At 43.1% G+C, this 72,089-nt stretch overlaps 2 protein-coding genes across 2 annotated transcripts; both read right to left on the bottom strand.

Moving 5' to 3' along the window:
• Nucleotides 1–12,236: 12,236 nt before the first annotated feature.
• On the bottom strand, nt 12,237–32,285 carry CAV1 (caveolin 1). The gene is made up of 3 exons (XM_063323229.1): nt 32,058–32,285; nt 30,841–31,005; nt 12,237–14,589 (listed from the first exon to the last, which is right to left on the bottom strand). Exons 1-3 carry the CDS (start codon nt 32,085–32,087, stop codon nt 14,248–14,250), a joined length of 537 nt encoding a protein of 178 aa, XP_063179299.1. The 5' UTR covers nt 32,088–32,285; the 3' UTR covers nt 12,237–14,247.
• A 4,911-nt stretch (nt 32,286–37,196) lies between these two features.
• On the bottom strand, nt 37,197–49,167 carry CAV2 (caveolin 2). Its single transcript, XM_063323228.1, has 3 exons — nt 48,729–49,167; nt 48,305–48,492; nt 37,197–40,912 (listed from the first exon to the last, which is right to left on the bottom strand). The coding sequence occupies exons 1-3, from the start codon at nt 48,876–48,878 to the stop codon at nt 40,762–40,764; spliced, it is 489 nt and encodes a 162-aa protein (XP_063179298.1). The 5' UTR covers nt 48,879–49,167; the 3' UTR covers nt 37,197–40,761.
• Between the last annotated feature and the right edge of the window lie 22,922 nt (nt 49,168–72,089).

Genomic DNA, 72,089 nt, shown 5'->3' with positions numbered 1-72,089 from the left:
CCTGTTTGTGATTCTGGACAAGTCTTCTGTGAAGTTTTAGTTACCTCAAGAACCAACTGGGTAATGGGACCAGCTTTCTAGCGCTTGCTCTTGCCCATCTGGCTAAGGGGCTTTGTGCACTTGGCCAGGACCTGACAACTTTGGGGACTGTTGGTGTGTGGCATTTAACCAAGGAGAGCAGCTGTTGCTTATCGTAGAGCCAAGATCTCGCCCAGTCCCCGACTGTGAGCTTGTCATATAACCCAGCTCCATAATGGAGATAATAACGTTTGCCCTTCTTTAGAAATTACTTTGAGATCTGCCAAAGAAAGGGCCTATTCAAATGCAAAGCCTGATGCTTTTATTTATTAATAGACATTGTGCCAGAGTCACCAATCTGCTCCTGATGCCTAGTGCGGCTCTGAAAACAGAGGCTCTGCCTGCTTGATTTAACCCAGCCGGCGAGCTGAGGCCTAGGGCTGCTTCCTGATATTGGAAGCAGCACGAAACAGCCAGATGTTAACCAGTGCCGACTCAAGCTTGATGTTATCCTGCCTGTTACCCCTCCAAAACTCCAACAACTGTGGTGCTGCCTAAACTCACCTGCGGGCAGCATTGCTGCTTCTGGCGCAGAGAACTGGGCTGCTCAAAACACTCTTATTCGCTTATTCTTGCAAAAAATAGCAAGTTACAGGTAAAACTATCATATCCCTGGGGGAATATATTTTATCTACTCCATAGGACTCATAAGGCTGGCGGCTTTGTGCTGCTCTGGTAAGCACAGCACAGGATTAAAGCGGGTTCACCTGGTGCATTGCCATTACCCCAGCACTACCTGGTGTTTCTGAAGCCTCTGGCTCAACTCAATCCCAGCCAAAATTTCCAGGGAAGACAGGCAAGAAAAAAAAAAAATCACTTTTCAGGCTTGCTCTGGCTTGATCCCTCTGCTGTCGATGATTAGCAGGTGGGAGGTCTGCTTGTCTAATTTTGTGCTTTCCCTGTTTTCTTTCTGACTGCACTTCCCTGGTGCAAAACGCCTGGTGCTGATTTCAGTCAAAGCAGAATTCTGCTGGATCCCTCCTCAAGGGAGAGTTTTATTTAATTACTTTCCCTTCCACACTTACAGTAATAGATGGCTTTTTGAAACAGTTCTATTAGAATGAAAGCAGAGGGAACATTTTCAGTGGTAAAGGGGTTGACAAACATTTGTTTTACCAGATGAAATGTCAGTGGAAGTAACTTAACTAATGTGCTTTTGCAAAGTTGGTTTCTGGAGCTGGTATGTTACAGTCTGTTTATTTTGATTTCTCATATTTAGAATTGATTTCTCATATTAGAATATTGCCTCTAGTCACAGAAGCATTTTTATCCCAGTCATCACGTAAGCTGATGCATAATTTTAAATGCTTCATAGAATCGTAGGACCATAGAATGGTTTGGGTTGGAAGGGACCTTAAGAGATCACCCTGTTCCAACCCCCCTGCCATGGGCAGGGACACCTCCCACTAGACCAGGTTGCTCAAAGCCCCATCCAGCCTGGCCTTGAACACTTCCAGGGATGGGGCATCCCCAGCCTCCCTGGGCAACCTGTTCCAGTGTCTCACCACCCCCACAGTAAAGAATTTCTTCCTGATATCTGATCTACATCTCCCCTCTTTCAGTTTAAAACCGTCACCCCTCGTCCCATGGCTCCACTCCCTGATAAAGAGTCTCTCTCCGTCTCTCCTGTAGCCCCCTTTAGGTACTGGAAGGGGCTATAAGATCACCCTGGAGCCTTCTCTTCTCCAGGCTGAACAACCCCAGCTCTCAGCCTGTCCTCACAGGAGGGTTACCCATAGCATCCCTAACCCTCCTGTAACTCCGCCCTGTGGCTAGATGTACATTGGGGTGTTTTGATAAACAAACGGTTGGCTCAAGCAGGATCAAACCAATTTCCTTTTTGAGCTCCAAACGAGCTTTGTGTCTCCGTTCTTGCTGCGGGGAGGAGGTATTTCAAGCACCCAGCCGGCGGCCGGGGCGGGCCAGGAGGTGGCAGCCTCGCCATTGCGATGCGGCCCGGCCGCCGGCGCGGCGCACGGGGCCGCTCTGGTGGGTTTTGCTCGGCTTTTCGGGCGTTTTCCCAGTGGAAATTCCCCCTCGTTAAGCATAAAAAATAAAATCTTGCCTGTCGTGCTTTGTCACCGATTTAAAGAGCGAAAAACCCAAAGGGGTGTTTTCGGGGAAGGCTGTGCTGGCCTCTGAGCCGCTGCCCGGGGATGCTCCAGCTCCAGCTTTCGTGGCGTGCCCTGGAGAAAGCTGGTTGGCGGGATGCTAAACACGATGGGAGAGGTGTTAGGCTCGGTGGGCTCATTCCCGTTGACGAGGGACTAATTTTCACCTGGTGTAGGTCGGTGTCATTCCTAAATGTTAGAAGAAACGGGTCACTGGAGCAAATCAGGAGAGAAAAAAAGGCAAGCATTAAAATAAGGCTTGTTTGCCTTGCTCTAATTACTAATACCTTTTAGTGATGTTCTCCCTCACTATGGGGTGGGATTTTCCTTGGCTTACTTCAGTTTCCATTGAAGTAACTCGGAAAATTCCAACAACTTTGGTGGAAACAAACTCCAATAATCTGGGATTCTCGGAAGTGTCCTTCCTTTCCAAGAAACATCATTATTCTGCAATCGAGAGAGCTCTATCTTTCACAGAAGTTTAATGCTTCTTCAGTTTTGATGCTGAAAATGTATTGCATCGGAAATAAAGCCCAGTGCAAATGAGATTATACACTGAGCTCTCTACTCAAGGAGATTAAATTGCATGGCATTTTAAATATCTTGCATTAATATTATTTGGTCCTTCATTTCATTTCATTTCTTTGTCTGACATTTGCAATTTATTAAATAGTCCGAGTTACTCTCGGTTTAATTCATTGTCTTCAAGCTTTTGACATATACAGTGAATTTGGCGGGCTGTCTTTAAACAGAGATTTCTACTACTTATTAGCAAATTCCTGGAGCTGTAAATGCTTCTTTGGTTTTCATACCTCCACAGCGTTGCCACGAATTGACAGAATCCCTCAGAAAGCAAAGCTATTTTCGGGTGTCTCCCTGGTCAATAAGGAAAAATGTTCCTCTTGCAAAAGAAAACTGTTTCTCTTCTGCGTGAGTCATGACTCTGCTTGTATGCACAGAGCGAAAGATTTCCAGCTTCTCAGGCTTCACTGGCATTCGGGGTAGACTTCAGCCAGCCAAGATTCACATGTGGAAACTAAATATGGTCATAGGGTTACACTCCCATTTTTTGCCCATTACTCAGGCTCCTGCATGGTGTATTTCAGTGCCTACTCCCTTTCTGCCGCTGAGCATCTCCCTCTGCAGTGACAGTTTACTCCGTGGTTAAGGCTAGTAAGATCTTAGACAGCACCAGGTTACAAACAAGCAGTGTGTTTCATCTTCTGCTTAGGAGTACTATATAACTAAAACAGACCCAGTATTAATCCTGGGAGGGAAGCTAAAGGCTGGATACCTTTATAAAGCTCCATGCTAGAGGGTGTCATCATAAGTCTTGCTCCAGCTTTCAGCTGTAGTAATCACCACAGTTTTCATGGTTAGAACCTGCCAAAAATAGAAAAACAAGAGGGAGAGAACATGTTGTTTTTTTGAAAACAAAACAGCCTGTGTATTTTCAGCAACAAGAAGTCAGAGGGACATTTTTATAATTATATACAACAGCAGAAGGGTTCTGATGTCATGGGAGCCAGGAAAATACATCCAAAATTATACTTTTCACCATGGAGGCTAATCAGCGCGCCAGCGGCATTTTTAGGTCCCTGTGAGGGTGTTCAACCCTTGCTTGGGAGCAGACAACGCGTGTGGCTGTGGAAGAACAGTGGTGAACACAAATTACCAGGGTCTATCAGCTACGCACCGCTCTGACACGGCAACGCAGCTCCTGGTGAGGCTCTGGCTCTCTTCCCATCAGCTCCCCCGGGAGCCCTTGTCCCCTCCTCAGGCATTTTATAGAGCTGTGTGGGAGTAGCAAGGGGTCTGATTTCATACTTTGGGCTTGGTTTTGCCTTCCTCTAGAGCTCTGTGTTCTCCACTCATCTCAAAGCTATTCTGTGCTGCCTGGAGACAAAACCATCAAGGCATCCCCCAGTGGAGAGGTGACATTTGCTCTGGTCCCAGTTTCCACCTTCAACCTCCATTCATTACAGAATGGTAATGGCACTGTAATCAAAGATTTCTATGAATCAGGCACATGTTCAGCAAGGCTTTTACATAGCATCAAGTGCTTAAGTTTTCCCAGCAAATTATATGAGACCGTACTTGATTAAAACAGACTTTTGGTCAGTCTGTATTACCATTTTGACCAGGAGATACTTTGTTAGCTGATGATTTACTCTTGCCCTGTACGACCTCCACGTGACTTTGTGGCTTGCTGCAATATTTCTCTCAGGAACCAAACCCAAGGTTTTTGTACAGTAGCTGTGGTGACTACATGGATGAGCAGCCTTGAACTATAAGTATCTTATGTGAATTTTTCAGGCAAACTTTTTAGATTACACTTTTCCGCATTTTTTGGTGTTTAACTGCAGATAAGTCACCAGTAGAAGAAATGCAAAAGAAATCATTCTAACTTTAATTAGATAAACAGAGCTTATTTCCGTGAGAAGTGCCACACACTAAAGAACCTCAGAGTACAGAGTTTAAATTCACATCGGATTCACCGTGATCGCATCACTGCTCTCTTGTTATGGAAGGGCTTGTATGGCAGAACTGGTTTCTAGGTCCACACAACACAGAAATTACCAGAAAAATTATATCAGCATTGGAAGAGGTAAGAACTAAGAACTAAAACATCCTGCAGTTTGTTTCTTTACCATGAAAACCAACCCTTTGAAGAGATACTGGATAGACAGTTCTGCAGGGCAATATGAAAGCATTTTTATTTCTCTTGTATGTACTAATATTTATTCTGGAAACAGACAAGTTGTTTTGGGAGAACTATTCCATTTCATGCCCTTTTCCAAGACTATTGAACTGTCTTTAGAAATATTCAGACATGCCTTATGCCAACTGTTTACACCTGTCACATTCTTTATGCAAAATTAAGTCACTGACTGTAACGCTCCTAAAGGACTTATGTTCTCCCTCAGAAAATCATTTGGTGTTGATACATACTGAAATTTGATAGTATGTGCCATGAAAAGGGATCAACATGGCCGCTCATCTGGACTGCAACTACCCACATATCCGTGGTTGACAGATAAACTGCTATTTCTTAAGATAAAAGCATCATTTCTTAACAGACTTCCAGCAACAGCGGTGTTGGGTAACCCAGCAGGACAGCTTAGTTTTGGGGAACAATTTAAAATTTGCATTGGACATAGTCAGTGTTCATGGGACTACGGCAAGTAGCATCATATACTGAAAGAACTGGATCTAACACATCAGTATATCTGATGATATCAGTTATTACCATAAAATGGTTAGCTAGTAGTTTTTAGCCACTTTCAAAGTAGTTTCCTTAAAGGAAGCTTTTTGCTTCTAGCTGGTGTTTGTAAACAAAGACAAAAAAAATATGAGCTTCATCTAGACGGTTATGAAATACTATTGAACAGGCAGAAGGGCAGCTAGAGAGTGATTTTGTTTGCATGAGGTTTCTCTCCAGAATCATCTATGCAACTGCTGGAAGCTCATCGTGAAGCGGACGCAATGTAGAACATGGACCAGAACAGAAACAAAGCAAAGAATTTCTTTAAGACTCCTGCAAGTTGTAGACCTGCTGCAGACATTGAGATGAACTAATATGGAGGTGGCTTTGGAGGGAAAGCAATACCTTGAGCTGAAGCTGCTGAGCAGAGCAGCAGGGCTCTGGGAATTCCCTGTAAGGCTCTTGAAATAAAATGGGGTAGGGCTGAGCATCCCTACGAGGTAGTGACATGTCTGTGTGAATGAAGGAATTCCCAGATATCGTGGTGGTGTAACCACTGATGGTGAAGTAGGGAGAAGGGGTGGCTGGAATGACGGTAGTGACCACAAAAGGGCAATAGCTGAAGCAAGTATCGTGGCTGTGAAACAGTAAAAGGTTTAGTGCAAAGAAGTACAGGATGCGCCTTTAATCCCTGCTAATACAAATATATGGTTAATTCAGCATTGTTAATTCTTCCCAAGTTTATTTTACTTTCCCTTTCTCTGTACAGGCTTAGTCTTCTAAATAAGAAATATTACTTATCAAGAGAGTCAGGGTTCAATGTCCCTGGGACTCAAGGTGAGGGTTCAGTCTGGAGGCTTTTGCTAGTGCTAAGAAGAATCCCTCTGCATTTAAGCCCAGCTCTTGTTGCCATCAGCAATAGGGTTGCTTTGAATTTCAGACTTCAATAATCCATGAATCAACAGGTCATTGACAATTAAGGTTTATTTTTTTTCTTATTTTGGATGACTATCTACCAACAGGATAATACCAGCCAGGAAGGAGTAAACTGTTGCATGGAGATGTCTGAGAACTCTGCAACAGAAAGGCTTTCCCCACTTCACTGAAGAGCTGGGCAGTGCTGGCTTTGACCTCTCTGCGCTGAATACTGGTATTTGGTCAGACAATTCTGCAATCTAGAGGATTAAATCTGTATTTTCATTGGCCTTCTTCAAAGGGTGCTTGTTAGAGATACACAAAGGAAATTTTTTAACTATAGAAATGATACTCCGAAGACACTCAAATTCAGACCAAAAGTCCCAGTCCTGCTAAAATCTGACAAAAACCACTCCGGCTTTTTGTCCCTCGGCATCTTTGTTTCACAGCACTCTTCGGACTGTTTCAGAAACTCAGCACAGATGAAACAGGCAGAATTTTAGCTGTTTACAAATGTAGTTGAATCATTGTCTAATAGGGAGTAACAACACCTACTCTTGTTAAAAGAAGACAGCTGAATTGACAGACGTCTGCAATGGTTGAATCTGAGTCTACACATCACGAAATAAAGAGATAAAATACTATACAAGCCAGAAGATAAAAAGCCAGAAGATGACAAAATATGAACAAACCTTGAAGGCAGTTGTCTAAACCTACAAGAACTCAAATGCTCTATTCAGTTGTCAGTTCCTATTATTAGGATGTTTACCGTCCTCCAAGGAATCCAGGTTATAATGGAGGATTTCTGTCAGTGAGATAGGGCATATCTATAAAATGAGCAGTCTGGCAAGGCAACATATGCTTATCACAGGGAACACAGGCTGATCATTGACCACCTACAGATTGCGGCTGGGCTTTGGGGATTGCACGCGGAGAGTTTTTATGCCATGCTGGCAGCACGGGGTGATTCCTCAGCCTGCTTCCCAGTGTGCTTCTCCGTGACGGGAAGCACTTTCCAGGCCTGGCTCTCTGCCCAGCCAGGCTCCTGTTGTGCAAATCTGGTCATACCTATTGTGGCCGAAGCAAGTTCTGAGATGACTTCTCAGTGCATTTAAACCTCGCTCTATCTGACTGTACCTATGGTCATTCTCCTTCAAGGCAAGACAAACTTCAGTAGGAATTTGTACATCTTGATGGTACTTTAATGCCTTGGTTATTGCTGTCTCTATTGATGCCTACCACTGCTCTCTTCATATTTGCTTCCCTGTAGGATCCTCTTTCCGTTCAGAATTTACCTGCAAAATGTTACAGGTAGGAACTAAGAAAAGTGCGAAGAGTCATCCCTCTCCTTTTTTCCTTCCAAAAGTCTCCATCTCTCACTGCCAGACGGATGCCAGATGCCTGCTGTGCACAGCTCCTCCTCATTTCTTGAGTATGCAAGGCTGTGAAGGAGAGAAGAAGGCTTCACTGAGAGGTTCAAATTAACAATTTATTTGGACTACACTCACAGGTCCAATACGCCATTATTGCAAGTTCTTATGGATACAGTGGAAGAATGCACTATTGCAATTTAAGGGGAAAAGAACAAAACAATTCACAGAATATGCTATTACCACCTAACAAGTGATCTCGAAAAGTAACAACGCAAACCACCAGCGTGCTAGATATGAATACCTTAAACGAGTGCACAAATCATGATCTTAAAGCATGCTAGACATCATACGTACATTATTAAATCACTTACCCTCTCTCTCTCAGGTAAGGCCACTCAATCCCGGAAAGTCACCTTGCACAGCGTCCTGGACAAGGGGGGACAGAATCTCCTACAGGCCAGCTGTATCTTTGGAAGATTCCCCCGATTTTCTCCCCAAAACTTTGGACTTAAATATCCTTTTTCGGGACTGTGCTTGGATGGATTACACTATCTGGGATGGTTATCTCTGGTGGCTTGATGGCCCCCCAGATAGCAATGTTTATTTTGTGATGTCTGGTCTCACACTCACTGAATATTGGTGGGACTTGACTCAGGGCATTTTGTTTGTTAAAGGTACCATTCGGGTTTCAGTTCTGGTTTCGGTTCTCATTGTAATGCATTATTGAGACCACTCCGGGCTGAGCCATTTCCACAGCTCCCCCCAGGTTTTGTCTGCATAGATAGGGATCAATAAGCATCTGCCGAGGGGAGATGGAGCTGAGTCGAATGACAACTCCTGCATCTCACCTGTTGTGTTCTGAAACCAGTTTAGCCAGGTGCTCCCATTCAAAGGCAGACCCCTGAGATTCTCTCATCCCATCTTTCTCCCTGTACAATATCCCTGCTCCTTTTGATGTACTTCATTTTGGTTTTTTCTCTTAGCACCAACTACTTCATTTCCATGTCACTTTTTTCACTTTGGATTTTCTGCCAGTAGGATTTCTGGCAAGCTACATGTGGAGCTCTGGTTGGTGGAGATGGGCAGGCTGAATGTTTTGATGAGTAATAGTCACAGATGAATGCCTATATTCTGATAGTTGCCAAGAAGTTACACAACTACACATCCCTTGGCCCTTTAAGGTTCCTCTGACCTGATCCTCTGGTGTAAAGCGTTTTGTAGCTCAGAATAAGTAGCCAGGAAAAGATTGTTAGTGCCTAGATGTGCCGTAGGGGTGTTCCATACCCCAGATAAAGGTTCAAAGATAGGATCAACTGAGAAGGTCACAGCTATGACACCCTTAGATTAAAGTTAATCCCTGGGTGCCAAAACAGCCCCTGAGGGCTGCTGTCAGTCTGCAGAAAACAGAACAAGGTCCCTAGTGTTTCGATCTGGGAAACCGAATTATCTCTAGAACTGGAGACTGTAATGCCTTTATTCCCCTCTGCATTGATGACTACTTAATGGAAGGAAAAATCTGGATTCTGAAGACTTTAGACCAATAATAATGTCACAAAGCTCAGGCAGCGCCCTTAGGGTGACCTGGCACCTATTGGAAGCCATCATGCCACATCAGGGGTCTACAGTTAGTTCCTGCACAGCACACAAGGAGAATTGGACTTATAAAAGCTGGATCCACAGTAGTCAGCACACTGAGCAATAAGCAGCTTAAGTTTACACCTGGGAGTTCAGTGAGAGGAGTTTAAGTCTCCTCTGTCTCAACGAGTGAGATGCTAGACTACAATCCTCAGAGAGGCATCAATTCCCAGCTCTTGCTAGCGATCCCTGAGAATACCTATCATCTCCAGTTCCTGCAGGAGAAGGTGGCAGCCAGAGGAACACCTCATTTATACATCCCAGCAGTGCTTAAGTGTGACCTGGGCATTCTTATGGTGAGTTTTACTGACAATTATATGCCACAGAAGTTCAGGTGTTTGCAGGGTTATATAAATTCAGGTTCTCAAAACAAAAACAAATTACCTACTGCCATTGGGCTAGTGGATTGTGTCTTGACTCAACACTAAAATGTGTCTCGACTATGAAGGAGGACACATGCTGGTGCTGAGTCTAATCACTCTCTTCCCACTTTTGCCATCCTCAGTAAAAACAGATACAAATCTAGTGAGAATACTGTTCATTTATATATTGTCATAGTTATAAAATATAATACATAGTTATAAATTGTAAAACATTTTACCACTGTGCCTCCCAAAGGCCATAATAGAGAAAAGCATCTTGAAGACAGGATGTGCTAGTTGTACTATACAATTGAAATTTTAATTAAAAATTCTACAGAAGAAAGCAAGACAGAAATAACGTAACCTGTATCACATGGTGTCCCAGAGTCAGATAACACACAGTGAAAGACACAAATGAAGATAGCACAGGTGTCTAGCTCAGCAAAGACTTTTATTCTGTGCCTCTTTCCTCCTCCTCGGGAGATGAGATAAAAAAGGAAGGGGATGAGCAGATGCATGAAAGCAAGCAAATGAATGGAGAACAGTTCTAGTTTAACCTAAAAGAGGGTCAAAAGATAGCTTGGGTGCAGCTATGGCAATTCTCCTTCATTAATGAAAGCCTATGGTTTGTAATTTACTCCAATAAATGTATTTCAAAAAAATATTCTGCATTTAGTCCACTGTTCTTAATCAAATTCAGAGGGATCAACCACACAACCAAGCAGTTCACACTCTCATTTCTCAAAGCTTGGATGCTCCAGCTAGTTTTAACTGGCGTGTACAGCTCCTCCATACGTTGTCTCATGGCATTCAAAGGAAAATTGTTCAAGCTAAATGGCATAACTTAAGAACTGGTGACCCAGAGGATGAGAAGAGTGACCAGCAACAGCCAAGGAAGTTTTCTCATAGGAGGAAAAAGTCGTGTTGAACCCACATGAACCCACAGGTTCAAGGCAGCTTTTGACACTGACTTTCGTATCTAGTAGTGTAAGACTGTCTACACCACATTTACAGATTACACAATCTCCATGATAGGAGATTGACTGACGCCATTGTCTAACAGCATGTCTAGTCTCCCAGTAGACAAGCCCGGATCTTGCTATGGACTGTATGGTGACTGTGGTATTGATCATGAGTGTTACTGAACTGAGAGCCTGGCAGGAGCACGGGTATGAGACTGACCCACAGCACAGCCCTGTGACCGCTGCCCAGGGAAGTGCCAGGGATGATGCAATCGTCGGGTGAATCTACACATCTCCCCCATGAGGAGTCCTGGAGATGTGACATCATAAATGGTTGAGATGAATAGATGTGTGTGTTCTGAAACTATCCATCTCTTTGCAAAAGGAAGATGTTTTTGAATCCTGGAATGCTCATTGGCTTTACTTTCACATTACAACCTCCCTTTTACCTTTTAAAATATTCTAAGTTTTCTCACAATACACAGTCCAATTCAATGTACTATTTGCTATCATTGGACTATTAACTACCATTAAATACACTATTCGGCTATTGGAGAACATATGACAGAGTACCTTAAGCTGGTGTCTGCCATTTGAACACTAAAATATAGTTAAAAGATTTGTAGGCCAAAATGTAATAGCCTGTTTTGTTGGACTCTTGTGTACTAGGTTAATGGTGTGACTGGTATTGTGCAATAATCCCATAGAAAAGAACTGTCCTGTCACACGTTAGGTCTATACATGGCTGGATAAAAGCTGTCATTCCCCTATTTCCATACATAAAATGCTTAGACTAATGAGCTTTTATTAGGAAGAATCCTGTTTCCACTGGACTCAAAATGAAAGCTTTAAACAATTTTAACTGCAGAGCTATCTGGACAACCCAGATCTGAATTTTGGATGGCCAAAGTCTAATGTAAAATGAACTATAAGCAACTGATTGTATTATGGTATCATTCTGTTTATTGGTTATTAAAATCATCTACAAGAAAACAACATTATCCTAATTTGAAATGTAGGGAAACTGGGGAACAAGAAAGCAATGGAATTTGCCATCATTTAGCATATAAACAAGCTTAGGCTCCCTATTCAATGCTGTATTCACTAGTTCCACTGCCTACTTATTTAGCAGCAGAAATATTTACTTGGGAGAAAAATGTCATTTTTTGTTGGGAAGAACCTTCCTGAGTCAGATCCTGAACCACACATTAAGACTGTTTTGTGCTTTCTTTGTTGAGAAACAAATGACATCGCTTTCTGTTTCTTTATCGAGAAATAATGGACTTTTCTTCATAGAATCATAGAATGGTTTGGGTTGGAAGGGACCTTAAAGATCATCCTGATCCAACCCCCCTGCCATGGGCAGGGACACCTCCCACTAGACCAGGCTGCTCAAAGCCCCATCCAGCCTGGCCTTGAACATTTCCAGGGATGGGGCATCCACAGCTTCCCTGGGCAACCTGTGCCAGTGTCTCACTATCTGCACAGTAAAGAATTTCTTCCTAATATCCAATCTAAATCTCCCCTCCATCAGTTTAAACATGAGGTTTGTTCACATGACGTACAAGGAAAAAGAAGTCAGACAGGAGCTACCATTAAACATCGTTTTATTGTAGTCTTTAATGTACATGCAGAATTAAAAAAAGTGTCAGTTATATCTGTAAGCATATAACAACAATGTAAATGTCTCGGATCAGCAATGTATTTGGATTAGGGACTAATAACTCTAAGTGAACAGACATCTTTCAGGATATACAATTTATATGGTAAATCAAGGTTTTCTTCAGAGTGATTTTCCTCATAAAAAGATAAAATATTTCTTGTTTACAATCTCGCTTGTTTTTAATACTGAAAAAATCTATAATAGTACACTCTCCATTATGTACATAGAAAAACATAAAACTATATCCATACCAGTGTCTGTTTTAAATGCAAACAATAGTAGTTAATAGCTTTGTAACTTTTTTGTGCACCCTTTCCCCTCTCCTCCCTCCCCTCCCCTTAAAAAATGCAGCATTTCCTAAAGTTTTCAATGCTTTGGCAGAAACTGAACCGAAGGCACTCCCGTGTTAAGTAAAGCCATATGTGAAATATCAGCGCTAAATAAAAAAGCCGTAGGTGTACCAGACAGCTCCAAGCTCATCCCAAGGGCCAAATCTTGCACTCTCCGAGGTCAAGAACTGGTTTGCTGGAGATCCCAACCGGAGCAGGCTCAGGCCCCAGCTCAGTTTACCATAAAGCTGATTAGCCTCACAACTATTTTTTACAAATGCTTCACGCAAACCGTACGAGGATGCAGAGAGCACCTCTGAACACAGTACTATCACGAGGGCAAAAAAAGCTCCTGCAGGTCACAGCATCAGAACGTGTGGCAAAGGCCTCGCTTTCCGGGCCTCGCACTTCGCAACACGGCAGTTTCACACAACACCCTCCGTTTAAGACTTCCCGATGTGGCAGCTCAGCTAAAAAAATGCACAAACCAACCCACAAACGTGAAGTTTCTAAACCCACCCCTCGCGACGGGTTGGTTTAGACTCAGCAAAGCGTCAATTCTCCTGAAAATAATCTGCGCGCTAGTGGCGTGGGCAGGGAAGCTTTGGAAGTGGACAGAAAAGTTTCTCCTCTCAGGGGCAGCTCCTCCTTGGCCTCATGTGGCTTGTGTTTGGCACACCTTCATTTTTCTTGTAACCCAGGGCTATCTCTGGCATACCTGCGATATGTATTTATATGAATACTTTGCAAAAAATTACAAAAAAAAAAAAGAAGCCTACGAGAGAAGCACCTAAATGCTCGCTAAGGGATGTGTCGTAAGTCACAGTCGGGAAAACATTTCCATAATGACCAGTTTTAGTCCTCAGCTGCAGCCTGCTTCTGCAATCCTAGCAAAGGCTGAGCAATGACTGGATGCAAACTTCCAAGAGAGAATGAGACAGAAAAGCACCGACTGAAGCTTTTTATGCACATGAAAAGCTTTCCCGTGTCAATGTCTCCAACCTGATAAAGTGTTAGATTTTTGGGACGTGTATTAGTTTAGTAATTTGTTTACTTGAACTAATTTATTCGTAGTGCACCATATCTGACCATGACTGTAAATAGCTGCAGTCAAGTGACAATCCAATTGAAAAAGAACATTCTGCTAAAACCTGCCAGCTGGTCACGATCATTCTGCTGCAATAGCTCCATGCTCTTTGGCCACAATAAAATGAATGGCTTTATAGCGTTGGAAAGCATTTTTGTCGTTCTTCAGTATCACTGTGAATTTATCTCACAAGGAATGAAGGGTGAGAGAAAAAGCCATCCAACAACACTTCAGTCTCTGGATTGAATGGCCAGCAAAATGATACGCAGCTGGCATGGAAGAATAGCCATTTAAGGTTAGTTTGAAATGCAGACTGAAGGGGAAAAAAAAAAAAAAAGAAGCAAGTAGTCCAGTAAGAATTAATAGTAGAAAAGAAACTGAGCAAGTGATTCTTTGTTTTGGGCCAGTATATCCACCACCAGTTGCTGTATGTTGCTTTTGGAAACACGAAACTGGCACCAAAACACTCCAAACAACACAAAACCCCCACCCCCTTCTTAGGCTGATGGCTCTCCTTGAAATGTCCCTCAAATCTCTTTCCGTACTGTGGCTCGGATGCTGCTGAACATTTTGCCTATGGCCTCAAAGAGTGGGTCGCAGAACGTGTGGATGCAGATGGAATAGACGCGGCTAATGCACTGGATCTCAATCAGGTAGCTCCTTATGCACGGCACCACTGCCCAGATGTGCAGGAATGACAAAATGGCAAAGTAGATGCCCCAGATGAGAGCCATAGGAATGCCAAAGATTGCTGACAGTAAACGATAAAACCAGTATTTCGTTACAGTGAAGGTGGTAAAACTGGCCTTCCAAATCCCATCAAAGCTGTGTGTTCCCTCTGGCTCAGCAATCACATCTTCAAAATCAATCTGCAGCAAAGAACACAAAGTCAGGTCAGTCAGACATTCGCGTCAAGGGTGGATTCCAGAAACACCTTTCCTGGAGAGCAATGGTCCCCGGCAACAAAACACCGAAGCACGTACTTCCGACGTCCCAACAGGATTCAACCCATTTTAGCACAGCATTTAAGCCATGAATCTTCAGTAATTATCTTTCTCCAGTGACTACCAGGGAGCCTTGATAACAAGCTCAAGATTAAGACATCTAACTTCTAGATGGAGATGTCGACAAAACTGAATATATTTTCCTCATCTCCTACAGCCCTAAGGATACGCAGTGCCCTTGAAGTCTACTTAAGGCACAAACCAGGTGAGCAGAATCATCACGCTTTCATTGCCTAACGTAACTGTTTCACATCTTTATGAACAGAATAAATGCAGTCGCTACTCTGACTTTTTACATACCTCAAGCATGTATGAATAAAATGGGTTTTATTCGTCCCCATTTTCCCATCCTTCCTTGTTGAAATCATTGCTGAATTTTGACAGTGAATAAAGGGTGAGGCTAGCTATTTAAATATATACTTTGAAACAGGCACAGATAGTTCTTGTTAGACTGAAAAATAAAATGTTGGATTTTGATCTGCATCAGGTGGAGCTCCTCCTTAGTCTGAAAGGGTTAGGGAGCTCTTTCATCTTATTAAACATATGGAGGGCCTTCACGTTAGAACCGTTTTGTTTTATCCTATCCTGTTTACGTGCTAACACTCTGTTCATGAAAGACAAGGCCAGAAGGAACATACTCTTCCACATATTTCACAGTTTTGGCTATTCCTAAATTGTTCAGAAAGTTACCTAAGGAAGCAGTGCATTCCAACAGGCATATTTTACTGCTCTCTGTTGAAATACCGAGCTATTCAGGAAGCTTAATTGTCATAACATTTCTATTAGAAAATTAACAGAATTGCGATGATGGTTCAGCCCCGTGTCACACGAACATGCGTTTGATATAACCCACAATACGGGATATTTAATTTAGCTAGTACAACCAATTGTAGAGGTACTGCATTCAACAGGAAAGAGAACATCACAACACTATTCCTCTGCAAGAAACTAAATGACTGTTTAAATAAAAAAAGAAATTGCATTCCTGGGACTGGATCCCAAAGTGAGATGCTGCTGCTGACGTAAGTGAAGATTTACAGCACGGGGTAAATATGATACGGGTCAGCAGCCTCAGAACCTCGGGCAATAGTACCTTAGCATGCTGAATATACACATACACTCAGTATAAGTATTGCTTATACTGTAGGAAAAGGCTTACAATCACTTCTTTTAATCTAAAATACACATAACAATTGGAAAGAACTCCTCCCTCTCTCCTGTTGAATCTTCAATCACTTCCAAACAGAAGGGAAAAATGCTGTAAAAAAACCGCTGGACTTTGCAGTTTCTTAAACAAAAAAGATAATTCCAAAGCAGAAGTGCACAGCTCAGGCACAATTTACTTGAACAGACTGAAAGTCTTCGGGAGGAAATTTCTGAATCAGCTGTGATATCAAATATTTTGAATGCCTAATGTCAAGCTGGCTTGATTCAACGTATTGCTGGTGATACGGAACACACCTCAGCACTGTGCACTTGCCCGTAAAGGCCTGCAGAGCCAAAAGCTGAAACCAGACAGTGTAATTTTAAATAACAGCTACAAAAAACGAAAATGAAGAGAGTCTGAATCACAGTTCTCCTCTGCAATAGTTCTACAGGTATGCAATAACCTCTGCTTCTGTAGGTTGTGCGCGTGAATTTTTGGTACAAATCTCAGAAAACAGTTTCCTTGAAATCAGTGTCTAAAGACGACACAGAAAGTACACTACAGTCACTGCTGAGTGAAGACAGCAAATTGGAAATTATTTGGGCTCTGTACTTTCAGTGGGTGTGAGACTGAAGCTCTGGTGGAAGTAATTCTGGGAAAGGCATCACAGGCAACAATATCTATTTTCATTGTGGCGTTATTAGATATAGAAGTTCATGTTTGGGGACCACACAACTGACCGAAAATTAGCTTTATGAAGTATATTGACCATAAAATAATTACAGAAACGTAATTAAAAGTTAGCTACAGTCTAGTAAGACAGGGCAAGGAACTTTCCTGGATGTATTGTGATCTTTTTACCAAATGAAACAATCAGATGTCTTTGTATCAATCACGGGATTTTAGGACTGCATCATGAAAGAAAGAAGAAAAGGTTGTAGATGTATACCTGGAGCAGTCAATAATATTTACTGATGATGGCATCTAATTGTCTTACAGCTATCCCTGTCCTCCCCAGATGGTGTCAAGATCTGTATCTTGTTCACTGAAACCAATCTCATTCAACTGAACACTGAGAAAAATGTATGCCTGAGTTTATGGAGCAAGTATATTTTATTTTTGGAATACACAAGCAGGCATACTTATAGTATCTGTTTCTGCAGCTATTCGAAAGCAAACTTTTTGTTGTAGCCCATATCCCATGCTAGCTCATTTTCAAAGAGAATGGGTGTTCTTGGCTTATCATCAGTGTTTGCCTTGAAATCAGATAATATAAATATCCAGATGATGGCAAACCCCAAGATGATTATAGCAAAAAAAAGCTGCTTTTCAAAAAACACTACTACACGAAGACTACGTTTTTTTCTCATAGGTTAAGTATAGCCTTCTTATTTTGAAACTTCTGGCAACTTATGGCATGCTTCCCACCAGCTGATGTGACCATTGGCAGAGACAGTTTGTTCACGCAGCCATCACACTGCAGTTCGGTGCATCGAGGACTACTGAGGGTCGCATCTAGAGTCTTTTTATTCAATTTGGTTGTGGCGGAGTCTATCTTGTATTTTTTCAACTGGCCCATAAGGGAAATATTAAATCTCAGCAGGAAAGCAAGTTCGCATTGAGCTCCATCAGCCTTTTCATGGTTACATCTTTAATTTAGCTCAGCGGGGCCTATTTTTATCAGCAAAGCCTGCTTTTGGCATGCAAAAAGAGACCATAGGTTAATGTGAAGTTTCTAGAACTTTTAAAATAAATAGTAAGACTGGCCTGTAATTTGATTCCTTTCAAAATAATTCATTATAGTGAATGCTGTACCGAAAAATGGAAGCCAGTAAACTCATTGGTTTTCAAATCAAATAGTAAACTTTCTGCAATCATGATTCTCAATAACTAATGTTTTTAGCCTGCTGTGTGCTCCAAGATGTCCACGGAGTTAATCCTGGGGAGCTGACAGAAGAATCCTGCCATACAACATTTCCAGATGGACAGCCCTGTCCTCATTCCAGGAGATGATGCTAATATTAGAACATTTATGATATATCTTTGGCCAGGATTTCCCAGCTCGAGTCATACACTGTTGTCCTAAAAGTACTCAGGAATCAATCTGCCTGTGAGAAGAAAATAGCGGTGTATTTGTGCCACTAAAAATTGTCAAGAGGTTACTTTCTTGGAGTAATTTTAACAGCTGTAGAAATGCTTCTACCAATGCACACAACCTGAAGAGATGGTGCTGTAGGAACCACAACTGATGCCTCACCATCATCTTTCCTATTTCATTATTCCTCAAGACCCATGTTCCCCTTTGAATAAGGGAGATACTAAAGTGAATTTGAGAGTGAAAAGTGAGAAAAACTCTAAAATCACTCAGCTGAATACAGTGTTAAAATGAAGCTGCTACCTCCCTGAAAGCCATGAAATTACGTACATGTCAAGAGAGTCCAGCTACGACACGAACGCGAACTTCTGCGGTGCTGTCCAAACTCAGACTCACCCGCAGCCGTGCACAGCCTAAATAAAGACTTGAGGTAATCTGGGCTCTTCTACTTCTCAACAGATCACGTACAGATCCACTGGCTGGGAAACGCTCTATTTGTTTCACTGTTCAGGCAGTACAGATAAGTCCTTACGCTGCAGGAACTGAGATATCACCCAGATTCTTCCTGCACTGAACCACTCCCATCAAAGATCCTGTTTTTAACTCCCAGGGATCAGTCCTCCACAGGCAGCAGGAGGAATAGGTGACTGGATGCATTTTGCCGTGCTGTGGGTTACATTTACCCCACTGGGATTGCTCACTCCTCGGTCTCGTCTCTCACTGTCTTCTGGTTTTTAGTTCAGCAACACTCAGTGACGGTGAGTGTCACTGGACTGATAACGGGAGTCCAACTGAACTAAATAAAGTAAAAATAGGACTGAGAGGAGAAAGAGAAGGGGCCAGAAATATGATCCTAGGGAACAAAGATACTCTAATTTCTGGAAATGAACCTAACTGGCTTGCAAGGACAAGATACCTTTTTTTAGGGTATTGTTCTTGAGGCCACTTTTGACAAAGCATTGTGTGCATGTAAATCTGTGAAGACCTCTGTTTTATCTACATAAAGGCACGCTTAGGTTACGCACAGGTCTTGTTCGGTACATTTCAGTGTGCGGTTTGTTCCTCCAGAGCTGTCAGGGTGTGCTGTGAAATCAGGGTGAGGCATTTGCCAAGCTCATGAAAACACAGGCACGTTCACTTGTGACAAGGAGAGAAGTAAAGGAAATTTGTTTTGACCCTCCAAAGGATGCTAATAACTCACTACAGCCTTCTGTTTCAGCCAAAGCTATTAAACACTATCAACTGCTGTTCCATGCCTACAATACACTTCCTGACTTCAGCTATTCTTTGTTTCCTACTATTCAGTTTGGTAAAGCCAGTTTTTACATTGCTTGAAGCTTTTGTCTGATTCTGCTATGAGAATTACTGCAGCTTCTTTTGCTCTGCATATGTTTATTAAACTTTTATCAGGAAATTAAGGAACCTGCTTTGATTCTAAGAGAGATTTATTTACAAGAAAAGGAAAGAGCATGGGGAATTTGTCTTCTTTTTTTCCAAGTCTGTTTAAAGAAAAAAACTATCAATTAAAAAAGCTTAACAGTGTGAAGTTACTGCTTTTTCTAAAAAAAAATCCCAGCTTACTCAAGTATATAAGCTTTATATATGAAAGTAGTTGACCTGTTGACTGTGTCGCTTTAGTCCCTCTGTATCCAAACTTGGCAGGCTGGAAAAGTGTGTCAAACGCCAACCCCCAGTTGCCTACTTACCAGTTCTGCTTCTCCTCAAAAGTTTGTTCTTTGAGGTACACATTATCCATGACATCACAGAAAAATTTACTGTGCTGGGTCTATCAGGAAAAATTATTAGGGCCATCAGCATTTTATGGGAGCTTTGACCTATGCCACATTTCTGTGATTGTAACTGTAATTATTCAAACCTTCGTGTGTGGTAGCTGTGTGCTGCTACTCTGCTCACAGCGTGCAGTTCGCACAGAGAGGCACCACCGCTCCTCCACTGAGGAGGAACCCCAACAAGCACTGAGGATGCCTACATTTTCGAGTGCCATCTATACCTTTAGCAGCCAGTGAAGAGATGCTCAGATCCTTACTGGATCTCTCTTGATTGACCACTAATATCCTGAACCAAGCAAGCCATTTAAATACGCACACAACTTGAAAAACGTGACCCGTCCCACTGATGTCAATACGCTTACATGCTCTGCCAGACCAGGGCTATAGTCTAGTCTGAATATATATTTATACAAGAAGGAGTCACAAGCTAGTTTTCTCTACATTTTTAACACAGAGTATGGGAACTGTCTTTACTGCTTACCCTGTGCTGCTTTTAAACTGGTTTTTCCCTGACATCAAGACTGTAAGTAGAATACTGCTTCACCACGTTATATTGTGTCCCTGTAAAGACCTGGAATAGACCTATAGAAAAAGGCAGACGTGATCTTTTTCTCTGTTGTGATAAATGCAACTTGTAAAATTTCTGAATGCATTCAAGGTCCTTTAAAGAAACACTCAGCAGAAGAAAATGTATAAAAGATCATGAGTTACATTTGGGAGGTGATGTTCAGGACAGATGCAGCACTACGAACTTTGTAGAAGGCTGTGGTGTGTTATTAAAACTTAGAAAATGCATAAGCATATGAGATTGTTATTAGTTTTTGTACTTCCACATACTATTTGAAACTTAAAAATTGACAGTTACAGTGCTTGGAAAACAAAGGCATCACAGCAGAAGCAAAAAACACCTAAGCAATAAGCTCACAACTATTCTGTTAAACCAGTGACATCAGCTAATCATCTAAATGTTTCCTTGACCCTTTGAAATATCACATTTCCATATCGGCTGGTGCTTGTCTTGCTGACCACTACCACAGTTTATCAGAAAATGATGAAAAAGCCTATTAGGTTGTTTCTACTGAATCCAAGGGAAAGAGCATGGGATGTGCTGGGATTCATAGGGGTAAGGTTGTTCTTCTCCCTTCCCTCACCGCCCAGACACCAGGAGACTTCACTATTTTGAAGGTGTAGGGTGTTGCACATGGTAGCACTTCACAGCTGCAAGGCTACCTGAAAAAGGAATAGGAGGACACGGGGCTGTCAGTATTGCAAAGGGGTCCGATGCTCTCCCTGAGGATGCACATCCTCGCCTTGGTTGCACGGGGTTACAGGAACTTGAACAGTGTCTTCACTTGTTTCTACTCTAAAAAGTCATTCAACCTTTTAAGAGTTTACCTGCAGTTATGTAGAGAAGATGCTACTTCGTTCCTGAAAACATACAGCTTCATGATGCCTAGATGTTCTATTTCCTTTAGAAGACAGGCTGAGAGAGTTTGGGTTGTTCAGCCTGGAGAAGAGAAGGCTCTGAGAAGATCTTATAGCAGCCTTCCAGTACTTAAAGGGGGCCTACAGGAGAGATGGGGAGGGACTCTTTATCAGGGAGTGGAGCGATAGGGCGAGGGGTAATGGCTTCAAACTGGAAGAGAGGAGATTTAGATTAGATATTAGGAAGAAACTCTTTACTGTGAGGGTGGTGAGACACTGGAACGGGTTGCCCAGAGAAGCTGTGGGTGCCCCATCCCTGGAAGTGTTCAAGGCCAGCCTGGATGGGGCTTTGAGCAGCCTGGTCTAGTGGGAGGTGTCCCTGCCCATGGCAGGGGGGTGGAAGTAGTTGATCTTTAAGGTCCCTTCCAACCCAAACCATTCTATGATTCTGTGATTCCTTGCTAATCCTTGTCTTCAACAGCAAACATTAGGTGCTGTCAGGTGTATTATAAAGCCAAAAGTCATTCTATTCCAGAGTATTTATATAAGCCTCAGGCTATAGCACTGGGTGGCTATAAAACACATCCAGCAGCGTTCAGAGACGGGATAAGTTCCATCACAAGACAAGAAATCACCTTGACTCTTGGTATGGTGGCAAGGATCTAACAAGGGAACCCCATGAGCCCCTCCTGGGGTGCAGCAAGATTAGGCTCTGCCTGTCAGCCTTGAATTCTGCCTTAGAGCTCGCCACTGTTTTAGGGACTGGCCAGATCGATGGGCACAACGCTCATTCCTTTGCACAAAACCAGAGATGCCTCGAGTGCAGATGGCCAGGACCGTAGTTTTTGTGTAAGGCTGGTTAAATGCAGAAAAATGACAAACAAGTAATTGCTAGGCAAAAGAAACCGTACAGAAGCAAGCAGAACTGTTCCACCCCAACTACTGGTTCAAACTGGCCAATGACTTTGCCTTACATTCCCTGTCGCCCGGTGCCTGCTTTCCATAATATGGCACGAAAAGAGTGTTCTGCTGGCACACCTCTTAATGGAAATAGTGAATCTTTCCTGTGTACTACAGAGTATGCCAGAAAAGCAAACAATGCTTTAACAAACAAGGATATTCATGTCGGAAAGTAGATTTGAAGGACTACACTCTTCTAGCCAGAGAATAAAACCAGTCTGGTCAGGAGTGACCCCTACTGCGCACATAACAAATATTCAACTGGGTGGTGATCGATTTTAAACAATGCCATGACTTAGAAAAAGGCTGTGATTGCAGGTTACCTTTTCAGAAAGTAAAAATCAATGAAAATAGCCAAAAAAATAATTCGCTTCTAATTACTGAGAGAACAACGTCCTGCTGCCTGCCCATGCTGAACTGCTGATGACAGACCAGAAAAGCCCTGGTGATGGGCTTTGTTTTATCAGATGGGCAGGCTCATCGAAATCTGCGGAAGTGCTCGTGCGAAAAACGTGACTGATGCCAACGGGTCAGCGCTGTAACAACCAGCCGTTCCTCCAGAGAGCTCTTCCTGAAGCACTTGCCCGTCCTGTCTCGGGATAAATCCAGCAGAAGGAAAGCCGAGCAGCTTCAAGGAGACATCTGCACTCCTCTGAAACGCAGCGGAACTTCCTGTGCAGGTGGGCATGTCATGTCAGCCAGTTCCTTGGAAAATACGTTGCCGTTGTCAGAGTAGGCAGGCAGAAAATAAAAGGGCTCTTTTCCTCCCTGGAAACGGTGTGTCTGGGAGGTTATTGCTGTTTTCCCCAAGAGAAACTCTAAAGAAGCTTTCTTCATTTTAGTATTTATTTCATGTCCCACAGTTCCGTGTTTGATACAGCTATTTTAGCAAAGAACTCTGATACGTCTGTGTGTATGTACATCCACATGTCTGTCCATCTGTATGTTTAAAGAGGCATATTAATCACCAAGAACGCTGGGGGGAAAGTTTTGACTGCACTAAAGATAATGGGAATTCTTTTATTGATTCCAGTGGGGTCTGGAGTTAACCAAAATCCAGAAACATTAATAAAAGTAAAGATATTCTGTAAACAGATTCTATATTATACTTTCATATTATATTTTATTTTATACATATAAATATAATATATTTCTATATATGATATGATATATGATATGATATGATATGATATGATATGATATGATATGATATGATATGATATGATATGATATGATATGATATTACATTATATTACCCTCAATGCAGGTTTGTAGACCTGCTACTAAGATAATAAACTGCTATTAAGTATAACTTTTCAGAACTTGCTCTAGCTTCATCCCTGCTAAATTTAGGCACTAATGGGAAATGGAAATATGGTGACCTTAGACTCTTTACTAGTGCATGGAGAGAGACAAGCACCTTTGGAGGGTGCTTTAGATCTGGAAACCACTTTTTTCTCTTTCTCATTTGTAAAAGCAGGCTAAGGAGAGGAGACCCTTAACTACGCATACTACCCACAGACACATTCCTGTTAACTGCCGCAATTCTTTTTAGCAAATCTGTATAACTTGTTCTCACCTCTTCCCTCATTTCTGCCTGAATACGCTTACTGCTGACTGTGAGTGTGCAGCGATGCCCTGCTGCCTTTTTCTTTAAAAAAAAATTGCCTCTTCATTTCTCCTGTTAGAAGGTTTCTTTCTTATGGAGGATCTTAAGATACTGATCCTTAAATATGAGGTAATTACTTCTTTACTATTTCATAAAAATCAAGATATCATTAGTCTACAGTTCTGGTCTTGTCATGAACTACACTAGAACAGAGATATATGAACATGGACTTCAAAACCAACAGGAGACTATATGGCTGAGGTCTACAGGAGGTATTAACCTCATCTTGAGGGAAAACTGATTTTTTTTCTTTGTAGCATTTGTTTGAATTCTGAGAAGAGATTTCAAAGCTGACAGAGGAAGTGTTGCAATCCGTCTATGAGACTCCCTTAGGCTTTTTTGGAACTCGGAGTACAAATTCAGCACAGCGGGAGTTTGGAGAGGGAACGTGATGCTTTCACCTTCAGCTGTGAGAGCATCTTCTCACTTCCTATCCACATAGCTGAATTTATCAGTTGCCATTTATTTCAAAATAAAGCACATGGACCAAATAAATAGAAGACGACGAACAAACCTCATCCTTGTACAGCCCCACTAACAACTACAGCACAGCTCCTTGATTATGTTGAATAAAATCAGGTGCAAGTTTTATCAATTAATGTGTTCATTAGAGTGGGGATAGTGGCACTGAAACTATTTGTCCTTTTCAATGCTAATCTCATGACATAATTTCTGACAAGAATGATATTGCATAAAATTCAAAGTTTGTTTTGAAACTATCAAAAGACATTTTCATAAGAAATCTGCCAGAAAAATATAAAGGGACTAACGGAGTTGAACCGGCATCCCCAGTAAATCAAATGAAATTAAATGGCATTAACTTCTCTTTCATCTTCAAAATAACAAATCCTTTTTAGTCCGAGATGGTATTTATTACTGTCGCTTGTCTAGAAAAGAAAAGAGAGATGGTAGTTCTGGATCAAAAAGCTCAAAAAAATCAATTGCCGATGTAGATTTCATCCCGCTGTCTGTTTATTACAAGGGTATTTGAGAGCTGTGGGAAATGCAAACTTATTTTAGTTTAGAACTATATCTCTCTTCAGTTTTCCAGAGATCATAAGTTTTATGGAATCATCCAAGTTCATTTGTATTTTCTTCTCTCTGTTGCCTAAAATACAGCAAAGATCAAATTCTCACTGGGGACCTCATGGGCAGACCACTCTATCATACACATTTTCCCTCTTCCCTCTGGAGATTTTTGGATTTTAATATTATTTGTTTTTGTTTTAGACATCCATACTCTCTGCAACAGAAGGCTGTATTTCTGTCCATATAGTGGGCTAAAAATTCTAAAATTAATTTAATTTTTTCTTATAGTTTTCCAACGTATAATCTGAATTCTGTTGAATTTATCAGAAACTAAAAGTATTTGTCTCCTCTGAATCTGAGATCACAGAATCACAGAATGGTAGGGTTGGAAGGGACCTCTGGAGATCATCTAGTCCAACCCCCCTGCCAGAGCAGATAGCGTCCAACAATTTCTAACAAAAAGGAACATCCATGCTGAATCGTTGGCTCTGTCCCCATGGCCATCAAATGAAGATTTTCCTATGGAGTTATGAGTCATGTTCGTCGTGCTAAGCAAGAAGGCAGTGCATAAGGCTTTAATAATACTATGAGCTTAAATGCAAACACATTTTTTTGAGCAAGAAGCTTTCATTAGGACAAATGCCATTACTATCTGTAATCTTATGGACATTCAGAAATTCCATGTCTGGAAACTCCTAATTAATATGCAAGAAAACTGTTTTTCAGAACTCTAAGACCTCGCTCAGTCCTCATATAAACTGGCATTCATAATAACTCGAGTTCTTAATCTCTCACTCCTAGACTAGCTTTGGAAGAAATATTTAGAACAGAATTGTAACACGTGGATAGCCGAAGTCAAACATTTGAACATTCTTGCATTTTACATCTAAACCCCACATTAATATGACACAAAGTTTCAGAAGCATTTCATTTAAAAGCAGAAGTGTAAAAGTACAGTGCCTTGTCTAAGCTATATCGTTATGCCTAAACTCTGTGATGTGAATCTGCCTCCAGACACATCTGACTTCCATCACTGCCAATAGCAAGAGCCCAGATGACAAGCTTGGATTAGAATATACACACACACACATTTATATTGATATATTGATATTGATATATTGATATTGATGTATTTAAACATGCATTTATATTGATGTATTTAAATGTATATCTCTCTATATATATTTTATATATCTATATCAATATCTGTATCTATATCTATATATTTGCGCCAGGGGAGGCTTAGACTGGATATTAGGAAAAATTTTTACACTGAAAGGGTTATGAAGCATTGGAACAGGCTGCCCAGGGAAGGGGCTGAGGCACCATCCCTGGGGGTATTTAAAAGATGGGTAGACACAGTGCTTAGAGATATGGCTTAGTGATGGTTTTTGTCAGAGTTAAGTTGATGGTCGGACTAGATGATCTGAAAGGTCCCTTCCAACCTAGGCGATTCTATGATTCTATGATTTTCATGGGATTTTTAACAACATCTGAAAACAAAGAACAGGGATCTGCATTAACTGTAATTTAATTCCTTGTTTCAGAAAAAGCACCTGACTGAGCTCTGCTTTTCTCTCGCTTTACCATGTTGAAGAGCAGAACTCTGTTCCTTCCAGGTTGACGCCTGCTGTCACATCAGAGTGACAGCCCTCAATGCCTTAGCCCTCCCACCTGAAAAGAGCAGGGGACGATGCCTGCTTTCCTTCCAGGAGGTTCTCAGGTATGGAGATGGAAGATGCTCTGCCTAGTCATCTCTGCATCTTATACCATGCTCAGCGCAACAGGGAGGGACCGTAACTGTGAAGGATTAAATAAAATGGCAAACTGCTTTTTAAAAAAAGCTCTTTTTTTATTAGAAAGCCGTAGAAATTGTAAATGGCTTTAAAATGGCTGAGCAATACTTTCCTCCCTCATGCCCACATAAGGGTGTTATGGTATTTGTCAACATCTGACTAAAAATTCCAGACTTTTCCTTGCAGCGAGCTGAATTGCCCTTAACTGCATTAGCTTTAAGTGGAAGGCATGAATACGTAACTGTTTAAAACTTGGTACAAAAGCCCTGCATCCTTACATCTGTAGCCAAGTACTGGAATTTTTTTTTCCAGAAAGAAAAGGACTCTTACACAACAAACAGCAGATAGACACCACTTGTTTAAAACAAAATAATAATTATGTTCTGGATGGTAAACCAGGCACGGGCCTTTCTTCCTGGCACACCACTGTAGGAAAAAGCTATAATCTGGCTGCAGATGTGACTGCACCTTTGGTCCTCAGTACTCCCAAAGGAATAGACTTTGCAGGGCTGGCTGCAAGGTCCATCCCCATCCTGAGCAAGGAGCAAGGAAGTACTGAGAAGCGCAAGCTGCAGGAACACTGTTTCCCTCCTCTGCTTCTTTTTCTAAATTCAGTAAACTTTGTGCAGACTCGACCACAGATACTTTGAGAAACTCTGAACTCGAAAGAGCTGAAAGGCTGTAATTTAGCCATGCTCCGGAAAACACAAATAGTGTGCTGGGAAACAGGAAGAGCAAAGGCTGAACTTCAGGCACCTTCATGTGAATCCTCCATCATCAGGGAATGAATGAGAGAAAAAAAAAAAACACCCGATGAGCTTTCTATCCTGTTTGTTGCATCTCATCACACATAAATAAAACCTGTGTGACACAAGTCCAGGAGCAGAATCATTCAGTGAAAGACGTATTAAATAGATACAGCTGTGCGGCAAAATAGCCGCAAAATAATCACCAGATTGACTCCCGGAGAGCTCTCGGGCCCACAGAGGCTGCTTCTCCCTCGCTAGATTCCCTCCTTGCCTCCTGCATGACCAGCCAACTTCAAAAGCCAGTGCGTGAAGGCATGGGACCACCGTTGCACGTTCTGCCCCCGTCAAGGTGACGCACGAGGGCAGTCGTGTGAGGAAGAAACTCCTTCCTTTCTGCTCCCCGCTGAAGGAATTGGAACAGGAAGGAAATTCTGGTGATTTTACTAGATCGTGCTTCCTCCAGCACAGAGCTGCCAACTCCGTTGTCTGCAGACCTCAGGTTGGGTAAGGCCTCGTTTTCCATCCCTCTTTGGACAGAAATCCAATCATTCGCCCCACTTTTCTGGAAACCTCCCAGCACTTAGCTTCTACTTGGTAGATAATTTGAAGAGAAACCGTAAGTAAGCTGAGGTCACCAATACCTTTGGTATAAAGCTGCCCCGTGTGTCTAGCTTTTATTAAAGGATCTCGACGGGGTCTCTCCCCGGTTGCTGCCCGCGCCATGTATCTGCTGCAGGGGAAGCTGTGCAGATGCTGCATGTTGCACATCAAGGGAACGTGTCTCCTGCTTCTCACAAGCAAGGGTTATTTTTAAAATGTGCTATGGGAAGTATTTGGATGCAGACAACACTGAGGCCTTTTAGAGAGCTGCTTACAGAGCAGATTCCTCGTTCTCTGTCTAATCATTTCTGTTTCATGGCTGACTGATTTGTCCCCAGTTTCCATGCTATTGTGCCTCATAGTCAAGTGGCAAGAAATGCATTAAATGCTGGGTAAAAAGCAGAAGGTTCTGAATCTAGAAAAATGCAACGGCTCTAAACAAAACTGAGCTAAGCCTGAACCACACTTCTGGCATTACAACACTCCTGAACCTTTTTTTTTATTCTGATTCTCAGTACCTGACTGAGACTGGGATTTTTTACTCTGCCTGGATGTTTTACAGCTGAAGTAAGAAAGGCAGATGCATGACAGAAGGGGACCGCAGACTGATGGTTAAGGCAGGAGCTGAATCTGTGTATCTTCACCCCAAACACCAAGCCTGTCCCCTACGTACTGGGGGGAGGGGTCCTGAACTTTATTGCTACGTCTAACAGGCTGAACCTGAAAGCAGTGCCCAAATAAACTCAAATTGTGGCAAAATTCCTATCTCTACTTTTCGGGTTGGACCTATCCTTGAAATACTTATCAAAATCAAAGTAACTCTTATTTATCCTTGTAAAAAGACTGAAAAATGTTGCTTTATGATGCCCACATTTTTCACAAATGCTGCTGGTTTTATGAGGCAAAACGGATCCTGTCTGGTTAACACCGAATTCATTTTGACACATTCCCGTGTCTTGATGCGACTACGTGCACTACCAGGAGCTCACTTGCTGATATAGAGGCAGTACCGGTATTCTGGCTGTTTGCTGGTTTTCAATGAATGTGTTGGTCCACAATTATTTCAAAAGGACAAACTGAAAAGCTTGGTTTTTTCCATTCCTATAATTCTTATTTTTCAACTTTCCTTTAGATGATTGGATGTAACAAACTTTCTTAATCATTGCCCCTGTGGGAGGCGGAGAAGGCAGGATGGGCTTTGTACGCTTCAGTTTCTTTCAAGTCCGTTAGGAGTTTTTTCCGTCAGTGGTCTCCCTCTTTCCCCAGCAGGATCTTTCTTTCCCTAGTTAAGTTTGTGGACACCCGGATTCTGACTTGCTTGGGGGCTATGACTCACCCTCAGAAGGTTTGGTTGCTTTGGGGACTTCTTCTGTTGATGTACGCAATAAGCCGTGATGCAGCCTCATTCTTCAGCTCCTGCATTCCCTGTCTACTCAGCTGCTCCTCCATGGGTAGAAGAAAAAAGAATTGCTCCCTTCCCTTTGAAAATCAACCACTTTAATGGAAGTTTTGTGCCATTAGGTACACAGATGGTTTTTTTTCTAAACAAATAAAAACTTTGTGCCTTTTCTTTCTAGATTGCAAAGCTGATAATGGCTCTTTAAAGATACAGCCTGCTCTGAGAGAAAATCCTTAGCATTGAACCAGCACAATGGCTGGTCATATTCATCACCTTCAAATCACATTCATCACAAAATTGTGTTGAAGTCAGTGGAATTTAAGGTTACTTGGGCCATTGCTATATTACCAGCACATATAATGAATCATTTTACTGACATACATTCAGGAACCAGAGTCCAACCTTTTGATTGTCTGGAAACAATGTGATATTTCTCTTCTTCAATAAAGGGTCTTCCTGACCAACAAACATGGTGAGCTGCGCACACTCTGACTCTGCTGGACACTAAATCAGCCAGTTAGTGGCTTAGTCACCCACTATGGCTGGGCAACTCCTGTTTTTCCCGGGTTCTGACAAGCCCAGATGACACCATCCTCAATTTTCACATGCAAAGTATAAAGTCTGTCTGCTAAGATGATCTCTATGAGTTTTTCTGACCAAAGTGCCTTCAAGCAAAAATCTCCATCGACCCCGATTTGTCACAACAGTCAAACTCTGAATCAAAAACCTGAATAAACAAACAAAAAAATCTAGCCAAGGGCACAGCTAGATTTTGCTTAGCTTATTTCCATTTATCACTTCTTCAGGGAAAGAAAAACACTCAGGGAAACAAAACGAAACAAGGAAACCGACCCAAAGGACCACCAGGATCCCTGATTTTGCACCCACTTGGCTTAGGCAGGGTGACCTGTCCCACAGGCCATGCCCAGCCCAGCCTGCGCTGGTTTGGTGCCGCCTCCCTGCCCTGCCTCTATACGTGCCCGAGGGAAGGAAAATCCCTCAGCCGGTGTTACAAACGGTCACGCAACTTTTTTTTCCCCCGGCTCCCGGGCGGGATGCCCCGGCTGCAGGGACTGACCCGCCGGCAGACAGCTGCAGGAGCCCCGGCTCCGGGGCGGCCCCTGCCCCGCAGGGCTGTCGCCGGCGCCCGTCCCGGCGGGGGGCAGCCCCGCAGTGCCCGGGGAACGCAGGGACAGCCCTGCCGCGGGATGCAGCCCCCATCCAGGGTGCAGCACGGAGCTCCAGCGGGCTGCCCTGGCCCTCTCCCCTGCACCCTCTCCCTTTTCTTTTAAAAAAGAAAAGATAAATAAATTAGGAACATATCTCTCCCCCCGCCACGGTCCCTTCCCTCTTGCAGCAGGTGGAGGGGAGCGGCTGCGGGCTGCTGTCGCCCTGCCAGCGCCCCGCGTACTCTGCCTCGCCCCGTCCCGCCTCGGTCCGTCCCGCCGTCCCCTCACCTTGACCACGTCGTCGTTGAGGTGCTTGGGGTCCCGGTTGACCAGGTCGATCTCTTTGGTGTGCACGTCGTGCACCGCCTTTTCGCTCAGCTCGTCTGCCATCATCTTGTTGTTGGGCTTGTAGATGTTGCCCTGCTCCCTGATGGGCGCCGTGTAGAGAAAGCCCTGCGGAGAGGAGGGAGAGGGAGAGCGGGCGGGAGGGGGGAGCCGAGCCGCGGAGGGCCGGGCCGGGCCGGGTAGGGCAGGGCGGGGGGGGCGGGTTGGGGGGAGGCGGCGGGTCCCGCGGGGAGCGCGGAGCGGCGGGAGCCTGGCTGCGGGGCGGCTCTCGCCCCGGCTATTTAACCGCGGCCGCGGGACGCACACCACACCCCCGCGGTACCGGGCACGGCGCTGGCTCCCGATCCCGACCCCGATCCCGCCGCCAGGCGTCCCCGACCCCGCACCGCCCCGCTCCGCTCCCCGCCGCGTTGCCCCAGGGCGGAGCGCGGCCGCCCCTACGCGGGGAGGGCGCGGGCAGCGCCAGCGCCCTCCCCGTACTGCCCTCCCCAGGCTACCATCCTTGTACTGCCCTCCCCAGGCTACCACCCCCGTACTGCCCTCCCCAGGCTACCATCCTTGTACTGCCCTCCCCAGGCTACCATCCTTGTATTGCCCTCCCCAGGCTACCATCCCCTCGCTACCATCCCTGTGCTGCCCTCTCCACTCTGCCGTCCCCATACTGCCCTCCCCACGCCACCATCCCCACGCTACCATCCCCATACTGCCCTCTCCACTCTACCACCCCCGTACCGTCCTCCCCACACCGCCCTGGCCGCGCCGACCGGAGCACGGGGCCCCCACCGTGCCCCCTCCACGCCGGCGCCCTCATCGTAGTGCCCTCACCACACCGCCCTCACTATACCGCTATGCTGCCCTTCCCGCACGGCCGCCTCCGTGCCCCCTCCACGCCGGCGCCCTCCATATACCGCCCTCGCCGCGGCCCCGGTCCTGCCGCAGGGGACGAGCCCCCCGGTCCCCCCTGCCCCGCTGTCCCTTGCCCGCAGGTGCCCGGTTGTCCGCCCTCCCCCGCCGGGCTGCCCCCGCTCCTCCGCGGGGCCGGGGAACGCGGAGCGGGGGGCCGAGCCGCTGCAGGTACGCGGCGGGGAGGGCGGGAGGGCGGCGGGGCAGCCGGCGGAGCAGCTCGCAACCCCCCGACTCCGTCCCCACGGCGGTCCTACCTCCGAGTCTACGTATTTGGTACCGGACATGCTGCCGCGGGTTGGCTGGCGGCTCTGCCGCGCCTGTCTCTGCGCTACAACTTTGTAGGAGCGGAGGCAGGAGGATCCCGCGGTGCGGAGCCGGCGGCCGGGGGAAGGTGGCTGCCAGGGAGAGGGCTGGCGGCCGGCCAGGGGCTGCTCCCTGCCTTCGGCTGGGGTGGGTGACAAGCCGCGGTAGGGCCCGGCATATCCCTGGGAGCCGCCGGGGGTGGGAGGAGAAAGCAGCCCTGCCCCGGCAACCTGGAAGCGGGCGGACCCGGTCCCGGATGCTTGGGCCAAGCCGCGGGGGGACAGGGGACACGACAGGGACAGGGTCCCCTCCGCGCTGCCCTCCCTGCCCCGCCCGCCCCGCCACCCCCGGCACCGGGTCCCCGCCGCTGGGCTGCGGGGGGCGACGGTGCCTGCGTGCGGCCGAGCCGCCCGGGGCGGGGGGGGGGGGGGGGGCGAAGGAGAGTTGGCGGGGAGGGGGGGAGGAAGCAATGAGGAGATGGAAAACTTTAGTTGTGTTTCACGTCCAGAGCGAGCGAGGCGTTTGTAGGGCTCCATGTGTGTCGTCGTCCGTTCGTGTCGTGTCCCACCCCCCCCCCCCCCCCGGCACTGACAATAGTTTACACAAAGTCATCGCTGCCCCAGAAACAATTGTGGAAACTTGGACATCCTTGGGATGAAGAAAAAGAGATTTTCTCAACCGGTTCATGTCACAACTATGCAAATATTTAACAGTTCTGCACTTCAACTGCGCTGTATTTTTCCCGGGAGGAGACTGACCCATGCACGTCTGCTGTGCGTATTAACCGCTGGGATTTACTTTTAAAGAGGCATGGTGGGACAACTGACATTTCGGCATGCTCTGTTATCAAGGTCCTTTGTAAGCTCAGGGCCATGTGTTGGTGTAAAAGCTATAAGGATTCATCACTGTGTTCAAAATGGTTCAGATTAGGGTTTCAATGGCACTGTATATGTTTATAAACATAAATGTATAGTGCCATTGCAACACTAACCTGAGCCATCTTGCATGAGCTATATTTTGTCCTATTTTTTTTTTGGGGGGGGGGGTGGGTTTGCAGCTGTCAGTTTTCTGTTAGGAAATCACACCATTGTGAAAGATTTATAAGATTAACAGAAAAATAGTGACCTTAGCCTTATGCCATTTAGCACAGAATTGCAGCAAGAGAAGCAGAAAATTCTTAACGGCGGTATGTTTGGCTTTGGCAATTCAACAGAGAAATGACCTCGAAAAGGCCATTGGCTAAGATGGATGTAGGCTCCACAGATGTAAATAATGGCACCTGTTGACAACGCGGTCCACACGGACACATCTTACTGATATGGTCATCGGTTAGCAGTGAAATTTCTTTAAGAATGTATTTTGCTCATAAACTTCAGAACAAATGCTTTGGGTGGCTGTTTTCCAACTTTCCAAGTTAGTTGTAATTTTTAAAAGTAACTCTTTTATTGATGCAATAATTCACTTAGGCCATCATTAAAATATCTTCGGCTGTCCAAGCATTTCAGTGTGTGCATAGAGTGAAGTGGCTAGATTGAAGGACACAGTCTCTGCAATATTTCAACCCATCTGAAAAAAAACCCACCGTGAGACAGTTCTTTGTTCTCATGCTTCGGAAAGTTTTTCAATTAGTCAGTGTCCTGCACATAAATCAGAAGATTTTGACCCATCATTCAGTATTGCAGCATATCTCAAGGTCGACTGAAAAAAGAGATATATTTGTTAATTTGAAATGCTGTATTGGTCCTGGAGTGGTTTCTGCAGAACCACAACCCCCTTTAAATAAATTTCTGAATCATGCAACGCTACTGCAGCTAGAAGAATACTGGAAGCCAGCTGGGTTTATAAATTTTACAAGATGAATCCCAGAACAGGCTGCTTATATAGCTGAAATGAACCATCACATCTGATGAACCTTGGAAGTGCTCCCTTGAGCTTAACTGACAAAATGACAGCCTGCAGAGAAAGCGGCGTGGGTACTACCTGTGAAAGTGAGGAAGACACATCTGCAGAGATGGATAGGGACAGAGCCATGGCCCCTTGCCTCAAGCACTGCTGTCTGAGAAATGCCCACAAACACCCGGATACTTGGCATGGATGCGCGTAGGAGTTGTGCAAGGACCTCCCTCCCATTCCATACAGAGAAACAGCATGTCTCTGCTGGAAAGGCCCTGGTAAAGGCTTGTAGGAATCTTAGGAAAGTGCAGTGGTTATGGTCCCCTCTCATTTACTGTGAATGGATTATCCCGAGGTGGCCTTAAATTGCCAGGGGTTGTAGACACCCAGCTGGCCTTGGAAATGCCACCCAAACTGTCTTCTCTTTGAGCTTTGCTGTCTCCTTAGTAGCCCAGGTCAGCTGTTGAACAGGAATATAGGCTACTTTGGCTGGCCACCTCACCACCTTTCTTCTTCATCATACCCACCTTAGGTATTTCAGGCATAATTTTAAAAAGTTTCTTGTGCTCCAAAGTCTTGCTTTAACTCAACTTTCGAACCTCAGGATCGCCTTAATTGAGAACTTGGAGCAATGTGTGTGCAAGGTATGAGCTGTTCTTCCTGTTTTGAGAAGAGGAAAGGCTTTGGTACAAGTAGGAAACATTTCTTCCCAGAAGCCAATGCAAAAAAAACCCCAACAAAACAAAATCAGACAAAATTCCTCAAAAAAGTGTCAGAAAATGAGTCACGAAACTGAACAGAATGTGCATGACTGCTCACTGAGTGTCTTTGTCTGGTATCAAACACTCCTCCCTCCACTCCTCAACCGAGGGGGGGTTCCCCTTCCCTTTTTTTTTCAAACTTGTGTAATTATTCCAATTATGGTATTAGCAATACTCCTCATATATTCCAGTGTCAGCAAGATTGGAATCAGCCCCGGGAATCTGTATTCTTTACGTATAGTTGCAGCAGCAGCGAGGCTGTCAGATAACACAGGCTGTCAGCACGCAGAGCTCCCTACCCAGAGCACTTAAAAACCTGAGCCTGGGGAGAGGGAGATCGTTGCTTTTTTTAGTGTCTTCAGTTCAACTGCTAAAGCACATCCTTTTGTGCGCATTTTTGGATGTTTTGCTGGATGAACGCCTGAGCCGCCAGAACTGTTGGTAGTGAGCTTTTATCTGCCACGCTACTGTCCTCACCCTGCTGCGCGATAACGAGCGTTGGGACGGGTTGGACGTGCAGGGCGATGTTTTGCTCGGTCCATGATTTACAGACTTTTTGTCCTGGAGGATTCCTGGTTGTCGTCCTGTCCCCGGTCTCTGGAGTATTTCTGTACTTTAAATTGTAAGTCACTGGAACAGAACTTTTCCCTTGAGATGGGTGCCCCTCACCACCAGTATACAGGACCGCACTTTCATGTGTGCGTTTGTCAGCTGGCCTGTTCCTTGCGTGAAAGGAGTAGTCATACCAGGAGAGATGGTGAGATCCCCTCACCTTCCCCTTCTTTCTCATAACATCTAACTAGGAGGGATTTCCTTTCATATGGAAGCGCTGCTGCCATAACACAGTTCACACTAGCCTGAGGGCTAAAAGAAGTAATCCAACACTTGAGAGACCCAAAATCAGCTTTTGCCTGTTCAAGGTGCGCTAACACGTTTGGACTCACTCCTGGGAAAGCGTATTTTGGGAAGTGCCTTATTCTGCTGATGTGCAGTAAGTGTATTTTGAGGGGTTCAAGGCAATTCTTTTGTGATTCTGATGGGGCTTAGATGTGAGTAAGATGCCAGGTTGCTCAAACAAAGGCAGTTCTGGGCATGACCAAAGTAAAACTGTAGGTACCGAGGGGAGGTTACACGAAAGGGAGGTGCCTTCTGAGTTTAGACATGTTCCTGGTTGGGTGGCAGCGGGGCAGGGATTACAATTTTGGATTTAAATGCCTGACTGTCGTCTCAGTCCTGCGGTAGGTGTGTACATCTTTTATTAGAGCTAGTTCCTGTAGGTCTTGATTGAGATAAGTTGTAACCGTCTTAGCTGGAGAGGCAAACAGATTGAAAGCTTTAATGCTGCCAGACCTTGTGCAAATCAAGTCATTCTTTTCTCAATCACTTTCAGTACCAAATTCCTTGACAAATACCGTGCTGAACCATGAACGCTGATCCGTGTCAACATTGTTCTGTACCATTCTGCCAGTTCTAGCATCTTGTTAACTGTTCAGGTGTCTTCTAGAAATACCAGACTGTGAGAACTGGTCTCATTAATGGGGCATAAACACCCACTCCTTGATGCTTACGTGGGATGGGACTCTCTGTCACTGGAGCTTCACTTCTAAGCATTTCATGGCCAATCCTAGCTTACATGGGGTGAAAAAGCATCTCTTACTAAACTGAGGCAGTTGGAAAAATAGAAACGCTTTCCTCAAAGTTTGAAATAAAAGTGTGACTCTCTATATTTTATTCCATTTAGGTGTCTAAAGTAGCATCTGATTCAGTGCCTTGTGAAGGGCTCCTTCTTTCTTCTGCTTGCAGTTGGAGGGGGAAGCCAGACTAAAGTGGACACCCAGCAGAGGTGACACTCACCCCTGGCCTCAAATTGTGAGAGCAGCATGTAGAGAAGGACCTGCCCCACCACTTATGTGAAGCTCTAGTTGCTTCCATAGGCCTGCCCTATTTCTGCAGCAAATGTCACTTTTTATGGAGCAGAGGAAAGGACCCAAGCCAAGCCAAACCTTTTGCATTAATCAGTGCAGAGAGTCTTCTCTGGAGGATGATTCAGAGCAGGAACCTATCTTAGCTCCTCTGAATTGCCTCTACAGAAGACATTTTCTTTTTGTTGCAATAAACTTCGGAAGATTAGTGTCACCAGGCTAAAATTAGCCTTTATTAATTCTCCCCTCAGTTGTAAATCCCTGCATGAAGAAAGCACCTCAGTTTTTAACGCATAACTGCTGGTTCATTATACTCAGTGGAGGTCTTCAGCTCTAATTTTCATGATCACAGTGGACGAACAGACAACACCGGTAGCATGCCTGGTGTTTGACTTTGTTCCATTTGCATTTTATTTAAAAAAACCCCAAACACCATGTATTTTTCCACGTACTTTTAAAATAGAGTTAATACAGCTTAACAGCAATAGTTTTATCTCAGCAGGTGGGGGAATGATCACACCCTGTAAAAATAATGGACTTACCATTCTTTGGCTTCCACTAAATATGAGTGTGTGGTCTGAGGTCCCAGAGCTGCAGGGATGTTCTGAACTTTTCGGTCAGTGCACGCCTAAGTGAGCTTTTCAATAGGTGGGAAAAGGCTCCTCATTTACTAATATGTCAAAGTTTCTGTTAAGAATTTATTCCAATTTATATGGTAAACAAGCAGGGTGGGGAAAGTTAAGATACTAATATAAAAGTTCTAGAGACAGATTAGAAGGATTGTATGAAATAGCTCTCATATGGAGGCAGGTTAAATTTCTTCGTGAATTAAAAGAAAAAAACCCACAAACACAAATCTGGGGTTAGTTCTGCATGTTAGTTGTGATCTTCATGAAAAACAAGATGCTGAAATATTTTGCGTGCCAGAACTGAATCTCCAGCTCATAATTACAAATGCAAGGTCTGCAGTAACAAGAGACAGGTTGGAATAGGAACACCTCACACTTTTTATTTATTTATCCTCGTAACTCTACCATGATGATGGAAAGTCTACTCCTGTTAAGAGCAGTAACGTTTTCCTCATTCCACAGAAGGGAAGAAGATGCTGCAAAACAGATGGCCTGAATCAGGTGTAAATTTTCCTACATTTGTTGCAGACAATGAGACTAAGTTTCTGGACTCCCCTTCTTGCCTAAATTCTCATTGGTAAGTTGCTGGTAAGGGATCAGCTGGGATGGTTTGTCCACATTTCAGACGAATTGGAGATGAACTTAAGGAACCTACCCCAACATAGAAGATCACAGTTCAGTGCCAGTGCCCATTCAGTTCCCGTTGTCCAACAATGCTGTAAGCTATTGACGGTATCAACTGTGGCAGAGCTCCGGGATGTCTGTCAGAGCTGTCAAATCCATAAAATCCAGAGAATGCTTGCCAGCCAGAGTTGCCCGGGGCAGATTCACATCCAAGTATTGACGAATCTGTATATATTCATGCTTCCTTCCACTCCTTTCATGGATGAAGTAAACGTATTTGCCCGGCATCTAATATTTTGCCCTCAGCCTAACAGTCCATTTGGTATTTTCTGATAGTAAAAGCACACCTGTTCCAGAGAAAGAAACTGCTGTAAAATATGTAAGAAAATAACAGCTTTAATTACTTAATTACAAGCTCACTTGAGTCGTGTAACAGCTGAAGAAATGGTGAAAAGAACTAATTAGTGACAAGCCTCAATCAAAATAAGAACAAACCAAACCATTCTACTTGATTGTCTGTGGTAGCCAGAGCTGGATGACTTCAGTGAGCTATTTAAGAAAGCCTATATCCAGTAGTGCATGACCTAAAATGACACGTTTTTCTCTAGGGAACGGCCTCATTCTCAAAGTTTGGATCCAGACCTGAGTTCTCTCAAAGCTCAGGATTTTATAGGGCTCCTTTTAGACACAAGGGCTAGTACTGATTCATTTTTTTATTTTATTAATTCATCAAGGGGACATTTTTCTGTGGAAAATATCTTTGTAAAAATCCTTGGACGTTGTGAAAGAAAATAACTCTCAAAAGACTTCAAGCCTAGCCTGACCAGTCTTTATTTTCACAAAGAGATATTTCAATTTTTAACATAAGAAAAGTGTTTTGAAGAGCACATCTGAACAGCAAGCTAACTTCTTGCAGAAGAAAAAAACTCCAGAGAAGTTTTCATGGGCACTAATCATTAAGATCCAGTTTTCAAAAGCCATATGAATCCCTCTCTAAATGGTACAAATGGTACAAACATTTTTAACGTAGAAAGATGTTCTTGATGTACAAAGAATATACAGTGTCAGCTAGCTTCCGTAGGCCAGTAAGCAAGAAAACGAAAATTCTCCAGCTCATCTGTAAATAAAGCATGCGCCCGTGAAAAGAATTAAGCATGTTTTGAATGCAGCCAAAATTCAGCACCAACAGACCTGCTGAAGAGAAAGCAATCATTCCGCATGGGCTTAGTTACACACAGAGATACATTATTTTCTATTATAAATAAGTTAAATGCAGTTGATAATAGTGGAACTGCATTGATGCTCATCCATTTCTTTTCCCTCTCCCATATTTTGGAAGAACTGCACAGTATTCTGTGCTGTTTGGCATTTTGAGAGCTTTTAAAGAAGTTGAAAAAGCGGAAAAAATGAAGTTGAAAATAGGAAAAAGCTGACATTTTATTATTTTATTACATAATCTTGTTTGATAAGAAATCTGTGACATCATTTTAGGAAATAACATTCTAAATCATACAAACGTTTTACAATTGCAAGTTATCATCTGTATTTAAAGAAAACAGCAGCGTACACCCATCAGAAGACTAATGTAATCTTAATGTACCTCTGCATATGTTCTGTTATTCTGGTTTCCACAGCCATAGTAGGTGCAGAAGGAAAGAAGGGCTTTTTTTATGGGTTAGGCTTGGAAGTAGTAAATAAGCAAAACGGAGAGTCAAGTCAATAGGTGAGGAGAATTAGACAACGATAGCAATTACACTCAATTGCCCTCTGTAAGAGCTTGCTACCTAGTTAAAGTGCCAGCATAGTGTCTACCATTTTAAATATCACAAAGTTCACACAGATAATGCACAGATATAGGCAGGGTTGCATTTACTACACCCCATTTTTAATAAAAAACATTTCTCATAAACAGGTATTTCCAACTCTTTTGCATAGTCTTGTATGAAAACCCTTATAATCTTTGCATTTACATGCAACCATATATAATGAATATACTAGAATTGCACAGCAACACTTAAAAATCGACATAATTTAGAAACCAAAATTTTAGTTATCTAAAATCATTTTTTGCAGTGTCTCACTCTTGCTGCCTAGTAAGTTGGTTAGAATTCAAATACTATAGAAATAATGCTTCAAAGAAAACTGATCAAGTGCCATTTACAAAGGTACAAAATATACAGCAAAGTTAACCTCTCATTAAATAAAATATACAGATTAGCTGATGTTCCAAATCATTAGCTAACACCTTATTTTAAGGGATAAACTTCCAGGGAGCTTTTCCTCCCCAACACAGGAGAATTACACACCAGTTCCTTTCCCTATATGCTTATGCAATGAGTCTCGTTCATTTTAATTGCTGCTAATAAAGGAATAAATTGATCATTTTGCATAGTGAGGGCCAAAAAATGTTCCCTGGTGGAACTGCAGTAAGATCAATGGGAAACCCTAAAGATCTGTTTCACCTAAGGTATCACAGCCTATTTGATTATTTATAGGAATAACGCCAAATCATTATCACTGTGGTGGCCGTTAAACCTCCATTAGAATTCTCCTGTAATCTAGCAATCGATGTACCGTTAAAATAAAGTGTTGCCAACATACTCCGCGTTCACTCTGTTGTTAAAATAGTGAGCTATGAAAACTGCCTACTTATTCTTAAACTGATCTCCCTGAAAATAAATGAGTTTTAGAGAAAAAATAGCATGTTCCCACTTAAACCAGCCATTGTAATTTAACAGTTTGGAATGAATGGTAAGTGCTTGTATGTTAGGTTAGCGAAGAGGTATAACACCAGCTACAGTTACAGCAGTGTCGCATCCCTGACGTTTACTCTTGGTCCAGGCGTATGTTAACCATGGCGAAGCATCGGCCTAGGCTGTGAAAGAACGGTACGACGAAAACATCTGTCAGGCTCTTCCATATAGTTTGCACTGAAGGCAGGACCATGAGGCAGGTTTTCACGAAAGGCAGCACGATCCTGTAAAAGAGAAAATGCAAGATTTGAAGATTGCTGCTGCTATCTGAAGGGGCCTACAAGAAAGCTGGAGAGGGACTTTTTACAACGGCATGTGGTGATAGGACGAGGGGTAACGGCTTCAAACTGGAAGAGGGTGGATTTAGATGAGATAGCAGGAAGAATTTTTTCACTCTGAGGGTGGTGAGACACTGGGAAGAGGTTGCCCAGGGAAGCTGTGGATGCCCCATCCCTGGAAGTGTTCAAGGCCAGGCTGGATGGGGCTTTGAGCAGCCTGGTCTAGTGGGAGGTGTCCCTGCCCATGGCAGGGGGTTGGAACAGGGTGATCTTTAAGATCCCTTCCAACTCTAACCATTCCATGATTCTATGAAATCAAGATAACCAAACATAAGTGTGAAATCTTATGGAAGAGGAAGTCATTTTATAACTCTAATCTCTAAACAAGTTGCTTTTATGCTCTTGCATGCATGCACCATCAATTTTGTTTGCTCACAGCCTCACACCTGCACACGCAGGAGCACCATGATGCATGTGGTCCTCTGGCCAGGATCATTTGCGTGCAACACGGGACAGAAGTCACCAGCTTTCTTCTCATCATGTCTGCTCCTTAACTGGCAATGCTGAGCTAATTTTTGGACAGGCCTTTTACAGGGGGTGAAGTTTTGCTGTTCTCCCCCTGCTGCTGGAAGGGCTGGTGTACTTGATACACTGCAACCTTGATGCCACCCCAACTGTGGCTGAAGAGCAATGTCCACCCCTAAGGACTCATCTGCGCTGTGGGCGATTCTGACTGTGGATCTTTGGGGCTTAACAGAAGCACCACGTTCCCCAGTTTTATCGATTGGGAGCAGCGCTCTTTACGATCTGTTCTTGCCCTGCTGTCCCTTTGGACATCTCTTTTCTCTGCCTCGCTCACACACACAGGTGCACGGGCACACGCACATCGCCATTCCTCTCTCATTCCTGACAATCTAACCCTGGCATCACAAGCTGCTACAACAAAACCGAGAGAGTAAAGCAATATTCGGTTACATTTGATTACAATAGCACAGACACACGCCGAACCTCAGAAAAATGGGATCTTGCTGATACTGTAAAGTTTTTCATTTTGGGTGAGAAACTAATATAGAATGAGGTCCAAACTCCTGCTCAGGGGAAAGGCGTTTTTATTCTCTCAGGGTGCATACCTGAAAGTATTGTTCTTTCACCTCCTGAGCACTATAACCATCGGGGGATGCTCTCCATATGTCCCAATTCCAAAGCAGTGTCATTAGCAGTGGCTTACTTAAGCCAAGCATTCTAACAACGGAGATGGCCAGAAGTGCACATATGGGCAGCTCACCAGGGCCAGTGGATCCATGATAACTGACCACACTGCTTTAAATTATTCTCCTGTCTTAATCATTTACTGGCCAAAATCCCAGGTCACTTCACTAAACTGGATGTTCTTATTTGGGCCCAGACAAACTAAATGTATAAATTATTTATGTAATACTGAAGTGGCACTAGAACAAAAAAATATCTCTGCCATATATAGCACATTTATTTTCTAAATTAGGCAGAAGAAGCTATAGATTCTCTTGATAATAAACTCTGTTCTAGTTTGCTGTTGCATTCAAACTCTAAGATCCCAGTCTCGCGTCCATATAATTCCATTGCAGAACTCTCTTTGGCTTTGATTGGAATGGCAGGAAATATTTAATTTACTATTCCATTGTAAATCTGAAAAATATGTAAGTATTGTGTATTTCCAATGAGTACCCCTCAGAATAACAAAGTAGAAAAAAAATTGTACGTTTAAAAAAAGTTGAAGTTTAAAAATCTAAAGAGTTAAAATGAGTTATTTTCAGTGTTTGCCTAACCAGATTCTCAGCTTTTATCATACAATGCAAGCCATATACTAGTATGTCTATGCTGCACTCTAAGCTAACCCGATGGATTTAAACAAGAATAGTTTTTCTAAAACCTTCTCTTCTTTTGTCTCTGCTGAAACAGCTAGCAATATACTACACACCGTATAGAACTGCGAGCATTACTGGAATAACGTGTACCTAGTTTTAAACTGAACTCAGTAAACTATGTGTTTTATAACCACCTATAGTATCACAGCATATAGAATAGATAATGTCTAAAGAATAAAATTACGGCTTCACATGTTAGAATACAGTTGATAAACATCAGTAATGCAAAGGGGAAAAAAAAAGGGTATTTCTCCAAGCAACACAGGGAAAACACCAGAAATGGCTACTCAGCTTGTGTTGATTTCACCCCTTTTCTATTTCAGCTAGTTTATACAGGCTATGTCACCGCTCCTTTGCTGCCATCTAAAATTAATTTGGCCTGCCTTTTTTTTTTTTTTTTTTTTTAAATCTAACTGAATTGCAGAGAAGCAGAAAAGCTGACATTTCTATTGAAACCTCTGTCGGCAGGATCACACAAAACACAAACTAAACAAATACCACACTAGGCAGAAGTTTCCCAGAAAGATGCAGTGAATCACCAGGATGCCATTAGGGAAGGCTGGAAAAGCAGTGATCGTACTACTTGCAACTGCTGTAGAGGTCACTCATACAGTACCAGAACTCAACCTCTTTTGACAATCTTAAACACCATAAATATAAAAATGTCTTGGTAATGTTTTGTAATATTCTAATACTTTCTATCTGATTCTATGATAAATGCACGTGAAAAACAAAGTAGGTTAACTCCGTAGGAGGATACGTGAAACATGCTAGCAACCAATGCTAATTAATGTAAATAACTTTCAATTTTACATAAAAAAAATTTAAATAAAAATCAGTCTTCTTAGACAACAATTACTCAAACACCTTTCCTCAGAGAAGAAAATCCCTTATGCCCAGGAGAGCAGTAAAAGGTATTTTCTAACTTTAAAAAATGCAAGTGTGTCTATATATGTATCTACATGTTCTGCATAACATACGTTATCCTACTGTGCGGCGTTTCCAAATCATCAGAGGGTGTGATGTGCCTTCTATGGAGTGACCAGGCACACTTAAAAAACAAATAACCAAGCGCCATTAGAAGCTATGTATTTGTTTTTGTGGCCTGTCAAATAAACATTAGGATATACATCCTTTACTCCCAGTGTGTGGGTTTACTCCGGTCTGCACTTCTATTCACAGAGACAGTAAATGTTTGCTTGAGCAATGCCCAAGAGTGGCAGTAAAATCGGCATATCCCAAGGATATCAACATTTACCACTAGTGTTGCCACACGGCACAGCGCTGGGAAGAAAATCAAAGCTTTGTTGAATTTGTCATCTAAGCTGAATCTTAGCCAAGGTATTCCAACTACCTGTATGACCTCTCATTGAATCTTGCTATGTATATATATCACAAAATACCCATCCTTTCACTAAATAGAAGGAATTACCTCTTTTGGGAACTGTTGGACTGAAAAGACCAAATTACCCCATTTTTTCCACCCTATCTTATTTTCTCTTCTTTCTGTTCAAGGCATGACATCTACAAAACGATACCCATCAACATTTCACACTTTTGCTCACATTACTTTTTTTTCTGCTAATCCCTGAGGGAACATTGTTGAGAGCCAAGCACCTCTTGGGAATGGCAGAGTGCAATTTAATTCCCACTGATAAGGGTATTTCGAGTTCAAAGCAGTCCAACTTTTCACAGAGCTGGGCAATACGTTTGGAGCAGTCATTCAAAATTAATTCAGATTCCTGCTTCAAAGTGAAGAATCACATCTTCTCCTACAACGTTTTTCAAAACGGAACTTCAGACATGCCTTAATGCTATACCGTTCAGTGGTTAAATTACCTAATTCCACATATGTACATGTACTACATCATGATTTTGGATTAGAAGTCTTGCACGGCTCTACAATACAAGCACGCATTGTTGTGAGTCGCAGAGCTTCTTGTCGCATCCCATTAACCCTTGGGATATTTATGAGTGAGGCAAGAGATAACCACCAAAGCCTTCCAGGACCCATATATAGTATATGAAGTGCATTAAAACCAAACATTATATATCCCAGGACCTGGGTAGACTGGAAAAGAAAAAACTAGAAAGGAAGCAAGACAACATCCCCCTACTTCCTCTTCAGAAGCCAAGGGATATATACTGGACATGAATGAAGAGGCATCAAGGCAACACCAGATCATAAGGTGGGTCTTCATGGCATAGCTGTACTGTAATTTCTTTTGATTTCAGACAGCCAGTAGGAAGGTGTTTTTGGAGTTGAGTACGACAGCAATAAGTTATGTAAATGGAGTTGTAGAGAAAGAGGTAAGAGGCAACACATGTCCCCATCTATTTCTCTGTGTATAAGTCCCTGGCTACATTTTAGCACTGTGAATGGAAGTTCAAGCCAAGAGGAGCTCTGAGTACCTACTGCTCCAGCTGATTGACAAGAACATAAAGCTGTCTGAGTTCTTGTGCTTTAGAGGCCATTTCAGATCAAACGCTCAAGTTATGGATCCTCAAATGAACGACTGATTCTTAGCATAAATATGCAACATACCAGAACAGTATTCAGACAAGACTGCAAGAAAGCATATATAAGATTCAAGTGTTAATTTCCAAGAGATGGCATACACGCGGCTTGTATCAGTCCTTGATCTGTAATAAAGATCATGATTTTGCATGTGCTGCCTGGAAAACCAGCAGTGTTCTGCTCATGTTCAAAAACCGATAACCTTAATCTAAGGACATGTTTAAAAGCTTGCTCAGATATTCACAGAAAGATGTTAAAACTCAGTCTTGACAACTTCCGCAATCTGTGGTGAGAATGACAGCCATCAGTAAAGAAGAAATGTGAAGAAGTAGCGTTCCTTGAACTATCTTGTAGATAGGTCACCAACATGCTAGCTGGCACAGTTTCAGCCCATCAATACCAGGTAGCGTAAAACTGGACTCTAGCTCAAGCGGCCAGTTTGAGAACAGAACCAGAATATGTTCCTGCTTTATAGGCAAAAATGAAAATTAAAGTGTATTATTACATACCTCTTGCTCAGCTTTTCCATGAATTCTCACATGATTTCTTCCTCCTTTAGCAATCTTTTTGCCAGTGAAAGACTTATCTACCTACATACTATCGGGTATAAGAGGTGCAATTCATGAAGTGCCCTTGATGCACAAGGAATGCTGAGCCGGATTTTTGTGGATGTTTAGCGTGCTGACAAAACTGGAACAACATGTGTGACAATCAACAGAGCTTTGTGCCTGAGCACTTCCAAAAGGTGTTGAAACACTTTCAAATTTAGCCTCAGGAAAGGCTCCCCTACGACAGATCAACATCATCATCTCACTGGTTTGGGTGATGGCACAGAAGCTCTGATAAGCCCTCCTGCAGGCAGCCATGTGGGAGGGTGTGCTCAGGGTTTTCCCATGAAGTTTCAACATCTGAAGACAGAGTTATAATGGAATTCCCTTCCTCTCACCCATCAAAAAAAAGTTACTATTTTTTCCAGACCAAATGGAGCTACATGGGAGCCAGTACCATGTGTTTAGGGTCCTTATGCCGCCACTGACTAATGCCTCTGCTATCTGTTGCTTCTATGCCACCCTCTCGAATGCAGAAACATTGAACTCCTTACTCCCAAGAAATCTGGAACATGGAGAGCTGTAGAGAAGCCAACTTAGTCTCAGTGCGTTCCACCTTTGCATTGGAACAAATCCAGCTTGTGGTTGTGGGAAGACGAGACAGTGCTGGCTTTGGATGGTAGCACTGGATGGGGTCCAAGGGGGTGCAGACAGTGCTAATGAGTTACGTGATTCTTTCACACCCATCCCAGGTGCAAGGAAGATCAACATGAATGATCACCTCTGTATTGACAGTGAACACAGGGAAGGAAAATTAGTTGATGGGGAAGCACGTGTGTTCACAGAAAGTCAAGGGAAACTTTTCAAAATCAAGTGCCACATTCAGGCAATCCTATTTGAGACGTACTGAGAACCCACAGTTCCTGAGAGAGTCACTAGGGACTACTTGCATAAATAGAAACTGACCTCTGAGACCTGGTTCAGTGAAACTCATGCCTACGTATCCAGGCTGTGAAATACAGATACAAGATCATTCCAAAGCACAAAATCTTATCAGAGTCTTAATACTTTGGGCATCAATTAATTCTTCCATAGATATTCCACTACTGGAAGTCTATATGCCCACCAAACCCTTTTGCAGTAACATGGCAGAGTACAGTACAGTGACTGCTGACAGACCTAAAAGTCTGGGGACACTACACAATGTTCATCATAACTTGGAGGGCAGCAGGTGGGCAGCTCTAAACTACATTGCAACTCCTTTAGGTGTTATGCAAACTTTATGCTCCAAAATTCAAGTTAATCAGTTTTTGAAGTGGCTCATGACAATGTCATCAAACCAAACTTCCATTCCACTTTTGAAAACTGAAATCTACAGCCAAAAGTTTGCAACCACATGTTCAGACAACCAATGTATTCCTATTGCTTTGAGTTTGTTTCTCATTTTCTGGATTGTATTTCGTTTCCCTTAACAACTTCATGATTCCAGTGTTACCCAAGTCAAATGAGACTGCCCAAAACCCATGTATATGGAAAACCCTGGTTTGCCGTAATGATGTTGACAATCCGCATTCACCCCTTCCGCTGCAGCCTGCTGGATTCTCAGTTCTTTCCTCATCCTCATTCTTCTCCCTGCCTTTTTTCCTTCTCCACAATCATCTGCCTTTCTGGTCTCAAGGTACTCTTCCCTGCTATTTTGCCAGTATATTCTGTTTAAAGGGCACCAGGTTTGCTGTCACTTGGAGGGCTACTGTATTTGCCTGTGAACCTGGGCCATGGCCAGAAGCAGCTTTCCTGAGCTCAGCAGGGGTTCTTTGCTGAGGTGGAAGTGCTCTGGGGCACTGCACCTAGAGATGGCCACGTACCAGCTGCAAGGCGGTGACAGTAGATTTTGTGGCAGTAGCAAAGAAAGAGTGAGCTGGGCCCTCAAAAGCTTCCTTCAGTCTGTGAGGAAAAAAATGACAGAGGTAACCGTACTGAGAAGGCATCAGGCGTAAGTAATACTTCTGCCCGGGTTTTTCATTTAAATATACATGTTTTAACAACTTAACAACCAGTTTTACAAAAAGCAAGCAATCATATTATCACTCCAAAAGCCAGACAAGGCTGGAATGCATTGCGGTAGGTGCCACACAAATGGTAAAACGGGCTCTCTGCCCCAAGGAGCTTACACAGACATGACAGACCACTGGTAAAAGCAAGGCAGGCAACTGAATCACAGAGAAAGCATTGTTTTCATTTAAAAATACAGCAGATAACGTAAGTCCGTCTGACTACCGGTTGTGAAGGCAGTGACCAACGGTTAGGCAGAGCCAGGAGAGTTCTGCGGAGCTGTCGGCAGAGCCCACGCGCGGTGAAACGCACTTACCAGATGTGCAGGCAGCTGAGGACGGCGAAGACGATCCCCACAACCAGGGCCAGCGGTATGGCAAGGACCAGCGTCAGGAGCTTGTAGATCACGTACTTGCTGAGCTCGAAGAGAGCGTGGCTGCAGATCCAGACCTTGTCGAAGGAGTGGGTCAGCTCGGGCTCGGCGATCACGTCCTCGAACCCCAGCTGCGACAAGAAGCGAGCGGCCCTGCCGTTACGCGGAGCCGGGACGACGGGAGACCGACGGGTCCCGCCCCCCCGCCCCCCGCCGCCGCCGCGCCGAGGCCCCTGTCCCGGCCGTCGATCCCTATCCCCGTCCCCCACCCCCCGCCGCCGGCCCGTCCCGGCCCGCCGATGTCGATCCCCGTCCCCCCCCGCAGCCCCGCCGGGATGGTTCCCCGCGGCCGCGGCCCGCCCCGCACCTGAAGGTGGGCGTTGAGCCCGCGGGGGTCGCGGTCCAGTTCGTCCTCCCCGTACTTCTCCGCCTCCGACAGCGCCGGGCCGCCGCTCGGCGGGAAGTTGTCGTCGTCCATGAAGATGCGGGTGTCCGCCTTCTCCGTCTCCAGCCCCATGGCGCTGCCCCGCCGCTCCCCGCTGCCCGGCCCGGCCCCGTCCGCCGCCGCGGCCCCCGCCGTCCCCGCCGGGCTGGGGCGGAGCGGGGCTGCCCGGGACACGCCCCGCCGGGGCCGGCAGCGGCCGGGAGCTCTCCGCAGCGCCCAGGGACGCGCCGGCTGAAGCGCCTGCTGGCAGCCCAGCCGCCCCGCGGCTTGGCCACCGCTTCACGGGCCGGGGCTTGCGGCCGGGCTCCCCTCCAGCGCTCCGGGCGGGTTGAGTTTCCCCATTCACCCGAAATCCCTCCCGCGGCTCTTCGCTGCGGCCTCACGCGTAACTGGGATTTGCAGGGGCAAGCGTTTGTGGCATTGCGGCAACAGGCAGCGGGAGAGTCGAGGCCGTCGTGCGTTAGGGTCACGTCTGCTGCCCTCGTCACAGCCGTAGGGGAAGGGAGGAAGGAAGGTGCGCCATCCCCCTGATCATCTTTGTAGTCCCGAGGAGGGCCACGAAGATGATGGGAGGGCTGGAGCACCTCTCCTGTGAGGACAGGCTGAGAGAGTCTGGGATCGTTCGGCCTGGAGGAGAGAAGGTTCCAGGGGGATCCAATAGCCCCTTCCAGTACCTGAAGGGGGCTACAGGAGGCATGGGGAGGGACTCTTTATCAGGGAGTGGAGCGATAGGATGAGAGGTAACGGTTTTAAACTGAAAGAGGGGAGATTTAAATTAGATATCAGGAAGAAATTCTTCACTGTGAGGGTGGTGAGACACTGGCACAGGTTGCCCAGGGAGGCCGTGGATGCCCCATCCCTGGAAGTGTCCAAGGCCAGGCTGGATGGGGCTTTGAGCAGCCTGGTCTAGTGGGAGGTGTCCCTGCCCATGGCAGGGGGGTGGGAACTAGGTGATCTTTAAGGTCCCTTCCAACCCAAACCGTTCTATGATTCTAAAGGTGTGTTGCCACTGCCCACAAAAGTTCCCACGTCCAGCCCCACCGGTGTGTTACCCTCCAACATTACTTATTTGGCTCATACTCCGTAAACTGCCTAATTGTTGCTGCAGTAACATACTGCATCGTTACAAGCTACTATTGTGCCCTCCTTGGGTTTTAGCTTCAGTCTGGAGAAATTATTTCCTCTGTTTTATTTGAGAACATATTTTAAGCCTTAGTGTACTTTTTTTTTATATAAATATATATCTAATATTTTTTTATATATATCTAAACAGAACACTAAGGCTTAAAGTATATATATATATAAAAATAGAGCAAATTGCTGTAATGACTGCTAAAAATATTTGATAATATTGATAGGCAGTGTGAGCTCATGAGCTGTCAGGAGTACATTCTTGCTGCATACAATAACCACCATCACCCATCACTCTCAGAAATAGAAAGGACGTTACTAATCAATGATCCAGGCTTGTTAAATTAGAAGAAAGCTGGTACTGGGAATTTTCTTTAATTTCACCACTGCATTAAATTAAGAATAACCTTTGCTTTGAGAAGCTCACAGGAAAGTGATATAAAAATAACTATGCAAGGTTTGGGTAGGAAATCACCTAATACAATGCTCTGGACCATACCACATTGTTCTTGACCGGATAACTTCTGCAGAAAAGCTTCGCATCTATGTGTAACTCATGTTGATGCTTTTTTCTCCCCCGCTGATGATTTTAGTGATACTGGTGTCACGTAAATGGTTTGGATCCAGCAATGTAGCTGTGGCTTATTAAGTATAAAAGCCTGCAAGTTTACAACTGGTTCAAATGCAGGCAAAGAAAGAGCATGATGACTCAAGGCATACTCATGAGCTGCATTTCTACCCTCCCCAAATCCTTTTTGTTCCATGAGTGGGAGGAATAAAAAGGGCAATTGACAGACCTGAGGTTCAGAACCGCCCTTCAGGGTGTTTCTGTCCGGCAACTATTATTTTTTAGCCTATAAATATGGGGAGTTGAGTGCAGCCCAAAGGCATTCAGCAGGCTCCTGGTGGCTGCTTGGGTCTGGCACAGGAACCTGTGTTTGGTGCTGCTGAAAAGCAAGGTAGGAGCAACCAGCAGAGGATCCCAAACTAGCCCCTTGGCTACTGAAGTGAGAACATACTGGTTTATGTCAGCTAGTTTCTGCCTTCCCCCTCGCCAGAGGCACGGATGGGGCTCATGTGCACAACCAGGGAGCTGCTTTTGAACAGCTCTGCCCATTTCCCAGCCTCTCCTGTTGGCATCTCACTCTACCAACCAACTGGAACACTGAGTCCGTAGCTCCACTTGCCCAGCTCCAGCTTTGCTAAAAGCCGAGGGGTGGTTCTTCTTGCAAGATTGCCCAAATCACAGTTTGCTACTGGAGAGTGGTCTTGCACTCAGCCCCCTTTATAAAAAACGAACAGCACTTCTTGTGAATGTCCATCTGTGTTTTGAAATCTGCTAATGTAATAGCTGATAAATGTTGGTGTCTGTCAAGACAGCACCATGGAAAAAGAAGAGTTTTCCTTTGTGATCTCTGAGGATTTGAAGATTTGAAATAAAGCGGTGATGCAATTTCTCCTGAAAGAATAATGTTTTTCATGAAAAGCCTGTTTAAAAGCAACAAAAGCTCAAGGCTGTAGATATCTCAGGGTGTTGTTTATTAAGAACCCCTTAAAACACGCTGTTGTCAATAACGCTGGTAGTTATTTTGGAAATGATTTCTGTGTGAACTACCAAGTGGGGTTGATGGCAAAGCCTGGGCAGTGGCAAGCTCTGATCCCTGACTTTTCTGGCAAATGTACAGAAAACAAGGAGGCATGTACAGTGTTCAGTAGGGGGGATTTTTCCGGTTCCCCAGGGCTGCCAGGCTCAGCTTCTGCCAGCATGGCTGGGCAGAACAGTTGAAGGACAAAAGTAAGAGTAGAGAGCAATGACCACAAACAGGGTGGAAATCTCCAGTCTTATATAATGTTCTGTAACACCCTTTGGACAGATTTATTTACTATTTTTTTTATTTTTTTAAATCTGTGTGTAGGTAACAGCCAAAGAATTATATCGTGTGACACAAAATGCGTGCATGTGTGTGTGTTTCCACACTTCGGCCCAAGCGTAGTTCCTTATGGTGCTAAACTTCTGCCTGAAAGTCCTCTTGAGGAACTATAACGAATCTCCATTTTCTAAGCATTACGTGTTTTGCTGCTCTGTTTTTAACAAGTGGAAGGGTGAAATTCTTCATTATTTCAACTTCTCTGTATTAGAATAGCCTCTCAGAACTTAACTGCGGCACAGAGTGCACAAATGTTGAACAAGTAGTCTCTCAAAAACCTTGTAATCAAAAGTATAGGCCCCGGGATGAACGATGGATGTGGACGTACAGGTGGGGAACAAGCAAGGCTGTGGTGGGCTCAATGGTTTTATTACTGTGTTTTCATACACATTACTAGATAGGGAGTTTTAGGAACTGATATGGAGAAGGATATGAAGACGCATCTTGCATGTTCACAACAATTCCTCTGAGGCACAAAGTGCGGCGTGAGGGGAAACAGCTCACACGCAGGTTTTTGGAAGAGGAAAGTTCTCAGCAAAAAAAAATTTCCTATTTGTCAGGGGGTTAAAAATGGGTTAAATTGGTTACATTTATACTCTAACCAATGTATAATTTTATTGAAAAATGTGGAGTCAATTCAACATTTGTTTTATAAGGATGTTCGTGTTTAAGCTTTGAGCATTACTTTGGTGATTTTAGTGCTTTATGTACAGATAGAAACTGTCTTTCCTGACCATGGCAGGGATTTCAGTTCTATGTCTCTGGGAAAAGCTTTCATAATTGTACTTTACATTTGAGAAAGCTCCCCAGTCTTTGCAACAAGACCATAGATAATGGCCAGTAGGGCCTCTATGCTATTTTGCTTGTCTGGATGAGTTCAGCTCTCAGGGTGTCCTTTTCCTATTTTCTCTCTCCTTTCCCTTTTAAAAACTATTTGTAACTTATCTAAAAGTATCATATCACGATTATCATAGAAATAGCACTTTATGTTTTCAAAGAGATAAAGGACGAGGAATCCTATTAATTTCTCTTGTAATGTCATTGGAGTTTTAACAGATGTCTACTTCAAATATGTTCTTTTCAAGATCAGTGTTGATGATTCAGAATTTCTGAATGATCAACATTCAGAATGATCAACATTCATTCAGGAAATTCTGAATGATTTCAGAGGAGCTGTGAGAAGAGCCTTTTATTTTATCCTTGTATCTCTGTGACGGATCTGGGGAATTTTTGCTGCCACCATTTCACGGAGGAACTACTAGGATACAACATGTCAGATGGGCTCTAAAGATTTGTGTGCATATAGGAGTGAGGTGTGAAAACTGTGGCTGCAGCCAGCCCGCACCTGCCCATGAGGTGAGGGTGGAAGGGAGAGGCTGCTGCACAGCTGAGATTTCAAGGAGTGAACCATGCAGTGTTAATGGAGGGGTTACAACCCCTTTTCCCAATTTTCCTCGTGATAAATGCATGCCTGGGTGTAAATCCGTATGATGGAAGCAGGTGTAGTGAGCTGAGAAACTCGGGAGGCATTCAGGGACGTGCGAGATGCTTTAAATTGAGGCAAAACCCGAAGGATTTTGGAGATTAAATATGGGGATTAGAATCTAGATTTTCTTGTTTTCACGGTGGGCAGATTGAAGATTCAGATTTGACACATACAGAGAGGTTTAAGCTGCAAACTCCAACATGTTGTCTTGATGTAGCCATATCTGTGTAAGAAAAAAAAAACCCTAAATAAAATGATTTGTTTGAAGAGAGTACATAGGATAAGCTGATGGGAGACTTTTGGGAAGAGTGAGTGCATCCTACCTGTGCTAATTTGTCACCACTGAAGCAGTGACTCTTGACTTGTTCCATGAAAAAGGATAATTAGTTCCTGTCTCTGTGTATGGATACTCCCTTGATCTCGGTTTCTTTTTTTTGTAGTTTTCTGCCCTGTGGAGTGTAAAAATCACTGTTTTCAGTGGTCGATCAATGTAAACAAATGCAAGCCACAGCTAAACATTTATATTTATTTTGCCAAATTATATCCAATGCTACCAAATTTAAGCCAAAAGCTTCTATGAAGCCTGGTTTTATATGTGTCAGGGTGAAAGCTGCTTAGAGAGTCAGCGTAGACATGACATGATAAACGCGTTTAGGCCAAAAACTGGTTGCAGAAACAATTTTGGGATTTTCTGGATTTCTTTTAGCCAAGTTGGGTTAGTGGTGATTGAGTTGTTTATAGTAGCTTTCAGCATAGCTTCTGATTTCTAATATGAGAAAGGAAGAAAGAAAGTGCTCCCATGGGGTCTCCTGAGTTACTGTTTAGATGATTTACCAGTTAGTGCTCAAATGGTCTCCACTGAGGGGGTGAGAGAGTTTGCTGCTTAATACCAACAATGGGAATACAGTTCCTTGTGAGCAGATGGAGAGCGTGGGGAATAGCAAAGGGACTGGGCTCAGACATTTTTAGATATGTCTTTTTTCTTTTCTCCCATCGGTAGAAGTCTGGAAATGTTTTCAGTGTGTTTTCATAATTCATTCTTGTCTGTTTTAAGTTTTTTTTCCAATTTTTGCTTCTCACTGCAGTTTATAGGATGTATCATCAGAGCTGTTATTAGCATGTCAGCATATGCTACAGGGTAGAACTCACAATGACTCAGTGGTACCCAGATTTGAATGGTGAAATAAGTGATGATCTAGTGAAAAAGGTCCCAGGTTGGGATTTGAGGGCTGACTGCATGTGTGATACGTACTTCAATGTTTACAGCAGTACAGGGAGTTTTGTAATGAATCTTTCCTGTGTGCTTAAGCACGTTAAAGATTATGAGGAACCCTAATTGGGTTTGAGAAAGTATTTAAGATAGGTTCCTGCTTACTGGGCCAGCTGCACTTGGTAAAAGGTTGGGAAAGGGACGCAGGGTATGGAGAGGACCTCAGCGCCGGATGGCAACTCATAGAATCATAGAATGTGTTGGGTTGGAAGGGACCTCTAAAGGTCATCTAGTCCAACCCCCCTGCAGTAAGCAGCGACATCTTCAACTAGATCAGGTTGCTCAGAGCCTCATCAAGCCTGGCCTTGAAGGTCTCCAGGGATGGGGCCTCCACCACCACTCTGGGCAACCTGTTCTCTCACGAGCCTGTTTGTGCTCCAGACCTGCCACCACTGGGGAGGAAAACCATCTGCTTTAACCTTGCAGCACGGTGGTCAGACAGTCGGCTGCTACTGTTCAGCTGACCAGTGGCAGCTCGTTAAAATGTGGTGTCCCAAGTGCTTACAACTGTTTATTCATATAAGCAGAGCAAAGAAAGGCATTAAAGTTCAGTGTAGCATGAAACCAGAACCTGAACATTGATCAGAACTTCAAAGCTTGTGCTGTTCACCCACTGAAATGAGAAAGGAAAAAGGATATAATGGAGGAGATATGCAAACATCTCTGGTGCTGGTGGGATCTGCAGGACGAAGCAGATGATTTCTCCACGAGCATCCAACAATTAAACCAGATTCTGATGGAAAATCATTGTACAAGCAATAACCGTGCTTGGCTGCTCTCTGTTGCAAAAATTCTGGGATTAGCTGTCAATGATGGAGAATCCTGCTCTTTAGCTTGCACCATACAATGCTTGCCGAAGACTGCTAAATTTTTTAATTAGGACTCTGCTAATAGTTGTTTTGTACTTCTATTGGTGGAGTGTTTCTTTGTGGGACGCTAATGTCCGGTGGGAACCAGGTGATGACTAGGAGTGTGAAGCAGGGTGGATAACTTTTAAAAAAATGAAAATCAAATCCTTCAACTCTTTAATAGCTGCCACAAGCTCACGTAGATTGGACATGTAAAAAAAAGTCTGGTAATTTTTCCTGAAGGTGCAGATTCCTATCCATTCAGCAGCTGGATCCAATACATCTCAGAGCCGTTCATGAAAGCTGTCTGCCTGGAATCTGAATTTAAGTGTGACAATCACTTGATTTTAGTTTGCATTTCTAAACCACACTTCAGTGGTTTACTACCACTGAGTTTTCCAGATGATTTCTGCAACTTGCTATTTAACAAATTTCTATGTTGAAAGCTCTTTGATCTCACAGGTTTCTGCTCTTTTCATGCTTTGGATATGGAAAGGGAATACTGAGCATGCTGTACTTGAATTAGGTCATTCTCTTGTGCAGTTCCTTTACAAAAATACTTACAATCTGATAAACTACTTATCCTAAGAATGCATTTTTGGTCTGTTTGCGATCTGTTGATGAGCCAGAAAGTCTCCAAGGAATTTAGGACATTCTCAGCAATAAATTAATCAAACCCTCGACAAACAATAAAAACCTTTTTTTTTTAAATAAAGTATAGAAAAAATTATTTTCCATTCTTATTCATCATATCATTTTAGAATGGCTTATTGGAAAGCCAGAAATATATGTAGATTAGCTGCGTATGGAGTGATGAATTTTTCCTTTCCAAGGTAGTGGCCATTCCGACACTTAGGGTTCATAAGGATCTGACTTTTACTTGCACAAGGAGTGCTTCACAAACACTATTGTTGAGTTTTTTCTTAATGTATACTTTATTTACCTTTTTATAGTCTAATAGCTTGGTTGAATCTTGACTTCTTTAGGTAAATTAAGTAATTTTTGAGGGGAAAAACATCGTCCTTTATAAAAACGGGTGCTGCTTTGCTAAAAGTAGAATTTGCAGAATAGTTTTTCAGTGGGCATACAATTTAAAAATACCTACTTTGAAAACTCCACTGAGAAGAGAGATGAGGAGAGAATGGAAGACAAATGCCCATGTGAGCAATTGATATTTTTGCTAACTATTTTGAGTCAAATAAGTGTAGCTGTTCCTGTTCTTGAAGGTGCACTTGGATCACATTCCTTCTTTCTGTAAGACTTCTCTAGTATGAGTAGGCCTGTCCCTGTGGTGTCCATGCAACTAGTCCATGTATTAGGACACACATATATATAATATATATACATATATATATTATATGTACAAATGTGTATCTGTTACAGTGTTTAGCTGTGTCCAGCTTATCCAAAAAAAGAAGATAGGGGCAGATAGAATGCAAAGTTAGACAGGATGTACATGTTAAATAGTCAAAGCCTACCAAACTGTGATTAACCTTCAGTTGGCTGCTTCTGGGTTTTTTCCCTCCAGGCCGCTCCCTCCCAAGGCTATGTGCTCTTTCTCTTTCTGTCTGTCACATAGCTTTCTATTAAATCCAGATGGAATAAGGGAACTCTTGCCTAAATGAGTCAGCAGTACCCAGTGAGCTCAGAAAATGCTGAAAGAAGTTATATGTATACGATCTTAAAATTTCCTTCCGTGTTTGTGCTCGTGGCAGCAGTGGTAGGACAGACCTTGTCACCCTCTACAACTACCTGAAAGGAGGTTGTAGAGAGATGGGGGCTGACCTCTTCTCCCTGGTGACAAGTGATAGGACGAGAGGAAACGGGTTCAAGTTACGTCAGGGGAGGTTTAGATTGGATATTAGGAAACATTTTTTCACTGAAAGGGTTACTAAACATTGGAATAGGCTGCCCAGGGAGGTGGTGGATTCACCATCCCTGGAGGTGTTTAAAAAAAGGGTATATGTGGTACTTAGGGACATGGTTTAGAAGTGGCTTTTGTCAGGGTAGGTTAATGGTTGGATTTGATGATCTTAAAGGTCCCTTCCAACCTCAGCAATTCTATGATTCTATGATTCTGTGACACACAGCAGAGAACAGTGACTAGGTTAGGGATTGTTTTGTTCTCCAAAACTGTTTTGACCAGAGCTAGATGATCCTTGAATAAAATGCCAGTAGCATTTTATTAGTAGCAAGGAACGTTGAATTATGGAGATGGCCTAAGAAGAATGGGAATAAGAAATTTTTAAGAGACCTACTAAAGACAGGGCTGGGAGTAGAAAACATTGTCAGTCTTAGACTAGCAGGTCTCTTCCACATTCCATGCTTGGGAGACTACTCAGTCTATTTTGGAAATCCAGACCGCATTTTTCTTTTCTTATTTAATTGCCCTTCCTCTTTTGCCATAAAAGTCCCTCTCTTTTTATATTCCTGCCTTTCAAGCTGTAGATTGCTGTATCTCTTTAATTGTCATAGAGCCAAGGGCTTAAAAATCCAGCTCTATTTTTGTCACTCACTATGTATCAGTCTCTCCAGCTCTCTGATAATTTTTGCTGTTTTCTGGACTCTTTCCATTTTCTCCCTCAGTCTTTCTGATAGTTAGACGGCTATAACTGCATGTAAGATTCCTGGCAGGCGCACTTCGAGTAAGGTGATCTACAGATAGATTTTCACCTCCCTTCTTTTTGACATGATGTGTTCGCGAAAACAGCTCAAAACTGTTTTGTTTGTATTGCAAACAATGCATTTAGTTTTTTATATGGGCTCTCTCAGGCATTATAGCTCTAAGATTAATCAGAATAAATGCTTGGCCTCCAGTGCTTCTGTTTATGCCAGCTGAAGGTCTGTAGGCTGCTTCAATTTATAGCTGAAATTTTGTTTTAATGTGTGTGTGTTCATGTTCCTTCATTGATGTTGTTTATCACTTTTCCATGGCTTGCTTCTTTTCTCCTTTGACAAAGAATTCTGTGTGAAGACCCCCATCCTCCAGTGAGAAACCTGCTAGTCCTACAGCTGAAATAAGGCAGAGCTCCAACTTTTCCAGCTGAACCTTTGGGAATAAGGGCAGAATCAGAGACTTGAATGTCAAAATACTCGAGGACTGTATCCAGGCTATATATGGTAAAACAACCCAGGCAATACTCTGAGTTCTAGGCTATTCCTGAGACTTAGCCCCCTCTTGCCCTCTGAGGCAGTTTTCCCTCGACCTGAGCTCTGGTTCCTTAAAAACCCTGCTCACGCTGGGCCAGGCGATGCTCTGAAGGTTCCTGGGGCCCTTCTAAGGAAGCTCCGGGGAAGCATCTCTCTCATCCCCTAAGTACAAGGGCAATGAAGGTGCATATATATATATCTCTCTATACTTTGTTTTTGTGGCTATATGAAACATATGCCGGGCACTCTGAACCTTTGAAGATCAAGTTTATTAGATAATATTGACATATTATACTGAGAGCGTGGCAAGCCTGAGGCATTTCTTGGATTATGACTCATTCTGTTTTCCATTTCAGCAGCTCCAGGTTTATTTTCATGCCTTAACCAAGTATTTTAGATTTGTTTAACTGTTTTCGTTGTAGGCTTTCTAGTTTACTTCAAATTTGTTAGTAAAAGAGAAGCAAAAGACAGGAGAACACAGCTTTTGTGGACCTTCTGACATGAATACTAAAGTACCAATATGGTCATCTGAACACTGAGAGCTGATAGACTGGGGCTTTGTTTTTCTCTATATATAACTTCTGGCAAGACATCTGTGCTTTTTGTGCTATATTGTCTTTATTTGTGTGACTCATTCCGAATTCATTGTGTGGGAACGAAACGATGCTGTTTTGTCAAGCTCATGTTTATTAATCCTGTGAAGCATACCGGGGAACCCGTTTGCCTTTATACATGCCCGGTGTGCCATTTAAGACCCTGTTAGTGTGTGCTGCACAATACTGTGTACATAAATTCCAACTGTATCGTCAAAATTCAAACTCACCTTTTTCCCTTGGATTTATTCTATAGTCCACAGCTTGGTGATGTCGTATGAGTACCCAAACTCTCAAAAGCAATATGTTAAATCCTTTTAGTCACCTAGTTTGCCTCATTAGCATAGCTTTTGCTTCTTGAACTGATTTGCAGTAAGGAAAAGCACTGTTCAGTGTGCTTGGGAGGGAAAGCTCTGAGGAATGTGAGAGCTGTTTTAAATAGACTCTGCCTGTTGTGCGTGATAAGATGGATGCCACCTGCATCTTCACAGTGAGTTTGAAAATACAATAAAGGGCTGAACTCTGGGATCACCACAAAGTCTGCCAAAAGGCTAACACATCGGGTTGTTTCCTGGTTCTTCTCTTGCTCCAGTGGAGATATATTTTGCCCAGTCCTTGATTTGCAGTAGATCAGGTCAATGGTATGCGTAGGGTCAAAAAGCCACCACTCCTTTCCCAGCTCATTCCCTGCTCATCCCGTTGTTAGGAAGGAGATGACCAATTTCCCTATTGTGTTGTTGCCTGTGGTGATCTTTCTTAACGCTGTGAGGAAAGCTGAGGAGCAAAGGGACACAGAGTAGTCCATTGCTACCCACCACGAGTGCATAGGAACAAACACAAACCTGCCCAGAACTGTTAGAAATAGCCACACAACCTTTAGCATCAGGCATTCCGCAGATTGACTGGGATGTATTTTACTCAGAATGCTCAGTCTGTCTGGGAAAACCTCCTGCAAGAAGCTGGCCAGGAGGGAGCTTTGAAAAACAAATGAGAATGCAGTTTCACCACAGGGGCTGTGGAGTCCAACTGTCCCTCTAATAGGTGTCAGAAGGAAAAAAGGCTCGTCTTTACCTGTCATACATAGAATACAGATTATTCTGATATTTTTAAAGATACCATTTTAAGACAGGCCTGTGAGAAAATGCCTTTTCCTTCTGTTTTGTTCCATTCAGAGACATTATTTCCAGATCACTGTGACATGAAAGAGCATGTATTTACAGACTGTTACAGAGTGTCTCTGACAAAACATAGCTGAAGGCAATATAATCTGGAGAAAGATGCCTCATAAATTCCACCCTATCTCATGGCCCATCCAGCAAAGGTGGCTTTGTTCAGGCACTGTTCAAAAACCAACCATCATCATGTAGGCAAGAAATATTAACAATAGACAATGTGAGCATTTACCCGGAGCTCACCAAGCAGTGGGCGGAGAGGAAAAATCTAAAGAAAATCCAGGAACAGAGCTGAAGCCTGACATGATGAAACAGAAGCATGCTTTTGTAATTAGTGTGTTCTCAGCAGCCCAAATCTTTTGCTGCTTGCTGAGTGCGCTGCTGGGCAGTGGGGAAAGCTGGCCAAACATTCCTGTGTTTTCAGAGAAGGGCCACACGCCTCCACTGCCTGCAACGTTTGAAGGTGCTGCAAAGTTATTTTTCCTGTAACATCTGCAAACTATGACTAACACATGGAGAATCAGAAAAATACAGTACTGGCTATGCCATCCTTCCCACCGATAAACTTGCTCCCTCGTATCTGCCCTGGTAGCATGTGCGCTCTGGGCATCCACGTCCTGACGGCTGGAAGAGAGCAGACGCCGTGGCAAGAGCAGGTAGACAGCACAACCCAAGCTGAGGTGACAGGGAAGGGCTAAAAATGAAAGGCAGGGAAGGCAAAAAGCCTGATATCAAAGCAGCATTGTCTTTTCCCTTTGGACGTGATACAAATCTCCACTAATAACCTGTATAGCAGGGATTTATGGAACACAATCTGTATGGAGAGGAATTTTGCCTCTTGTGTGCTCTGGGTCTAGTGGGTTTTACACACAGTGCCCAAAAGAAGCTGAACGCTGCCCAGGTTTTATGTTTTCCAGGTACAGAAGTTACAGGAACAACGAATCTTATCTGTGTTTTTATCTCAGCATGCCTGGCAGAGAGAAGGGGGCTTGGCCTTTGGAGGCCGCACACGGCTGGGCCAAATACTTCATGTCAGCTCACGTTCAGGGAAAGCAAAGAGAGATTCAGCACAAAGAAATCGTTTACATTCTGGGGCTGCCCTTTGGCAGGTGGAAATCAGGGTGGCTCTATCTTCTGAAAGCCTGAGGAATGGAAAAGTTGAAGGACCGAAAGCACCTACTCCTATTCCTTGCTCTGTGAGACGGACTTATTTGGTCTGATTTCTCTGTGAGGAGGATTTGAAAGATACTGAAGTGGAAATCCATATGGTAAAGACTCCTTGTGAAAGAAGAAATTTGTGCTTTATTAGTTGTGTAATGCGGTAATTGAGGCTAACTACTGAAATAATATTTGTCGCTCTATTAATGGTCAAAGAGTTTGAGAGTGAAAATAAGCTGTTAAAATAACTGTTTAAAGTTTCTTGTATTCACACGAACTTTCAGAGCAGGGTGTCAGCTCTGCCAGCACATCAGTTAGCACCAACTGAAGACCTGCTCCTGCAAACCACCTCTCCGCAATTGGAACTGAGGAGAGCCTGGGGCACAGGGACGGCAACTAAAGCAGAAACTGGAGCCGAGTTCTTGTTGGGCAGGAGGCAGCAGTGAGGTAGGGTGTTACAAGAGAAACACCAATGCCTGAATTCTGATTTTGGACAGTAGCAGAAAGAAAAAAAAATTAAGCATTTTTGCATTAGAAAGTGCTTAAGTGTGCCCACCTATGTTAATAGTCTAGTAGATGAACTTTGGAATGAGTGATCTCTCAAAGTCCAGTTCCCTTGCTACCAACTGTTCTCACCGCTAAGGGATACTGGTGGTTTTTGAAGAGCTCTGGGAGCAGGTCAGGTTTGAAAATAACTATGCTAACATCTGTCCGGGTGGTTGGTTAAGCATTTTAATTCCATTCACCAGATCAGAATTAAAGATTGAGGACTCAGTCCATTCATTCAGGAAAGGCAGCCTCTCTGTCTACCAACTCCATCTACCAGCACAAGTTTAAAAACAATAGAAGCTCTTTTATGCCTCTAGCAATACACCGCATTGCTTTTATGAGAGGCAGGTAATTGTTTTGGGTACTCCAAAAGATCAAGTTTAACAATTTATGACCTGATAAGGGAGACGTAAATATTATTTGATGGGATCTGGCCAAGTGCCGACCTGCAGCACGGTTATTAATCGGAGTTGACTCCAGGGACTTAACAGAAAGGTTCAGCCACTGCCAGGAGAACAGAGAGCGGGGGCCACAGGGGTGGCTGTTGTGGTTCCTGGTTCCTCTGCACTCATTTAAAGGGAATCCATATTTTTAACTGCGGGGTTACGCAGTTTCATTTTGTGGCATGTGAAAATGTTTGTGATTTTTTTCATGTGGTTGCATGACACCATCCACATCTAAAGTTTGTTTTATGTGAGGTTTGATAGACTGCTGTGTTCATAGGCTTCTTGGGTGTTGTTTCGGGGTTAACTCTGGGTGCTTTCATTTGGCTGAGCCATTTTTGCTGAAAAAATGGCATCTTATATACTCTTGATGAAACCTGGTCTTTTTAAAATTTTCAGCGAGGTGGGAACAGTTAGATTAATTGTATTGTGTGCCAGTAAAAACCACAATATCCTACTTCTCCCCCCATGTTGGCTAGTTAGGGCACTTCCCTGTGATTTGCAGGCTTTAATTTCCAGCCTCCTGAGGCTGAAAAAGCCGAGAACACAGAACCCAAAGCTTATTTATAGAGTGGTTCTGCTAACCACAATGACATTGTGCAAAGGTAGACAGCACCACAGACTGTTCTGGTCTCAAAGCTATTAGTATATGCTGACTGCAAGGATATCTCCTTTACAAGTTGTGGATATTTTAGCTGGAGATATATCAGCTCAGCTCAACCAGAGAAGAATTCTTTTGGGTGCGAATACATGACTAGGAGAAGCTAGATGCCAAAAGTAGTCTAATAATATGATGGATTTTTTTGACTTACAGGTACAGCTTACGGTACTTCTAGCTTAAAAATTTATCAGGGGGATTTGTTGAGGCTGTGAATTTGTCCTGCTGCTAAACAACAAGGGAGAGAACCTGTGCTCAGCTCCTTTTGGAAAAAAAAATCACTTAAAAAATCACCTTCAGAAAAAAAAAATCACTTAAAAAAATGGAGTAAACAAAATGTGTGTCAAAAATGCTGCAGCACAGTCCGAAGTACTATGACTTTTGCATCCTGGTTCCCAGATTTCTTTTTGGCCCAATTTCTTAATATCTTGGTTTACAGCCTTTCGTCATCAGGCAAGGAAACAGAGAAAGCTTATTGCTCCTAATTCCTTGTTAGAAGAAAGAAAATGTAATTGTCTTTACAACCGCTTTCTCTCTGTTTCCTTGCAGAACATTAATCTAGAACCTGTATAAACTGTCTCAGAGTAAAAAAGTATATTGTACACATTTAATTTTGTTTTCCAGATATATGGAGTGTGCTTTAGGACAGCTTTTAAAAACTGACTTACCTTGTTTTCTTATAAGTAGCCAAGCCAGAAGATCATTGCTGGAAATAAAACCAGATATCTATAGTTATGAAGCGTGCCAAATGCTACTGCCTAGCTTGATTTTGTATTTCTGTTTACATTATCACTAACATGCCACTGTTTTGTTTTTTTTTTTTTTAAATTACCTTGTGTCCTGCAGGATAAGATAGTAACATACTTCCCTTTGGCTTTCAAGCTGTAATTAAGTTGGGCTTAGTTTACCATTTTAATGAGGAGAACTCCCTACACAATTCTCTGTATCATGCATAAACACAGATTCCTGTTTATTCACTCTGAGAGATCTGTTAGTACTGTATTATACTAACATCTGCATCTTGAAACAAAATGCACCCATTTTTAAAAATTCGTGAATGAATAGCATGTGTAGTCAGGTTTATGGAATATTAAGCTGATGAAAAGTTCAAGTGTAAACAATCAGGCGAAGCCACCTGAGGTTATTTAATTAACATTCAGAAAAATGCGAACATGTGGGGAGAAATATTCCTGTATGCTTTGACACATTTCTTTGTTCTTCTACCCATCAAGATACAATCCCTACACAATGGAAGTCCGGGGGTTGTTTAATGTCTGGGTAACTGAGAATAGAAGAAGTGCTATACAGCCTGTTTATGTGTCTTATATCTTGGATCCGTCAGGAATGTGCTGCAGCCCCCTTCCAGCTGACTCAGCCGGGATGCCTTCCCGTGGGAGCCGGGGGCTGATGGGGAGGGAGACAGGGCAGCCCCAGCGCCCTCCCGAGTGTGGACTGGGCATGTGGGTCCCAGAGGGTGAGACACAACCCTCCTGAGCTGGATGCCACAGGACTTTGTGTGGGAGGCACTGCTGGTTCAGACAGTGGAAAAGTTTCCTTCCTGCATAGTCTGCAGCACTGCAGTGACTTGAACTGGGGTTCTTGCATTGAAGTGGACACAGGGACTGCTCCCCGCCTATTATTTTGATGTAATAAAGTGATGTAACAAGTCAGAAGGAGAAGCGCAGTGCTTCGTGAAATGTTCTATGATGGAACTATCTGGATTTACTGTAAGAGACGCGGCCATCCCTAAGTGGTGCTATCTATTCTAAAGAACCTGCTTTTACCAGGCAAATTTTTTATTTAGAGACAACTGAATAATGGGAAAGCATTTTCAAGTGGTGGTAAATTCTCAATGAATGGAAGTAGCCACAACTGAGAATGTTTTATTGAGATTACAACATTAAAGTAAAATACTGAACTGCTGAATGCCAGAGTGTGAATGATGGCTTAAAAATCATAGAACTGTAGAATCATAGAATGGTTAGAGTTGGAAGGGACCTTAAAGATCATCCAGTTCGACCCCCCCTGCCATGGGCAGGGACATCTCCCACTAGACCAGGTTGCTCAAAGGCCCATCCAGCCTGGCCTTGAACACTTCCAGGGATGGGGCATCCACAACTTCTCTGGGCAACCTGTGCCAGTGTCTCACCATCTTCACAGTAAAGAATTCCTAATTCACTGTATTCTTCCTAATATCTAATCAAAATCTCCCCTCCTTCACTTTAAAACCGTTGCCCCTTGTCCTATCACTACAATCCCTGATGGAGAGTCCTTCCCCATCTTTCTTGGAGGCCCCCTTTAAATACTGGAAGGCCACTATAAGGTCTCCCCAGAGCCTTCTCTCCTCCAGGCTGAACAACCCCAACTCTCTCAGCCTGTCTTCACAGGAGAGGTGCTCCAGCCCTCTGATCATCTTCGTGGACATCTTCTGGACTTGCTGCAACAGGTTCACGTCCTTCTTATGTTGGGGGTCCAGAGCTGGACACAGTACTTCAGGTGGGGTCTCACGAGAGCAGAGTAGAGGGGTAGAATCACCTCCCTTGACCTGCTGGCCATGCTCCTTTTGATGCAGCCTGGGATGTGGTTGCAGGCACATTTTTGTGGCACGTTGCATAGGGTCATGTTGAGCTTCTCATCCACCAACACCCCCAAGTCCTTCTCCTCAGGGCTGCTCTCAAGCCATTATCCGCCCAGCCTGTATTTGTGCTTGGGATTGCCCCAGTGCAGGACCTTGCACTTGGCCTGGTTGAACTTCATGAGTTTTGCACAGGCCCACCTCTCAAGCCTGTTCAGGTCACTCTGGATGGCATCCCTTCCCTCCAGCGTGTTGACTACACCACACAGCTTGGTGTTGTCGGCCAACTTGATGAGGGTGCGCTCAGTCCCACTGTCCATGTCGCCAACAAAGTACCTGTCCCAGTACCGAGCCATGAGGAACACCACTCATCAATGGTCACCCCATTCATCACTGGTCACCCCTTGGATATCGAGCCGTTGACTGCATCTCGTTGAGTGTGACCATCCAGCCAATTCCTTATCCACTGAGTGGTCCATCTGTCAAATCCATGTCTCGCCCATTTAGTGACAAGTATGTTGTGTGGGACATGACACTAAATGATCTTCTAGTGAGAATATGAAAGTTCCATTTGCAGAAGAAAATAGAAAGCTTTCTCCAAATGCTTTTATTGTAGAGTGTGTGTGTGTCTGTCTCCATAAAACAACTTTTCGAGCTGCTGGAGAGCTATGGCATGGAGACCCCTTCAGCCCCGTACCCCCAGCATTCCCTATGAGCATATGTTTAACTTAACATTTTGCCTAGAACATTTTTACTGACTGAGTGCTGGCAATATTTTAGCATCTGTGATGCTAATTTGTGTCTATGGAGATGTTTTTAATAGTTTGATAGGAAAGAGCATTAGGGTTGTACAATATGAGATAGCTATGTAACTTTCTCAGGGTCCGGTAAAAATAGCACATTTACATTCTTCATGAAATTGGGGCATTCCTTGAGCAGACATTGCCTTGCTTCATAGTAAAGCAGCTCCAGTACCTTTGGTACACATGAATTTACCAAGAGCACGTCTCTGAAAGGTCAACAGATTGCTTAGTCTAGTCAAAACATCTTTCCAAGTTTTAGATTGCACAAACTTCAGTCTTGAGAAAGGTCCCCTTGAGCGATTCCCTTTTTATAAAAAATGTTGTGTTGATTTGCCAGTGAATTTTGCCAGTATGCTTTTTCTTCTTGAAACATGTTGCTAAGGCACACTGTCTTGTTTTCTATTCACCATTTGGGCAACACCTCACCATGCACTAGGAAAATCACTTTGAGGAACATGTGCTGCTGACTAATACAGCACTGATGATTATCCATGAACATTATGGTTATCCATTATCCATTATTATCCATGAACATGTATGGCACAAATGAGTCCACCAAGAAGGTGGGAAGCGACACCACTTTATTTATGTTTTCTTCACTGATTGAGACAAATATTTCATTTTTAGGCATGCCATGCTTTGCGACAAAGAAATCCTGGGTCCCACTTCAGTCAGTAGCAAACACATTTGGCAGTTCAGTGCTGACACTGTAATCGTTATTTCCCAATGGCCTGTTGCAGTACTTTCCAGCCTCACATTGTTCATGCCTTAATCACTTCCCATCTTAACTATTCCTGCTGCCACTTTTGTGCTCTTAAGTCTCAGAGCTTCTCAGTGTCCAAAGTTCAGTGCTAAATCATAGACTTACTCAAGGAAATGGAAAAGTCTCACCCTTCTCCTCAGGCACTTTGCACTGGCCGCCTATGCAGCTTTAGGGACAATTCAAGCTTCGCCCTTTCTCTTCCAAACCTTTCCTCTATACGACGTCTGCTCTGGGATGATGACTTTGACCAAATTTTAACTGGGCTATTCATCATATTCAAACGGACCAAATAGTACCACATTTCGTATTTTTAACTGGGAATAAAAATTCTCATGAACCACAAATGTTGCATTAGGCAACATTGTGAGAAGGAGTTCCCCAAAATATCTATGAACGTTGTCTTCTGGACATGGTTTTCAGGAGATAATGTGGGGATCTTCTGGAGATCCCTGGAAAAATTTGGTCTTCAGTGCTGTTATGAAATTCTGAGGTTCTTTTGGTGGCAGCAGCTACATATTTAAACATCAACAGCCATTGTATACAAAAAGATTGGGTGAAATTGTGGCCATCTCAAGTCAATAATAAACCACATAATAATTAAGTATTTCTCTCTTCCAAATTTAACTGTCTTAAAAGTGGAAATTCTATAATTTAGATATTTAGCCTAAGCTAGTTCTTCTGCAGTTAGCAGGAGAGGCTCTTTAGAAAGTGATTTGGCTACATGTGTGTTTTATAATTAGGCTAAAAATGCCCTTAGGAGCCAATTTCTCTCCCTTAGGAGCTGATTTCTCTCCCTTGACTGTAGGCAGTGTAAGGGACAGGCTTAGAATAAAATCCAGCTGGTTTATAGCTGGTTTCAATTATGCATTGTCTTCCATGGCTTTGTCTGTATGGTCTCGGGCTCAGTCCTGCATTGTGCACTGTGCGATCCTGCCCAGAGTCACCTTGATTTCAGTGGAAGAGCAGGTGCTGGTTTTGGGCCACAATCCAGGTTGCATCAACCAAATTCTCTTTTTACTATGTTTTGCTAAAATGGAGACATTCAGCTAGTATAAATCAATTTTAATACTGTTTTGGTATGGAAATACAGAAACAGCCTGATTCATAGGAAATAACAGGAAATTTTAAAACTCTGTGTTTACAGTTGTAAACACATTTTGTATAGTTTTCCACAAAATGGGAAATCTCATTCCTGTAAAGCTCTGCTTAAGGTAGAAACCTTCTCAGATGTTTGCTTTACCATTGACAAGTAAGGACTACACAAAATTTGATACAGGTTACTTTAGTTAAGCTGTAATTGCTTTGCAGAATCTTAAAAATATTTTAAAAAAAAATAGAGTATATCAGAAAAAAAATTGAAATCCATTTTCATTTTAACTCTTCCTGTCAGCATAATGTGTTTCATTTCCCTTGGCTTTCACCCTTCAACTGCTGTTTCTCAGTGGCTGTTTCTCCCTTACCTCAAAATTTGTTTCTCACTTAGGCCATGATTTTGTGAACATATTATTGCAAACTAGGTGTCGATTTTCACCCAGTAGTTATTGTTTGGTAGGTGCCTGTGTGCACTACCACAAGTAAATTAGAGGTGTTTTACCACCAAAAAATATTAGAGGTTTTTTACCTAATTTCTAGCCAAATCTAATGAATTAATAAGCCAAAGAAAACTGTAGAAAAAAATCAGTGACAACGGAAAATACAAACTTAACTGTGGGAGATTCAGAAGCTATTGGATCATTAGGCTTTATAAGAGTCTTAAAAAGTGGCAGATTGTAGTAGAATGTAGAGATCTCTACTTGCTTCCATCATCTCATGTTCGTAAAATTAGTCATCCTTTGCTTCCCCTAGTTCTGCCTTACACAATAGATATAGAGGAATCCACTGGGATAACCACGGAGTTCCAAACCATTGAACTATATTTATTTAGATTACAAAAACAAAAGCAGCAAACCTGGCTGATGAACATCACAGACTGAAGGAACAATGCCTTTAGAAACATGCAAATAGATTTCCTTTAATTCTGGAAGAGGTCTTTGAAATAAACAGCGTGGTAAATTATTTAGCCTCTATTTTTTTGGAGGTTGAGCTTGCTAATGTTCCAGATGTGAGAGAACAGGAAGTTCTATCATTTCCTCAGAATATGTGATGTGTAGACTTTTTTTTTTTTAACTGGAGATTGGTAAAATAATAAGAAAAATAAAAAAGTCATTCCCTTATACAAATTTGTCATGGTATTAGTATTATTCATGACACCACTTGTTCTGATTTTTTACTTTTTCCTCAGTAGCATTGTTGTTTTCTACATTGTAAGAATCAATCCAGCAATAGAGACCCATTTTTACTGCAAGTGGGATGAGAAATAACTAGGATAATATTTTGAGAATATAATTACAGAATATTAAGCACTGCTAATAATAATAAAACGGTGTTATTAAAACAAAGGACTCTATGTTGGATATTAATGATGATTATTAGTACATATGTGGAAATATATTTTCCACTAGGGGTTTTGTAAAATGTTGTGTGGCATCACTGATCAGACGGATTTCTCCGTCAGTTTGTGTGATTAGAAAATCCATGTTTGAAAGGAAAAAGAACATAATTAAAATTTATATAGATAATTTTAAAATTGTTTTGAGTCTGATAGCATCTAAGGCAGAGTAGCTGTTCAATCAGTAATTTCCTCATTAGTTCATTCAATGGTGAATTTTTCAATTTTTTCTTGTTCTATACACTTATCTCTTCAGCACTGCGCACTCTTCTTAAATGCAGAAATTACTACACTTTCCCCACCCATATATATTTCCATGTTTATGTGTGTAAGTTTTATGTATTTTTCTTAGGAAAAGTAGTGAACATGAGAAATGATGAACATCGTCTCTTGGTCATCCTTTTTAGAGTCCCATTCTGTGCTCTGACTCTGGTTCTGTCATGAGAAGGACAGCCTCATGTCCTTGGGGTTGCGGATGCTAAGCTTGCACAAGTTAGCTGAGAAAACAGGACAAGCAAATCTGTAACAGGGACAGCACTGTCCTCAGATGTCCACAGGACATTAACTATTAACAGAAGGAAGCAGAGCAGTATTAAAAATAGTTAAAAACACTGTCATTTAATGAGCTTTTGCTCTGTATTTCTTTGCAATCTGGTAATTTTACTGATTCCATAAATGCTAGAAAATCCTCCAGGAAAGGTAAAACTTGAATTACGCATGAATTCACACACCCTGAAGAGTAAAAGAGGCAAGCCAATATCTTTCAAGAACATCTTTCATGAACATCTTTCACTGGATCGTATTTTTAAAAATACTGCATCCTATTAGCAGTCCCTATTTGGTATTAAAATATTTACATTCCAAGACAAGTGTTGACCTAGTGAATAAATAATTTCTGTGAATGGTTTTCTAGATAAAGACATGAAGGAATGTCCCAAACACAGGAATCAAACTAATTCACCAGTAAAGCTCACAGGACAGGGATTCCCCTGGGTTTAGTGAGATTTAAAACTGATCATTATTAAACATCATTTGTTTAATTTAATCTACTGAACTATTGTGTTTACTATAACTGTCATTATTGATGACTAGGCATGCGACGGCTGAAGTTATGTGAATTTTGGGCAGTATTGATGCCATAAGGATTCAAAACCTAATTCAGGTACAAGTTGCACAGGGAAAGATGGGCTGCAGTCTTGCTGTAGTGCCGAGTCCGCAAGGATGCCATCCTGCCTTTGTAACCAACCAAGCCTGACACCAGGTATGTGATATCACCAATAAAGCAGCTGTGTGGAAAAATATCAAGAAATGGCTTACCAGTGCCCGGCTGGAGCTGTACTGAGCCCTGAATTGCACGGAACCTGAAAAAAACATCCATCGTCTGTTTGTAGTCTTGTAAGCGTGTGGGCTGCTTTAACATGGAACCCAACTTTTATTTTTCTCCACCAGCAGAAATCTCAGACCAGGGCACTTCCATGTTACAGGATAATAAAATGATCATGCAAACTAGATCGAAAGGGATGTAATAACTCCGTGTTACATTTGAAGAGAACCGAATATCAATTGTGAGTATAAATATCGCTTAATAATTTTGGATTATTTCAAACTGCGTACTTACCTGCAGAAAAAAATGTACTTAAACCACTGCAATATGGCAACACATTCAATTTTGTCTCTGATTCAGCTCAAAGGGACTTGTGCTCTGCAAGGTCCCAGAACTCCTTAAATTTGCTGAGATATATTTTGAGAAAGCTGCTCTGTAGAAACACCTAACAGACTATCGATGGTCTATCAATGGTCTATCATTGGTCTATCAATAAAGAGTCTATCACAAATTGCTTGGCTTTCAAGAGCTTGCCAATAGCCTACTGAAAGTCGTGCTGCAATGAGGCAAAAGTGGCACACACACCTGGCAACAGATGCTGCTTTCTTATCCTGAAGTGGAGCGATGCAGGAGATGAAGACAGATGTTTGGACACCCAGTTCTACCTCAAATGTCACCTGCAGTTGCACTGATCTTCATAAGATCATAAAAAAAGACTTCATAAAACTGAAGCTGTTCCGGTTATTGAATATCAGCAGTGTGGATATGTCCATACTTGAACAGACTTTGTGTTGTTTCATAAAATACAAAAGAAACTGAGCCACAGTGACATAAACCAAGACCAATTGAGGGAAATCAATGACATTACTCTGAAGTTAGTGCAACTTTCAGAATAACTTTCTTCCCCAAAGGTCCACTTTTAAGAACTGTCTTAAAAACAGGAA

Source organism: Chroicocephalus ridibundus, chromosome 1 (genome assembly GCF_963924245.1).
Source record: "Chroicocephalus ridibundus chromosome 1, bChrRid1.1, whole genome shotgun sequence".
Lineage (NCBI taxonomy): Eukaryota > Metazoa > Chordata > Aves > Charadriiformes > Laridae > Chroicocephalus > Chroicocephalus ridibundus.
Note: the sequence above shows the minus strand (reverse complement) of the source record. Positions and strands in the feature narration are given on the sequence as shown.

Coding starts and splice junctions, on each gene's coding strand:
- CAV1 (XM_063323229.1), bottom strand. CDS start 32,087: ATGTCCGGTACCAAATACGTAGACTCGGAG. Junction 31,006..32,057: donor CCAAATACGTAGACTCGGAG/GTAGGACCGCCG, acceptor TCCTCTCCGCAG/GGCTTTCTCTACACGGCGCC. Junction 14,590..30,840: donor TCAACGACGACGTGGTCAAG/GTGAGGGGACGG, acceptor TCTTTGCTGCAG/ATTGATTTTGAAGATGTGAT.
- CAV2 (XM_063323228.1), bottom strand. CDS start 48,878: ATGGGGCTGGAGACGGAGAAGGCGGACACCCGCATCTTCATGGACGAC. Junction 48,493..48,728: donor GGCTCAACGCCCACCTTCAG/GTGCGGGGCGGG, acceptor TTCTTGTCGCAG/CTGGGGTTCGAGGACGTGAT. Junction 40,913..48,304: donor CTCAGCTGCCTGCACATCTG/GTAAGTGCGTTT, acceptor TCTCTTTTACAG/GATCGTGCTGCCTTTCGTGA.